A 72089-nucleotide genomic window follows, 5' to 3' on the forward strand; every position below is an offset into this window, starting at 1 on the left:
GGTGGCTCAGCAGGGAAGAGCACTGGCTGCTCTTGCTGAGGATGGGGGTTTTATTTGCAGCACCTGCATGGCACCTCAAAACCCTCCCAGTGTACCTGATGCCCTCTGCTGACCTCTGACGTGGTCCACAGACATGCATGCCCACAAAACACTCATATGCATAGTAAGTGTTCTTACTGAAAAATAAAATAATAGAGTGAAATAGAGCATCTCTGGAAATCACATCCTCTCCAAAAGCCCCTGGCAGTTCCAAAGCATGCCTGAAGTGAGGGACATGACAGTCTGTTAGGAGGATGCCCAGAAAGAGACTCAAATGCACAGAAGATTCAACAGTTGGTGCTTACGCCTAGAGATTTCTTCTCCTCTCTTGTTTGTAGCTTCGAGCTCTTTAATTTAGGAACAAAAGAATTCTTAGAAATGAATATAACTCCTCCTCACTGTGTTAGACCAGAGTTTCGGAGGGGCCTACAGGATTTATCAGGAAATACAGAAGGAAGTCAGACTCCTCCACACAATATGGCAGAGATAACAGCTTCAAGGAAACATAAACAAAGACTAGGGACCAGCCACTTTCACAAGAGAAACCTGCACGGTAGACAAACAGCAGGAGAAGCTTCAATTCTACTACCATCCAGGGAGTTCATAGCTGAGGTGCCACCCCAGCCATCGGTTTAGCAGAGAACAAGCGCTCTATCAATATTGGCTAGTAGAGAGATAATCTATGACATCTACATGTATACTCAGCTAGAGAAACGCAAGTTGATATATATATATTTTTAGACTTACTCATTTATTATGTATACAGCATGTATGACCAACCAGAAGAGGGCACTAGACCTTATTACAGATGGTTGTGAGCCACCATGTGGTTGCTGGGAATTGAACTCAGGACCTCTGAGCCATCTCTCCAGCCCCCCCCCCCTTTTAAGATTTATTTATTTATTATGTACAGTGTTCTGTCTGCATGTATGCCTGCAGAGGGCACGAGTTGGTATTTATAGCACTTTAAAGGGCAGTTTCTTGTGATTACAATTTGTGATGGAGTTAGGAATAGAAGAATTTTCTCTTTCTCTTTCTAATCCCTGAACATTTGATAATTTCAGTCTATAAAACAAACTGATAATGTACTAACTGAAGAAGGAAAAGAATACAAATTAATTAATATCCAAGCACATGGGAGCCTAAGTATGAAACCATAGATAGCTGAAGCCCAAAAAGCATTCTGAGCTAAAGGAAGAAGTAGTTCGAGGTTTTCGTGGTGGTTGCCATGGTCATAGTAAGGAACAGGGAGCTAGTTCCTTTAGAGGGAGAAGCAGACCACAGGCCAGTGCTGCAGCTTGAAGGCTTAGCCCCGGAATGGTACTATTTGAGCTTCTATTGACTTCCAGGAGCGGAGTTATAGTGGGAAGTTCTTGGGTTCCTGGGGGCACGCCTCCAAGTGGGACTACATGCTCTCAACTTGTCTTCTTTCTCTTAGTTCCTGGCTCATGACACAACTGGTTTTGCTCTGCCATGATGTGTCACCCTTGCCAGAATCCCAAAGCAAAGATGTCACATGACCTTAGAATAGCACAGTGGTTCTCAACGTATGGGTCGCGACCCTTTGGGGTTGCATAACAGAAGCAAAATTATAGTTATGAAGTAGCAACAAAAATAATTTTGTGGTCGGGGGTCCCCACAACATGAGGAACTGTATTAAAGGGTCACAGTATTAGGTTGAAAAACACCCAACTAGAGCCTCAAGAATCTGAGTCACCCTAAGTCTTCTCTCATTATAAGTTCATTGCTTTGTATATTTCACCACAGAGAACTACCGAGACAGTGAGAGGAAGGAATGCATGGTGAAAAAGTCATTCTTGCTATGTACATGCTATGTTGGGTCAGAATCCACAGAAGAATGGATGAAGGCTTCTGGTAGTCTCTCAGAGCCAGATGTCACACCCTTAACCATCTTCTTCCTGTGAGCTAATTTTTCCTTTTAATGAGACTTAAGTGGGGAGGAAGGAGGTGAGACAATTACATTCCTCCTGAAGGAACTCCCCCAGTCAGATCAAAGAATGTCACATGAAACTCCTCCTGGAACTTCTGGAGAAAAAGAGGATATGGGAGAACAGGGTGGGAAGTCAGAGGATGTCCTTTGAGTTCAAAGCACTTGGCATTCCAACTGCCATATTCTGGGAAGTGCTTGCATTTTCTGAAATGAAATATGTATCTATATCATGTATCTCTACATCATACCTATACGTATATCTATAAATATCCCATGGCCCCAAGTTATGTGACTCCAATGAAATAATTCATTGCGTCTTATTTGTAACAATGAATAAAATAGAAATAACCTAAATGTCCATTAACAGAGAGTGACTACTAACTATGGCAGAATCACACTGTGTAAAGGCATGCCACATATGAGAGATCTTTAGTAAATCTAAATACTAACATTAAATATTACTGAGTTACAGTATTAAGAGCAAAATGTCAGGCTGTAGAGCTGTGTGTGATGGCTCATGCCTGTATTCCCAGAACATGGGAGGCAGAGGTAGTCTGGGCTACATAGTGGATTTCAGTGAGACCTTGTCTCACAAAACAGGCAGCTGAGTTTTGACACAAGGGAATGTCACCATTTGTACATTACAATTCCACTTGCATTTAAAGACACTGCTGTGGAATGCTGCCCTGACTCGGCATGGCTGTTGCCATCTGGACATTGTAGCCGCTGTGATTACCCACATAAAAGACCCTCACAGTATTGGGATTCCCTCCCAAAGGGGAGGGAGAGCTCCTAAGGCAACAAGGCAGTGAATGGGATTACCAAGGAGACTAGCCTGGAGGCAGTGCCTGCATCTCGGCTGCCCTGGGGACACCATCAGCATTAACAGCTGCTGAGGGAAAGTTACTCTCCTTTGGCACAGCATTGCCTTCCCCCTGTCAGAAATCCTTCATCCACGCTCTCTGGGAAACTCCATATAAATCCACTGGCTCACCAAGGCAGTCTTGGATGGAGTCATTTCTTTGGCCTGTTACTGGCATACTATCTTGGGCCTGTTCATGTTTCCCTAGGGAAAGTTATCAAGAGTAATATATTCTCTGTAAGGACAATATAAAGCATAACTATATATATTCTACAGGTATAGAATATCATATATCCTCTATTTAGATGAGTACTTTCTACAAGTACAGATACCAAATATTTTATTTAAATGAAGAGACTATCCATAAAAAAAGAGCAGAAAGAATTCATGCCAAGCTACCAACAGTCACTCTCCGTGAGGAAACAAGGCTGCAGAGTTAGTGATCCAGGGGGAACAGAAGCCTTCATCTTAGTGCTCTGAGTGTGTTTTAAGAAAGAGAAACAGAATAAATGTATAGAAATAAAGATGAGAGTGGCTAGGGATAAGGAAAAGAGGATGTGTTCTACCTTACTTCTCCTCAATTTTTTTTACAACTAACAATGCTTCTCTGGCATTGCTCATTGATGCCTCCAAGCAGAAACTGTAGCCTTGAAGTGACTGGAAGATGTATGCGAGTTAGGGAGTCAGCGGTGTGGCCAAAGCTAGAGGTGAGATTGTCAAACATTTGATCCCAGTGTTTGGGGAAGATACCAGGAAGGTTACTAACCAACAGTACCAAAGAAGATGTGAGATTTTCCTCTCTATTAAGTAGGTAACCTCGATTTACTGGCATAGGTTGGCATCTGTTGTATTGAATGTGTCCCTCAAAGTCCATGTATTAGAAACTTAATCCCCAACACAACAGTGTTGGGACCTTTAAGAGGTGTGTGATTCTTAAAGGATGATTATCACAGGAGTCAGTGAGTGATCAAGGTGTTAGGCACACAAGGAAAGGATGTGTCTGTGCACTCCAACCCACTCGTTTCCCACCCCATGCTATTCCTTCTCGCATGCGCTCTCCTTCTGCTTTGGCCTAGGTTGTAACAGCAAGGAAGTCTTTATTGGGTGTTGGCACTTTGATATCAGATGTCCCAGACTATAATAGTGTCCAGTACTATAAGAAACACTCTTTTATTTTTAAACAAATTATCCAGTCTCAGATATTTTAATATAGTGCCTCAAAATGGACTAAGAGTGTCCTTCTCTGTTCAGGCCACAAAATACTAGGACATGAACATGATTCATCCAAGCTCTGTGATGCTTTATAACAAAAATCACCACTTTTCCAAGCTTCAATAAAAAGCCCCTCATTTCCACCTGTGACCCCATGAGAATGGGCTGTACTGTCCTCGTGGCTACTCAACATTATGCTCACAGATGCCTGGGTGTCTTCTTCAGACTCTCCAGCATTCCCCCTCTTCCGCTGGACACGCACCAATATGCGGCCAGCTTCCTCATGGCAATGTACTCGAGAGCTTCCAGTCTCCCCATTATTCAGTCTCAAAGGTATTTCCACATTGTCAGCTATTTCTATGGTAACAGCTTTCTCCCTATAGCAACTCTCTTTGTCCATTTGGGTCGTTCTAATAAATATACCTTAAACTGTGTGGCATATAAACAGAAATTTCCTTGTCAGTATTCTGGACGATACAAAGTCTCAAGTAAGGGCGTTAGCATGGTCAGTACCCAATGATGGCATTGCTGCTTTGTGGGCTGCCACTTTTTTTTTCTTTTTTTGGTTTTTCGAGACAGGGTTTCTCTGTGTAGCTTTGCGCCTTTCCTGGATCTCACTCTATAGACTAGGCTGGCCTCAAACTCACAAAGAGCTGCCTGCCTTTGCCTCTGGAGTGCTGTGATTAAAGGTGTGCACCACCACCGCCCGGCGGGCTGCCTCTTTTTGCTGTGTCGCATCGGGGACAACCGAACTCCCTTGGCCTCAACCCTCATGACCTAAACATCCCCTAAAGGCATCATCTCCTGGTACCACCTTCTCAGGCTGGGACTAGCATGGTCAGAAGAAAGAAGTTGATGGGCTGAAACTTGGGGCTTTCTTCTCTTTGGTGGGTTGTCTGGAAGCCTGAGCCTAATCCTACTTAATATTGTAGACAGGGCGAAAATAACCAACACTGTTAAATGAGTAAAGACCTCAAGGCCTCCTCCTCGGTGTACTGCCATGACAGGCAGGGATTTAGGCATAATTCTGTCTGTTAGCCCTTTCTTCCTCTCCATAGTTTGCAACTGTCTCATAAACAAAACTGTTTAACGTGAAGTCCCGAAACTTACCAACAGTGTGAGCCTCGCTTCCATCTACTTTCTCCTCCATAAAATGAGGATAATAACAGTAGGTATGGGGCTAGGGAAACAGCTTAGTGTATACAGCATTTACTGTGGAAACACAGTGGTCTGAGTTCAAATCCCTAGCATCCACATAGAAGCCGGACATGACCCCAAACGCCTGTGCCGAGAACTGGTTGGCAGAGACAGGTGGATCCAGCTCTAGGGCCAACCAGCCTAACAGAAACAGCAAGCCTCAGAGAGACCCTGCCTTAAAAAATATGGCGATCCATCCTCCTCAGGCCTTCATATGCCAGAGGTGCATATGCTTACATGTGTGCATACACCACAGTGCACACACACACAATGTCGATGATGGTGAGAACAGCTGTTACTATATGGGGATCACATAAAGGAATCTGGTGGCCCAGCTAGAGTAATGCCTGGCGCAGGTGAGCAGCATATCCACAGTGTCGATGCCTATTGTTACTTCCCATAAGTCAATCACTTTTTGGAGTTGTATCATGTCTAGACGAGTTCTGTGAGGCACCCTGGAGCTTAGGTCAGCTTCGTTCAGAATGGCAGCAAAATTCAGGCAGCTTGCTCAGGAACCTGAATGCTGAATGAATAACCTCTATGCAGTGCCAGGTGCATTTAATGTCCTGTGCCATTAGTGGAAGCGGAGACTGCTGGCCTGCTTCCTCACTACTTTTTGAGGTTTTGTGGGGTAGCTACCCAATACATTTTGTTTGTATATTCATTTTTTTACTTTAATTATGTGTAGATGTCTCTGAGTGGGACTATGTGCACATGAGTGTGAGTGCCTTTGGAGGCCTAGTCTTAGAGCCTTTGGAGTTATAGGCAGTTGTGAACAACCTGACCTGGGTGCTGGGAACCAAACTCAGTTCCTCAGCAAGAGCAGCAACACTCTTAACCTCCAAAGCACCTCTCCAGCCCCAACTACCCAATCAATTTACTGAGTTTTCTTCCCACACAAGTCAGCCAGAACTTCTGGGCCAACTGTTTTACCGAAATAGGTAATGAGCAAGGTCAGCCAAAGTACTTTTTAAGAAGAAAACTCACAGCTGAAACATTTATAGCTCTTGGATTATGTAGCACCACATCCCTCTCTTTTTCCCAAACACTAGTAAGAGTCCACTGACCGTTACCCCAGCCTCGCTCCGTTGCTGCTCTGTGAGGCGTGTCAAGGAAAGGCCTTCCTTCCCCTTGTGTTGTGTTGTCACATAGACAATGTGTGCTAGGCAGCAAGATGATCCAGGGATGAAATAATTCAGCAGGAATGGAGGCTTGGAAAGAAATCTTACTCTTAGGATTCCCAGGGATATGGAGGAGATTTTTCCCCTGCATGTGAGCGAGGTCTGAGTCAATCCCCTTCAGCCTTGGGGTTTGCTGCCTCCTCTGCTTGGTTTCTACCCCAAGCCCTGCTCATTCACCTTTAGCGCTGGCACCTGCATGGTAGTTTACTTAATTTCCTAAGCAAACCATCTGGTTTTCGATGTCAGTCTGAACCAAGCTGGTGGCCCCAAAAGATTTGTTTAGAAATGTAACTTTGAGAAGGGATTGGCTTGCATTGCTTAAAAGTGTAACTAACACAGAGTCTGATTTAACTAATAGTGTTTAAGATAACAAACCAATTAAAATATTAATATTTATGTAGAGATTCAGGATAGCCATAACAAAAATCATGACAATGGTCTACAGATGACCTTCCCAAGAGCCTACATCAGGGTAAATTTTCTGTGCAAAGTTCTAGACTTTAAGAACACCAAACAGGCAGAGGGCTGTAAAAGAACCTTGGTATACAGCTCAGTGGGTAAAGTTGCCTACTGCCAAGCCTGAAAACCTGAGTTCAACTCCTCATGGTAGGAGAACTGATTCATATAAGCTGTCCTCTAATCTCCATCAGCATGCCATCCTGTACACACACACACACACACACACACACACACACACACACACAGATGCCACATGGGCAAGGAAACATCTGGGGCTAGCTGAAGTCCACAGACTGCTATATGGCACACAATATCTGCAATGGGAAGAACACACAGGACCACCATAAAGACAAGCCAGAGTATGTGCTGGAAGCCCAGGACAAGTACTTTGTGACTAAGTCCTTTTGCATCAGAGCTGAGGCAGCACACTGGTTGACCATAGGTAGCTGACTGCACTTAATGGCCCATGCTGGAGGTACTGTGCCTGGACCACTCCCACCACACCTCCCTGTTGCCAGTGTGCCAAGCCTGGCCTGTGGAACCCCCTGCTACACCTGGTAGTCTGACCCTTGATGCAAGTACTAATGTCTGTAAACTGCTCTGTCCATCTCTGTATATGCATATATGCTCACCTCCTTGACCTGCACAGAAAGACTACACAACTCATTAACCCTGGATGCCCTGGTTTACAGTATAAAGAAGTGTATGGACTCCACCCCACATGACTGCAGGAGAGTGGCCCACAGCACTGAGAGGATTAGAGGTACTGCAGCAACACTTGGGGGCTTTTTGGCGCAGCAGTGTCTATGAAGGTGTTGGGTTTAATACCAATAGTTTTCCGAGGGTATGTACCAGGGACTTATTCAGCTCATTATAGACACTAAGGTGTCAATTTTTATAATCTAGGAGTGAGGAAGAAGAGGTCTGACTGGACAGCAGGATGTGGATGGAAGCCAATACTACTTTGGAGGGGTATGAATATTTCAGAGTACGTGATATACCATTCAAGAGCTAACCAGAAACTACTGGTGACTAAAATTGTGATCATTTCAGTATTCACATATAATGAAAATTGTAAATTAAAGTGTCAGCCTTATTCCTTCTGGTAATAGTCTCTGGCAGATAAGAAAGCAGTATAGAGATTTGTTCCTGAGCAGATACGAATTATGCTAACCTTGCCACATTGAAATGTTTATGTTCAATTTTGATCTTAACAGTTATTTTCCTTGGTTTAAGTTTTTGTAAGATTTCAAGAAAGTGTCACCAACCTTGGGATGTTAATGCTCCCCTAAGAGCCACAGAGTATCTAACAAAAGAGCCCAGGACCATGCATAAGAAACCCCCTCTCCAGTTTTTGGTCAGAGGAGCTCAAGACACTTCCAAAACAATATAGACTATTGGCCTTGCCCTTGGCTGCCTCCCAGAGTTTGAAGATAAGGCCTTACTGCTGAAGACACTACACACTTGGGACACAGGACTTGGAGGAATTGAGCTGGGACGGATCCAGAAGCTTCATCCTTGACAGGTGGCTCATAGTATCAGAAGGCACTTCGAACGCTGCTAAGAGCAGCGTTTGGTAGTCCTATTGACTGCAAGCCCACAAACCACCACCACGACTGCACTGGCAACATTGTTACAATGGAGAAATAGTGGCACTTTTTATCTTGGGTGTTACAGAAGAGTTAATGACCTAAAAGCCTCAGATGATCTGAGAAACTCCAGACAGGCAAGCTGACATGCTGGTAACATCTGCAGACAGTTATGGTCCTGGAAGCTCCTGACAAGGTCATATATCCCCCTTCACTGGCATTTACAACTTCCAGACTGCAGGGTAACAGATCTACAGATGGACTCTTCCATCCCGGAAGTTCCTTTTCTGTCCTATAAAACCCTGCTAAGTCTCTACTCCCATGGAAAGACTGCTGCCCTTTATTGTTCTGGTAAATGGCCATCTGCCTCTGAGATCAGCCTCTTTCTTTTCACATTGCCTCCATCAAATCCCAATCAACATTTGGTCCTGAAATTCAAGAGGGGTTGGGGCTGCTGTGCCCCACTCCCTGGTGCTCTCTCTCGCCTCGCCCATCTCCCTCCCTTTTCTGATGCCCATCCCATTGAGACTGTGACTCACTTGGTTTACTACAGAATGAACAGCTGCCACCTGCAACTTGAAACCTCTGGGGTTGGGAGCCTTCGCCTACAGAAGCCGTGCAAGGCCTTATCTTCAAACTCTGGAGTGTTATTGGCATGCCACATAAACTCAGCTTGGGTCCTTTTCCTGTCAGTCTCCCTATCTCTGCCGTCACTGTCTACTGAGCTCCAGAACAGAGGTTCTTGACTGTCCCCTAGACCACACCCATTACTACATACTCACCGCTAAGGTAGGTCTCTGCCAGCGTCAGGAGGGGCCCTAGACCTAGGCCTTGGCTTTGGCCATCTGATTTCCACAGGCAGGGGACACCCTCTTCTGCAAATCACATTTGTTCCTCCAGCTGCTGTCTGAACTCAGGACAACCTGGGGAATGACTGTAGTTTCCTTCTCCTTTGCCTTTTGAGTTGAGTTCCAAATTTTCTACACCCAAGGACACCCCTAAACACCCCTTAAATCAAACCTTGAAACTTCAGGTCTAGCCAGCCTCAAACCCGCCACTCTAACATGCTCAGATGTGGCCCCAAGATCAATTATATGACAGCCATGCCTGGCCAGGATTCGGGACTTTTGATTTCCAAATTCTCTCTGACTTTAGAGGAATTCATCAGACAAAACATCAAATGCTGAAGTTTCTGCCTTCATACCTTCCTTTTCTTTTCTTTCTTTTTTTAGATTCACCTTCCTTTACCTCCACCCCGACCCTCCCTTTGTTCCTCCATTTCCACATAACAGCTCAAGCTTCTAAATCTAATCCCTGAGCTCGCTCTCGAGTGTTAATCAGCTGGTGAGCCTGCTCCCCATCAAACTTGTCTCCCACTCTGCCTATCCACACCCCACAGACAGACTGCTGACCCTTAGATCTCTTTCTGACACCAAAGCTCCAGTTGAGACTGAGACCTCTCCCCACTTAGGGGCCCCTAAATCCTGCCCAGAACAAATGGACAGTCTGGCTGCTGATAGTTTTTATTGTCCTGGGTATGGCACAATAGAATTTGGTCTGCTATGACACCAAACAGGAGATGCTAAAATAAAAGTGGTAGGGCCAGCAGCCGAGTAGACCCTATGTATAGGTGACTTTGGCAAATTGTCTTGTGCTGTTTAAGCTGTCAGGAGTGGACATTTGGCCCTTCCATTTCAGACTCAAGCATGTGTCTTACAATGTCCACCAAACCTGTCTTGGGTCAGGCTGGCCTCCTGACACTATGACAAGGAAGAGAACAAGACAGCCTGAACGGGAAAGGCACTGGACTCCAGACAGCTAAGGGTAAACTATTTTCAGCATCCATTACTGTTATTTATTTCACAACACAGAGATGTCTTTAGGATGAATGACTACTAAGAAGGTACAGAAGCCAAAGCTAGCCCCCAACTCTGTGGCGGGGGAAAGTACAGTGACTGATGAGCTACCAGTACCCTCCCCATCCTGGAATGGTGCTGCTAACAGTCCGTAGAGAAATTTTGGAAGTTACTCTCCACCTGGAAGCAAAGCAGAGTTTTTAAAAGCATCTTTATCTCTTTCTCCTTCCCTTGTCTCTCCTGCAGCCCTGAGAGAGACCTCATGGTGATTCTGGAGATGCTAACAGCAACACATGAACTCTGCTTCCTTGAGCTGAGGTCATGGAACTCCTTCCTCTGCTTCTTATTTTGGGCCTACCTGCCAAGGCCATGGGTACAGTCTCCTGTCTGTGGCACATGTTTCCACAGAGCACTGAGCAGATGGTAGTGGTCTGTGTAGCAGCCTGCAGCCATTTTGAGGCCCGTTGCCAGGCTGCCTCCAGGGGCCACATTGGTATGTGAGGTCTTGGTCCTTGCTGCCACCGAAAGCCACATCTGAGTCCAAGGCCCTGCTGCAGCTCGAGTCTGTGTTGATGCCCATGGTCCAGGTTGCCACGAGGGCCCATGTGGAAGTCTGTGCTACCACCTGAAGCCACATTGCTCTCTGTAGGCTGTGCTGCCACCAGAGACCATACTGGTAGTGTGCCACCTGAGGGAGGCCACACTGATGTACGGGCCTGAGCTGCCACTGAGGGCCTTGTCTGGGTCTGTGGTCCTGCTTTAGCAGATGCCATGTTTGTGGTCTGTGCTATTGCCATATACCAAGTGGAGCCCCATGGTCCGTGCAAAAAGAGCAAGAAGGCTCCTTTTGCCATGGCATGGATGACTGCAAGAGCACTGTTGAGGACAGCCAGGGAAGACCCCTGTGACAGCATCCACCTCTACCCCAACCTGCCCCCAGAGTGACAGCCTAGACAGGAAGCCACCAGAGAAAACTTTTAAAAGGGTGACAGAGATGCTCTCCACAATTGATGGCTTCTGATGGAGGTGTGGGAGGAGGACTCAGTTCTATCTCAGAGGGCGGGCCACTAAGAAGTTGACCATGCTCTAGAAAGTGTATAGATAACACCAAGTGGACTTTTCTTTCTTACCTTTTACTTCATTTACAGGGAGGTTTCAAGGAGAGTGGGTGGACATGAAAGGACTGGGAAGGGATTGTGATGGAGTGCATGATGTGAAACTCCCATAGAATCAATAAAAATGTTATATGGGGAGAAAAAAGTTTATGCATGAGAAAAAAAAAGGAGACATACATAAAACTTTCCAACCCCACTGAACCCTCAAGGTATTGCACCCCTTTAAACCAAGGTGGTTTTTGTAATTTTATTTATTTATTTTGAAATTTTAATGCTTTGTGACTCAAGGATAAATTGCCAATTGCAAGACCCACTGCTCCAGTGAAGGTCTGCTGCAGTCGGCTCTGCTGGGTCCCAATGCCTGCTGCAGTGAGGGTCTGCAGTAGGCTCTGCTGGGGCCCAATGGCTGCTGCAGTGAGGATCTATTGCAGCAGGCTCTGCTGGGGCCCAATGGCTGCTGCAGTGAGGGTCTATTGCAGCAGGCTCTGCTGGGTCCCAATGGCTGCTGCAGTGAGGGTCTGCAGCAGGCTCTGCTGGGTCCCAATGGCTGCTGCAGTGAAGGATTGCAGTAGATAGCTCTGCTGGGGCCCAATGCCTGCTGCAGTGAAAGTCTGCTGTAGATAGCTCTGCTGAGGCCCAATGCCTGCTGCAATGAGGTCTGCTGCAGCAGGCTCTTCTGGGTCCCAAAGCCTGCTGCAGTGAAGGTCTGCTGTAGATAGCTCTGCTGGGTCCCAATGCCTGCTGCAGTGAGGGTCTACAGTAGGCTCTTCTGGGTCCCAATGCCTGCTGCAGTGAAGGTCTGCAGTAGATAGCTCTGCTGGGGCCCAATGCCTGCTGCAGTGAGGGTCTGCTGCAGCTGCTCTGCTGGGTCCCAATGCCTGCTGCAGTGAGGGTCTGCTGTAGATAGCTCTGCTGGGGTCCCAATGCCTGCTGCAGTGAGGGTCTATTGCAGCAGGCTCTGCTGGGGTCCCAATGCCTGCTGCATTGAGGGTCTATTGCAGCAGGCTCTGCTGGGGGCCCAATGCCTGCTGCAGTGAGGGTCTGCTGCAGTGAGGGTCTGCTGCAGCGGCTCTGCTGGGTCCCAATGCCTGCAGACTGCCTGTTCCCGCCTAGTCTCTCCAGGCCCATTTTAATGTGAGATCGAACCCTCTCCTCCACACTCCTCTACTTTTGTGTCTGCATGACCCAGATCTAACAATTTCTCTCCTAGAGATCCCTGTGTTACATTTCCTTTTCACAATAAAAACTACAAATTAGATTAATAAATTATAGAAAACCTCAATAATAACAGTCAAAATTTGGTTTATTATGTATCTTATGCACGATTGTGTTTATATAGACTGACTCCATGTGATCACGGTTTGGAATCAGGTACTTAATACCACATTGACTTATAAATAAGTGCTCAGGTAAAATGAAGTTGTTAACTTGGCCCAACTTCATTTTGTTCATAGTAAAACTAAAGTTTTTAAGAAAAAAATAATGATTAAACACAAAAATATATTTAAAAACTGTGATCACATAGGTTTTAACCTATGAGGTGGCTAATGGTCCTGAACCTTTCTCTGGAACAATTAACATGAGTTTTAAAAACTGAAAACCTTTAATTTATATATATATAAAATAAACCAAGGGGGATAAAAAGAGGGAGATCTACTGTATGGCTATAAAAATACTCTCCTACGTATTGAGAAAAACTTTTCAGTGGGGAATAAGCTTGATTTATTGGCACAAGAAAGGGCTTTCTGAATCGGACATTGATAGCAAGGGCATGGAGACCAAAAACTAATAAGTGAGTGCTCATCAAGGTAAAAACCTTCTGTGAGGCAAAGGACAGTATCATCTAGCAAATCAGCAGCCTACAAAATGGGATAGAGGTTTAATATTTAGAATATAAAAGAACTAAAAAAACCTAAACATCAAGAAGCAAAACCCAACTAAAAAGCGGGATGTAGAACTAAGGGGAGTTCTCAAAAGATGAAACACAGATGTCAAGAAGCACAACGGAATATTATTCACCTATTAAGAAAAATGAGGTCTCGCTGGTCTCCCTCATCACTTCCGGTACCACAATGGCGGCACAGGGAGCGACAGCAGCAGTTGCTGCAACAACTTCGGGAATTGTGGGGGAGGGCGAGCCCGGGCCCGGGAAAAATGCAGCTGTCGAGGGGCCTCCAGACCCCGGCGCGTGGCGAACCAGAAGTCGCCGTGGAAATCGGAGAAACGGACCTGTGCCGGCGGCCCGATAGCACCTGGCATTCAGCAGAAGTGATCCAGTCGGGCCGAGAAGAATTCTATGTACACTATGTGGGTTTTAACAGGCGACTGGACGAATGGGTGGACAAGAGCTGACTAGCACTGACCAAGATGGTGAAGGATGCTGTGCAAAAGAACTCTGAGAAATACCTGAGTGAGCCGGCGGAGCAGCCTGAGTGCAAGATCACTCGAAACCAAAAAACGAAAGCATGGTGAGATCAACCACATACAGAAGACCTATGCAGAGATGGACCCCACCACAGCAACCTTGAAAACGGAACATGAGGCGATCACCAAAGTGAAGTATGTAGACAAGACCCACATTGGGAACTATGAAATCGATGCCTGGTATTTCTCACCTTTCCCAAAAGACTATGGGAAGCAGCCCAAGCTTTGGCTCTGCCAGTACTGCCTCAAGTACATGAAGTATGAGAAGAGCTACCACTTCCACCTGGGCCAGTGTCAGTGGCGGCAGCCCCCAGGGAAGGAGATCGATCCAAAGAGCAACATCTCTGTGTATGACGTGGACGGCAAGACCATAGGATAGATGGCCAGAACCTGTCGGCCAAGCTTTCCCTGGACCACAGACCTTGTATTTTCACGTGGAGCCCTTTGTCTTTTACATCTTGACAGAAGTGGACAGGCAAGGGGCCCACATTGTCCGCTACTTTTCTAAGGAGAAGGAATCCCCAGATGGAAACAACGTGGCCTGCATCCTGACACTGGCCCCCTACCAGCGGCCCGCTACGGGAAGTTCCTCATCGCTTTCAGTTATGAGCTCTCCACGCTGGAGAGTACTGAAGGCTCTCCAGAGAAAACACCGAGTGACTTGTGCAAACTCAGTTACCGAAGCTACATGTCATGGGTCTTGCTGGAGATCCTGCGAGACTTCCAGGGGCACATTGTCTATCAAAGATCTTAGCCAGATGACCAGCATCACCCAGAATGACATCATCAGCCCCTGCAGTCCCTCAACATGGTTAAGTACTGGAAGAGCCAGCATGTGATCTGTGTCACACCTAAGCTGGTAGAGGAACACCTCAAAAGTGTCCAGTATAAGAAACCACCTATCACAGTGGACTCTGTCTGCCTCAAGTGGGCACCCCCAAGCACAAACAAGTCAAGATTTCCAAGAAGTGAGTGGCCTGTTCCCAGCTTTGGACCTACGTTTCCTGGCCTCTAACCTGTAAATATGTGTACAGACCTGTTTTGTGTCATTTTTTTAAAATAAAGTAAATTCTGCTGGTGTGCAAAAGAGATAAAAAAAAGAAAAATGAAAGGTGAAGGCAAATAAATGGAACTCTAAAAATTATTGAGCTAACCCTCAAACTAAACACTGCATGTTTTCTCTTACATGCAGACATCAGCTTTTGATGTGTGCTACCAGTCAAATAACCAGAGATTATGTACCTAGTAAGGGACCAGGTGAGAAGGGGTCTTTCAAGGACAAGGAAACAGAATACACTGTTATGGCGTGATAATGGACAAACTAGACTAGCAGGATTATACAGGGAGGGGGCTGGGAGAGCAGGGCAGTGGAGGAGGAAATATGGGCGGGGACGCTAACACTAAAGGCATTTTGATAGTCATACGAAAACTTGCTATTGTAGAGGCTTCCTAAAGCATAGACAGATAGGAAAGGGATCTAATGAAGTCATCATGTATAGGTGAGACACTGCCCCAACTGGTCATCATATGCTACCAAGTAAAACCTCTAGTGCCAGGAATGCAGCACTTTGAGTCACTGGTCAAAGGGTTCCATGGAACCCCCCCACCCCCACCCACCACACACACACACCACATCCCAAATATCACAGGCTATTGCCAAAGCTATTAGCTGCTTTCCACAGCCTGATGGTAAGGCTCCACTGCTGAAGGTTACACTTCAGGCATTGAACATAGAGAAGCTGAGCTGGCACCTCACCAGAAGTTTCATCCTATCATAGTGTTCTATTGCTGTGAAGAGACCATGGCCATGACAAGTCTCATAAAAAGAAAGCATTTAACTGGGCTTGCTTACATTTTCAGTAGTTTAGTCTATTGTCTTCATGGTGGGGAGAATAGAGACATGCAAGCAGCCTGGTAGCTCAGAGTTCTACATGCAAATCTAAAGGCAACAGGAAGAAAGAGTTACTAGGCTGACTTGGGCTTTTGAAACCCCAAAGCCCACCCCAGTGACATCCTGCATTTAACAAGGCCACACCTCCTCCTTCTCACATAGTGCCACTCCCTAATAACCAAGCATTCAGCTATATTAGCCTGTGGGCATCATTCCTATTCCAACACCACACACCTCTACTAACTAGTGTTTATGGTGCTAGACGGTACTCTGAAGGCTACTGGAAGACAAAGGTAATTATCAATATCACCCAGCTACAAACCCTGTGACCTAAGACTTCGACCTGCCTGCAAGATATACTAGAGCAGTTATGGCACAAATGTCATGGGTGTGCGTAACCAACTACTTTTTAAATTGGATTTAAAGTCCACTCCCTTGCCTGACACTGCTAAAGTGGACAAGAACCTGAGACTAGATAGGTCATAGGCCTGGGGGGATATATCACTATTATCTTGCTAAAGGAACATATCAATAGAATGACTTCTGTTGACATTGTTTTAGCCATAGATCAGTGCCTCACTCAATGCTCATCAGTGAAGCTTCTTCTTGCAGTAGGTGGAAATTAGCATAGAGACCCACAACTGGACAGTATGCACAGAGTGAGAGACTTTGGAGCAGTCAGTCCTAAGTAGGTTGCTTTCATCAAAGCCCTCCTGTTAAGGTTCAGGGATCTATGCAAAAGAGGAGACTGCAAGAGCTAGAGGTAATGGATGACTCCAACTAAACAGATATTCCAGATAAAACAGAACTGATACACATGTGAACAAAAGAGACTTGTGCATGCATGGTGGCATGCACAGAACCTGCACAGGTTCAAGGAGATGCGATTCTGTCAATGAGCAGGGGGAAATGGACACAATTTCTCATCCCTAACCAAGAAGCTGCTTTCGTTTTTTGGTTTTGAGAGACAGGGTTTCTCTGTGTCGCCCTGGCTGGCCTAGAACTCTCTCTGTAGACCATGTTAGCCTTGAACTCTGATCCGCCTGTTTCTCTGCCCGAGTGCTGAGCTTGAAGCTATGTGCTGCCACCTGCTTGCTATTTTCAACTGACACCTGCTGACAAAGGGAAGCTCTGTTTTCTGCAATGGAGCATGATTGGGTATATCAGCTACACTTGAGGGCAGGCCCCATGCCTGGAAGTAGTTGGCCAATACAAAAAGGAACTCCATGGTTTTTGTTTTTGTTATTTGTGTGTGTGTGTGTGTGTGTGTGTGTGAGAGAGAGATTTACTGGGAATTAAACCCAGAACATCCTTCATATATGTTAAGCGAGTGCTCTGCCCTGGGTGGTATCCTCAGCCTTTTCCTTTTGTTTTGAAAGTATCACTAAATCAGCAGGGCAGGCCCTGAACTTTTTGATCTCCTTGCCTAAGCCTCTCCTCCCAAACAGCTGGAATTAGGAGACCACATCACTAGGCCCCACTTCCCGTAGGCTTATCTTTGAAAAGTCCTTTTCTATGAGGATCCCTATTATCTCTCCAAATTGGCTTGTTTGCTTTTTCCAGGCACTCCAGAAACACCCTACCCAGGAATCTTTTGCAGAGCAGGGGAGAGTAAAGTGGGAAGAACAGTTTCATTTTTAAGATTCTACTAACACACATGTCATAAATGTAAATGCCAAACTTGGGAGACACAGGTATAGTTTCAAATTCTAATCAGAGTTAAATGGTTTTTGTTTTTCTTATAGTTGTCTTCACGGTGCTCTCTCTTAAGTCACCCTTTTCCTTAGGACGATGCCTTTCAAGGGTGCTGGTGTGCGGCAGGCGTTCAGTTCCAGAGAGCACTCTACACCATTTCAACTTTGCCCTTCCATGCCTGCACATCTAGGCCCGGAGCTACAGAGGTTAGTACCAGCTAATCCAGTCCTTAACTAACCATGCCAGATCGTTTGTGCTGTTTATTTCTCTGTACTAAAATTAGGACAGTCCAGGCACTTTGTGTGACTGACTGTTCACATTACAACGTAGCCATCTATCAAAAGCCGGAGGAGAGTGGCGCACGCCTTTAATCACAGCACTCCAGAGCCAGAGGCAGGAGGATCTCTGTGAGTTCGAGGCCAACCTGGTCTACAGAGCGAGATCCGGAACAGGCACCAAAACTACAGAGAAACCCTGTCTCGAAAAACAAAAACAAACAAACAAAAGCCAGAGGAGACTCGATAGTCACGCTGTAGCTTGTAATTTCCCCATTTTAAACGGATGCCTCAATAAAACCGTATTATAAATAAGGCTAGCTAGCTAGTTATTTTTTATACACCATTGTCTGGCTAATGAAAATTTCAAGTCTATCATTTGGGGCTAAAAAAAAAAAGTATGTTTAAATACTTTTTATCTGCACAAAAGGCAGCAAGTTTGAGGAGTTAAAAGATAGTAACCCACGACACTATAAGGTGCTGAGGCGGTTCTGCAATGCGCGACTGTCTCCATCAACCATCCTACAGCTTGGCTTGGCTTCCCTAGCTAGAATGTTCTGGAACTCTCTGGGCGGGCCTCGCTCGTTTCTGCAAGGCCTACAAGAGAAACGCGCCGTTACAACGTCAGCTCCCATGTGTTCACTGCTGTCTGCTGTCCCTGATGATTCAGGAGCGCGATGTATCTGGAAGGGGGAAATAAACGGCAGGAAAGGGCCAGGACCGCCTGTGAGGCGCCCCTCCACCGGACGCCGCCTCCGCACGTGGCGGGAGGCGTCAAGGGCCCGGCCAGGCGACGCCAAGCTTTTCGGATGCGGACAACCCTGCGCACTAGGCGCTCAGGGCGCCATTTTGTGGCCGTCTCCGAAATAAATGTTTTTCGAACGAAACTTTGCCCACCCTCCCGCAGAGAGCGTATTTGGGGGCCTCCAAGCCGCTTGGGGGGACGTGAGAGGTACGGCCGCTGTCAGTGAGGACGCCGCCTAACGCGGCGCCGGCGCCGTCCCTCGCGCATGCCCCGAGCGCACGGCGCATGCACGCACCCGCGTGGGCGACGTGGGTCCCCCCCTGCACGCCGAGCGCCGCCGCCCATTGGCTGAGCCCCGCCACGCGGCCGGCCACGCACAGCCACCCCCGGGCCCCCGCCCGCCACGCCTCAGTGATTCGGCGGCCCAGGCTTGGCTCGCTTCGGGGCTCCCGGCGTCTCGGCGGCCTTCGGCTCTCCTGCCACCGCCGCCCGGCTCCTCGCCCGTTGGAGGCCAGGCGGCCCCCGCAGCGTCCTCCACAGCCGCCCCGGTCGCTGCCCGTGGCGCAGCTCCTGCTCCTCCTCGGGGGTTTTCACCCCAACTCCGGCCGCCATCATGGTGAGTCGAGGGCAGGCCGGGGCGAGAGCGGCTGGAGGCCATGCTCCTCCGACGGAGGTGGAGAGTTGGCTTTTTCTGGGTAACACGAGGAAGGGGCGGCGGGCAAAAGTGGGGTTCCTTCAGATTCGCGGTTCCAGGCCCCCCTGGCGGCCCCCAACTCCCGGGCACGGCCCTGCTGAGTGTGCGGCCTACAAGCACCGAGAGACCGGGCATGGCCGGAAGCGGGTGGCTGCGGCCGCCCCTGGGGACCCCGGCTGCTCCGGGGTGGGCCTCGTGCACGACCTGGCTGTCGCGTGCCGTGCCGTCGCTTTCCCGCCTTTGGGCCGCCGGGCCTGCGGGAGCCGGCCTGGAGTTGGGCGAGGCCCGCCGCGGCCCGGCCCCCTCCGGCGCGCCCCGCCGTCTCCCCTCCGCGGCCCTCCGCCGCGCCCCGGCCGTCTCCCCCCTCCGGCGCGCTCCGCCGTCTCCCCCCTCCGCCGCGCCCCGGCCTTCCCACCACGCCTCGGCTTCCTGATGGGGGCTGGCGCGGGCTCCTCCGCCAGGGGGCGCTCCGAGGCCCGGCAGGCCGCCGCCATTGGTGAGGCCCTGTCAGGAGTGGCGCCTCGAAGCAGGTAGCGGCCCTGCGTAAGCGTGCGTGGTGGCCGGCGTGCGTGCGTGCGTGCGTGCGTGCGTGCCTGCGCGGGAGAGAGGGGAGCAGGCGGCAGGGGAGCAGGCGGCAGGCCTCCGGAAGGGACGTGGTTCCCTTGTAATCCCGGCGGCAGGAGGCTGGCTGAGGAGATTGCGAGTTCCAGGCTGGCTTGGGCGGGCTACAGGGCGGGACCCTGCCGCGGAGAACATGTTGGTAGCCTGTTACCACACGTGGCATATTCATTTATACGGTTTTTTTTTTTTTTTCCATTTTAGAAGTAAAGAAAATCTATATTACGACGAATGTTAAAATTACGTTGGACAATTTCATGTAAACATTTGTAATTGTGAAGTTAGTAGTAGTTCATCTCAGTAATTAAAATCACATTAAAAGTAATACTTTTGGACAGTTTTCTCATCCGTTAGTTAGAAATTTGATGACTGCAGACTTTATCTTGGCCAATATTTGTAATATCCGTGGCAATTTGCTTAGCATGGTGATATAATTAAATTTCAGAGACATTATCCTAGAATTTTTAATAGTATTTTCAGCACCTAGCTATTTTTTATATGTGGATATTCAAATATAATGTACTGTGGAGAGTTTGTGGATGATAGCCTCTAAGTTCATTGTTAGTATCCTAATATTTCTCAATTCAAAATCCACAATTCATTTAGAGGTAGAATTGATAAATTGCCCTACATTTAATAGCTTATTTTCAGTATGTTACTGTATTCTATTGATGGATAAGATGATACTTTTCTACCATGCCCAGTATATTTTGTGGATAATTTCAAGTACTGGAGGCAGTGGGGGTGAGGTGCTGAAGCAAGAGGATCACTTGAGCCCCTCAGAAGTTTCAGGCTAACCTTCCAGGCCAACCTTGGCAACATGAGACACTGTCAGTAAAAATAATCATACTGAGGAGGCAGAGGCAGGTGGAACTCCATGAGTGAGGGCAGCCTAGTCTACATAGCAAGTTTCAGGTCAGCCAGAGTTACATATAAGACCTTGTCTCTAAATAAATAAATGAAGCTTAAAAATTACACTATCTTGAACATTAAATTTTGACTTAATGATTATTTGGTTGTAGAGTGGTTATGTTTAAAAAGTAGTCAGCATCTGTCGGTTATGGGTATTTGAGATCATCTATTGGTGATGGGTGTTAGAAATAACACTATGAAGCATACAGTAAGCACTCTGCTTGTGATTCAGGGCTTGTTAAAATGGAGTACTTTGCTTTGTTAGCTTTGAGTGCCACCTACTGGATAAGGACAAGGATTTGGTGTGCCTTTAATTTAATGTATTATTACACTATTAAGATGAGACGGGGTTGGGGATTTAGCTCAGTGGTAGAGCGTTCTCTTGCAAGGCCCTGGGTTCAATCCTCAGCTCAAAAAAAAAAAAAAAAATGAGACAGATTTTATACTTATCCTAATTAAATAGAAAGCCTAAGCCCAAATCAAGTATCCTATAATATTTGATGCTTTATTTTTTCCTTATTAATTGTTCTCAAACATCCATTTTACTTTTGTATAAAGAAAACAATAATAGAAGACATTTGAGATCTTTTTTAAAATTCCTTTTCAAGCAAGGAAATCAAGATCCTGAAAACAGTTACTTTAGTGGACAATGAAAAATCAAGTTTTTCCCCAACAATTATTTTCCTCTTCAATTCTAGTGATACCATACATAACAGGATTTTTCAGCACATCCTTATACAGGTTTTGATCCCAGCAATCCTTTGTTTGGGAGGCTGTTGTTGGCATCAAGGGATAATTGAAGTAGTATTATCCCTGGCAGCCTACCTACCATATGTCAGTTTACCTCACTGGAGATACCCAGAAATGTCTCTAGATACTAAGTGCCCTTGTAGCACTGAGAATCAGTTCATTTATGACTTCTTAGACTCTGACACAGGTGAAATGTTACATACTCCTTTAAATTAAAAAGCATCCCTACATTGTAGTACAAACACCAGTAATAAAAATTATTTATCAAATAAACATATACTGTATTCATTCATAAAAGAAGGGAAAATTGAGAAAGGAAGTTCTATAAAAATTACAGAACCACTGTTTTATATTTTGAATTTATTTCTGAATGAAAAAATTGAGATGGACAGATTGTCTGCTAGCAAAGCGTATCTAGTCAAGTTCTAAATAGTTGAAGCTACATAGCATATGTAGTAGTCCCATTTAAAAAAAAAATTGTAAGACATTAAAAGAAGGAAATAACTTTAATCTTTTTACTTCCTGCCATATCACTGTTGAAGGGAATTTACTGTACAAAGGAATAAGGTTGTTAAGTAGGAACAAAAAATAGAAAATAATAGCTTAAGTGGATAGAAAGAAAGGTGATTTGACAATTTTTATTTCATTTCTAAATTTTTTTATAAAATTAACCTTTTAAAAACAAATTGGCACATTTAGCTTTTTATTATATAATATTTTCACTTATGTTATTTAATGTTATATGCAAAGAATGTATACTAGCATTCCCTTAAAATCTTTAGTATTTACCTTCTATTAATCAGTTTCATAAATGAATTTTGAATGGATCTATCATATAGTAGTTTACTAAAGTTCCAACTAGTTGTTAATAAAGTACTTGTAAAGTCAGCTGTGAGAGTAAAAATAAAAAAAAAAACCTTTTCTAATAATCCATTGAAAATAAATTCAAATACAGGACACTAACTCATTAGCATATTACTTTATACTTTACAAATTGAGTTAAACAATGTTAGTCATTCTCAAAGTCATTTGCCCAGGGATAAACTTGCATAGGTATGCAACTTATAACTTAGTGTAAGGTACATAAATCTAGGCATCTTGACTAAGTCAGTGTTTGTTGTGTTTTGCTGTATTGCCTCTACCATTCCCAATAAGTTCTGCTTTAGGAAAATTCATGTCAGCCAATTAGAGTTTATTGTGTGAAGACTGAAAACAGTTTGGATCAAAATCCAGGAAAAAAAAATGAGTTGTATATATATGTGTTTTTATTTGAAAATAAAGGGTGGTATTGTTTCTATTAACCAACCGACACGAAAATTAAAGTTGTTAATGGGACTGATCTGGTGTTATTCAAGAAACAAGTGCTATTTCAAAACGTGCATTAAACATAGTATTAGGGAAGAGGAAATTATGATGTGACAATAATATTTTCATAATTTACTTATTTATTCCTAAATAAGTCAGACATAATATGAGAGTGTTGAAGTTATAAAATTTATGTTAATTTGATAATAGGAAGGCAAAGGAAAACAATTTATCTAAGAGTTAGTTACTTTTTGTTTGGGATTTTAAACAGCTGTTTTGTTTAAGTTTTCTATATGCTTTTGATTTAACATACCCAGTAAAATGAAAATTTATTAGTATATCCATAATGATTTTATTAGTTTTAAGTCTTGACAGATCTGAACTTTTCACGCAGTTCATCAAATACAATATTTTCATACATTGTATGAAATAAAGTTGGTATTGTTTCACAATGTAGTATGAAAGATAACAGGGTGGAAAGATGGCTCAGTGGTTAACAGCACTTTTATTATTCTTGGAGAAGGACCCACATGACAGCTCAAAAATGTAACTTCAGTTCCAGGAAATTTAGCTCCCTCTTTGGCTTCTGCAGGCATTAGACATGCACATAATGCACGTATGTGCAAGCAGGCAAAACACACACATAAAGTAAAAAAATAGAATGAAGCCTGTTGTCTTAGTTGGTTTAGTATTGCTGTGAAGAGACCTCATTACCATGGCAACTCTCCTAAAAGAAAGCATTTAACTGGGCCTTGCTTAACAGTTTCAGAGGTTCAGTCCACATCATGGCAGGAAGCATGGGAGCATATAGGCAGATGTGCTGGAGAAGTACATCTGGATCCACAGGCACAAGGGAGGGGGGGAGAGAGAGAGAGAGAGAGAGAGAGAGAGAGAGGGAGGGAGAGAGAGAGAGCGCGCGAGCGAGCGCCTGCGTGCCTCTGGGCCTGGCTTGAGCTTTTGAAATCTCAAAGCCCATCTCTAGTGCCACTTCCTCCAACAATGCCACACCCTCCAGTTGGTGACGAAGCATTGAAACCTGTGAACCTGTGGGGACCATTTAAGAAAAAGATGACAGTGAGAAGCATCGTATTTCAGAAAGTACTACATCCTTCTGTTTAATTTTCACACCAGTTCTCTGTTGATTGCTTTAAGTCCTGAAGCTAGGCTGTATTGGTAGGTAATTTAGAGGAACACTAGTTTATGTTAACTACAAAAGGTATGTTTCACATAGTTTGTCCTGTGTGTGTGTATTTAGTTGTCTATTTTTCTAAATTACAGTCTGCCACAACTTCTGAGACTCCAAATTCAACTGTCTCCAGGGAGGCCAGCATCCAGTCTTCAGCAGCAGCCACCAGTCAAGGATATGTTTTGCCAGAAGGCAAAATCATGCCAAACACCGTTTTTGTTGGTGGAATTGATGTTAGGGTATTGTATTCATATTTTGTTTTACTTTAAATACAGTGTGAAGCCAGGTAGTGTTTGAATGGGAAGAGGTGGGAGGAGTGCTTGAGCCAAGAGGAGTCCTGGCAACATAGTTGAGAGTTCAATAAATTTAATTATCTAAAATGTGATGGATTTGATGTGTAGAGCTAAAGGGGTTTTTCGTTGTTTTAAATTTTATACAGGTTTGGTTTTAACCCACAGAATCTAAAAATAGACTCAACAAAGAATAATTTTGTGATACCAGAGATTGACTTGCACATAATTAAAACTCTTCACAATTCAATTAGAAGTCTTGAATGTTTAATTTTTACTCTTGAAGTTAATTTCTTTTCATAGATGGATGAAACTGAAATCAGGAGTTTCTTTGCCAGATATGGCTCAGTAAAAGAAGTGAAGATAATCACTGATCGAACTGGTGTGTCAAAGGGGTATGTAAACATACTTGCTATAGCTACTGTTTATAGAACTAAGCATGCTGGAGAGATACCCGATATCAGACAAGACTCAAAGTGGGCATTTTAACATTAATGAATTTCTTGCTTTTGATAATTTATTTTATGGATAAAAGGGTTTTTTGTTGTTGTTGTTGTTTGTTTGTTTATTCGAAGTTGAGGACCAAACCCAGGGCCTTGCACTTGCTAGGCAAGCACTACCACTGAGCTAAATCCCCAACCCTGGATAAAAGGTTTTTTAATAAGTTCTTTTACTTAGTCATTTTCCTTGTATTTGTAATTTAATATTTTCTATCTTTCATTTCACACAAATGGATTATCAAATAATTATTTTCTTGGCACATTTCACAGTATCTTAAATTTTAGCTGTCTTGCCTTAGATAATCTTTGTTAATGAATGTTAATATTAGTACATTCTGACATAATAGACTAAGGAAACAGTGGTATTTATAGAGAACTGTTACCTATGTCTTAGCATATCTATTACAGCATATTCATATTCCATTATTACCATTTCTGCTATTTTATAGACTGTTAGAAGGTATAACCTTGGTACTGTGTAGTTATGATTTTGTATTTCATTTATCTGCCTTTCTAGCTATGGATTTGTTTCATTTTATAATGACGTGGATGTGCAGAAGATAGTAGAAGTAAGTAATAGTCTTACAGAAAATTCTTCAGCAATGCTTTAGAGTTGAAAAGTGCTGGATGTTCAGTCTTATATAAAATACAGAGAAAAATAGGCTTCCTTTCTGTTTAAAATAAAAATGTAATCTTATGTAACTTGGCAGACCCTGCTTGCTTGGGGGCTTCTAGTTTTATCAACTAGAGACAGAGTTAGAAAATGGGATGAATGGCTTTACTAAATTTAACTTGATGCTTTGGGATGCTTTGATTAGAGTTGTAAGGCTGAGCACAGGAGTATTTGGCCAAGTCTGGGAAATGGAGTATCACATTATTGTTTGTTACTGTTTTTAGTCACAGATAAATTTCCATGGTAAAAAGCTGAAACTGGGCCCTGCAATCAGGAAACAAAATTTATGTGAGTAAAAACAGAAATTGTTCTTGAAACTGCTCAGGTTTTTCAGAGGACTTGACATAAGTTTTGCTCTTTTTATTATTATTTTTTTAAAGGTACTTATCATGTGCAGCCACGTCCTTTGATTTTTAATCCTCCTCCTCCACCACAGTTTCAGAGTGTTTGGAGTAGTCCAAATGCTGAGACATACATGCAGCCTCCAACCATGATGAATCCTATAACTCAGTATGTTCAGGTAAAAACGGCTTGCATTCTTGTTCTTAGGTTTGTTAATAGTCTTCCTAAGCTCTGCAATCATATGCATGGTTTGGATGGTAAGTGTAATACAGTTCAGTCCTTATTGGAATACTTCAAATATGAGGAATTTGTTCCTTTTGTTTATACTCTCTCATTCTTAGTGCTTTTTTTCCTTATGCTAAGCTGAAACCTGCCTCTGTGTAGTTTGTAAGCCTTTATCCTAGAGCCTCAGTAGCCACATTAAATATATTCCTTTTTTCCCACAGGTCTATTTTTCAGACATGTACAAATAGTATATAGAAGAATGTTATTATAACCTTTTCTTTTTCTGGCAAAAATGTCTTTCAAATTGAAGAAGTTCTTTGACTGTTCAGAAACATCTTTGTATGTCCTCTTAGTTGACTGTTCCCAAAGATGATCAGCTCTTCTGTGGTTGACCTGCAGTGATTTCCAAATGCCTCCTTGTGTAGTTTGTTGACACCTGGGTTCATTTTAGTTTGGGAATTTATAGGTTTTATCTATAAATCATAAGGTTCTTGAATTTAATTTGAGCTGGGTTAATATTAAAATTTCATGCTTACTATGCCTATTGATGCTAAATAGCACTCTTGGTACATTTTACTTTTTCAATTTGAGAGACCTTTTTGGCCAGAAAAGAAAAAGAGTAATAAAATCCTATGTATTTTTTTTCTCTGTGTGTGGAATATAGACTGTCTTTCCTTATTTTCTTGCTCCAAATATGACTTAGAAGAAAATCCATATTTATTCCTAATATTTACTGTGATTCATTACTGATACAAGGCATTCATGTACGTACTACTTGCTTTCAGTCAATAAATACAGAAGTATAGAAAACATTGATTTATCCCTCTCCAGTTTCAGGTAGCAATTCTCTTAACTTTTAGAAATTAAACATAGAAAAATCATAAAGCTGTAGAAAAATTAATGATTATTTGTTCTGTTAACGTTGCTACAAGTACATATTCCGTGAAGATATTTTCATTGAGAAACAGAAGATATTTATTTAACTCCCCTTTTAGAACTATATGTATAGTCTGTGTACAGTGACCTCCTAAGATGAATATTGGCTTAGAAAAGCAGTCATTTATATTGTTTTTTCCTCTTTCCTGTGTAATAGGTTATCATTTGACAAGGAATATTTTCTTCATAAAGCCAGTCATTTAGACTCCTAAATTGCTATATAGAGGAAAAGAGAAAAACTACAGTTTTTGTTGTATTGTTAATGATACTCTTTCTCATTTTCTCAAATTTATTTTACTAATCCAATTTTTTTGTGAATTTTATTATCAGGCGTACCCTCCTTATCCAAGTTCACCAGTTCAGGTCATCACTGGATATCAGCTGCCTGTTTATAATTATCAGGTATTTTTTTCTTTTTTCTCCCTTTAATTGAAAATGGATTTTTTCCTCACATAATATATCCTGATTATAGTTTCCCCTTTCTGTACTCTTCATAGCCCCTGTCCCCTTTCATCCTATACAGATCAACTCCCTATAAACAGGCTTCTGAGGTGTCTTAGTGTTCTATTTCTGTGAAGAAACACCATGACCACAACAATTCTTATAAAAGAAAGCATTTTATTGGGACTGGCTTCCAGTTTCATAAGTTTAGTCCATTATCAGCATGGCAGCATGCAGGCAGACATAGTCCTGGAGAGGCAGCTGAGAGTTCTACATCTGGATCCATAGCCAACAGGAAGAGACAGCTCCTGGGCCTGCCTGGCTTGTGTTTTTGAAAACCTCAGAGCCCATCCCAGGTTACAGACTAGTTTGAACAAGGCTGTGGCTTTTAACCTTTCAAGTGCCGTTCCTTGGGACCCAAGCATTCGAGTATATGGACCTATGGGGTCATTCTCATTCAATCCACCACAAGAGGGATAGCAACAAAATAATGATTAAACTTTCATAGCAAAATTGAACGGGGGGAAACATGGAAAAAGAGCACAAGAGAAGTCACAAGATTTAGAGATCCATTTGTTTGCACACTCAGAAATATAAAAACTAGACTACACTGGAAGCCATAATATATAGGCAGAGGACCTGGTGCAGCCCCTGTGCATGCTACCTCAGTCCTTGTGTGTTCATGTGAGCCTTGATCTTGTTGATTCAGAGGGCCTTGTTTCTCCTGGTGTCCTCCATCCCCTCTGGCTCTTAGACTTTTTCTGCCTCCTCTTCCCCAGGGTTCTCTGAGCCCTGAGGGGAGGGATTTGAATGATCAGATAATTTAAGGGGATGTAAAATAACTTGGGGATATTACTGTGGTCTTTCTTTCTTTATATAAAATTGCTGTATAGTGTGCTTATTTAAACTATCTAAAATTAAAGGAAAGTAGAATTAGTGTATAATTCAGGCATCAATATTATTATTTAGAGAGAAGTATTTTGACAAGGAAAAACATTTGTTCAGACTGTTTACAAAGATTCAGTATCTTCTGTTTTTATTTCAATAAGCATTCTTTCATTTCTGTCAAATATCTGAAAAGCCTAGACTGACTTAAAAGTTTTTATAGGATAGGTTAAAATAAAAATACAACCCAGTTCTTAGAGCACCATTCTGATTGATAGTGTATAATTTTGCTAGATGCTACAAAATAGTATTTCCATGAATTCCTCCCAATAGTTGTGACCATATTTATGACCCATGACCATAGCTGTAGTAATAATTCCTAAGAGCCACTGTCTTTTTAAATTTCTCTGAATGCCAGCTTCCAATTGAGAAAATGTAATGTTTGTATATTGCCGGAACTGAAAAATGCACAGATATTAGAAGCATAAAGATACCTATCTTTGGTTCTGTTTTAGAATAAGAAATTAAGAGTCCGAATGGTCAAATACCTTAACATTGTCTTATCACCTCTTTTGTAAAAATGTGTAGGTGTTTAAATAATCTTTGTTTCCTTTTCTTAAGATGCCACCGCAGTGGCCGGCTGGGGAACAGAGGAGTTATGTTATACCTCCGGTAAAATGAATTAGCTCAACATACTCTGCTTAGTCTGACAGTTTTTTCCTAATATATTTCTTTTGCCATACTGTGTATATCTATAAATATATTAATTGCCTTTTTATATTATGTATTTTACTTTGTTGTTATCTCAGTTATATACTCACATGAGAGAGAAACTGCTTGTTGTTTTTCACATGGTTTGTGTATGCCCAATCAGTGGCTGCTTCATATACAATAAGTCTTTGGTTACTTGTTGGCATGATGTATAATCCAAGGAAAGTAGTAAAAGTACTAGATTTCATATTTAGCATTTGGTCTTCCTAGAATCTGCCTCTGAGTTTGCAATGAAAAGAAAATAGGAGAGAAACAAACATTTTACCATTAATATTACTCTGTAAAAGGAATAAAAGATGTTACCTGTAAAACACCTGAGCTTCAGTTAACTAACTTTCATAAAGATAAAGATTGGATATTTGAAAAGTATACCAAGAGAATTCTCGGGTACTCCATTATTACTACATAGTAACTTTTCTTCAACTCCTTCTGACTCTGATGTTGACAGAAGACATTTTTAAAATAAGACACAATTTCAGCCATTTAGGTTGAAAACAGTTTCTGAAATAGCAGCTTAGCTTTTTGATGAATGACTTAGAAATGTATCCTATTTCTTGTTAATTACACTTTTTTTAAATTGTTTTAAATATAGGCTTATACAGCTGTTAACTACCATTGCAGCGAAGTTGATTCAGGAGCTGAAGTTTTGCCAAATGAATGCTCAGTTCATGAAGCTACTCCAGCCTCTGGAAGTGGCCCACAAAAGGCAAACATCTAATTTTGTTTACTGGTTTTTATATTTACTTTTATATGTTTTATATTATATTAGTAATGATTCTTTGAGCAGACCTATTTGCCCAAATTTAAAAATTAAAGTTATAACCTGCAGAGCTTAGGAAACCTAACTCTGAAGTTAATGTACAAGATAATGATATCTCAGACACTCTAAACATTGAGAGTTTTCTGATTCCTTTGCCATATCCTCTCTTCTAATTGATTGCAATTTTTAAATCATATTTTTTAGTTACTGTTCTGTAATATGACTTGGTAGAATTCAGTGGCTAGGTGTCTACAATTAGTATGAATTATATTTGCCATGTCTTTTGTAGTTTAAATTTTTATAGTAATATGTATTACTACTACTACTACTACTATTATTACTAGTTTTGGATTTTTTGAGACAGGGTTTCTCCATGTAGTTTTGGTGCCTGTTCTGAATCTTGCTTTGTAGACCAGGCTGGCCTCAAACTCAACAGAGATCCGCCTGGCTCTGCCTCCTGAGTGCTGGGATTAAGGCATGGGCCACCGCTGCCCAGCTGTAATATGTTTTATTTATAGTATTCTGTGACATTATAAATATGACATTTTAAAATGGTGACTATTTGATACTGAACTAGACAGTCATTTATTTAATCATATTCTCACCCAAAAATTCTAATTTAGATTGTTGAACGAATAAAGCAATTGATAAGTTGGGAATGTGTGTAATGAAAGACTTTACTGGACAGATTCCTTATTTATGTGTTAGTGAAAATAAAACTACTAAACAATAGGATAGGATAACAAATTGCCTGATTTGATGCAGTCTTAAAATTTGAAAACAAGGGCACAGTGATGTACAACTGTAATCCCAGCACTTTGGAATAGAAGAATAAGGAGTTCAAAACTAGCCTTGGTTACACAGCTGGTGTGAGGCAAGCCTAGGGTTGCATAAGACTGCCTCAAAAAAAAAAAAAAAACTTCATACACATAAATACACATATAAAATTACACATATAAAATTAAAATAGCTTGCCTTACTAACTAACATGTTACTCTAAATACTTTGAAATATTGAAACTCTTGATTCTTTCTGTAATAGGAAAAATAAATGCTTCAAGCAAAATACCATACCATAGTTTTAATAAATACAGCCTTTTAAATTTGCTAAGACACTAGAACATTAATTTAGGAGAACTATATATAAAATAAACAATAATAAGAATTTGACAGTATGAATGAATTTTTTAGAAGTGTATATGCTCAGTATACTTTTTTAAAAAATGCCATTAGCAGTGAATAAAAAATGTAGTCTTTAAACTTCTGTGTTTCAGAAGTCTGTGGACCGAAGCATACAGACAGTGGTCTCTTGTCTATTTAACCCTGAGAACAGACTGAGAAATTCTCTTGTTACTCAAGATGATTACTTCAAGGTAGGACAAGAATAGTATTCAGAAAAAAAATGCGTATGTGTTAACATTGAAACATTATTTTGCCTGTGGGATATATATTATATAGATACACATATACATACATACATACATACACACACACACACACACACACACACTCACACACACACACACACACACACACATATATATATATATATATATATATATATATATATATATAAAGATGTATTTACTTATTAACTATACATTGTTCTTCCTGCATGTCAGAAGAGGGCACCAGATGTCATTACAAAGGTTGTGAACCACCATGTGGTTGCTGGGAATTGAACTCAGGACCTTTGAAAGAACAGCCAATGCTCTTAACCACTGAGCCATTTCTCCAGCCCCTGCATGTATTCTTATACTGATAAAGTGTACTATAAACCCTGGTAACCATTATGGTGGTTGAGTTTTACCCAGAAGTATGTTGGATGCTGTGTAAGTCTTAGAATAATATAGTTTATCTTTAGGGAAGAAAAGTTTTCACAAGGTAAACATTTCATGAGCTGTTGGGCACATGGCTCAGTGAATAAAGCACTTACTGAGCAAATGTGAATTTGAACTCAGAATTACATAAATGCCAGGTGGGTTTTAGCAGCCTGCCTAAAGATCTGCAGTCCTCAGATGCAAAGACAGGATCCTAAGCAAGCTGTGTAGCCAGGTCAACCCATATCAGTGATCTCTGAGTTCTATGAAAAAAAGGTAGAGAGCAATCAGAAAGACTCCAGATGCTAACCTCAGACTTACACAAGTATTCACACACACAGGGAACACACAAGCATACACACACAGAAATGGGAAGGTATTATAGAAGGTTCATGAGAGTTGGCATATAAAATAACTTGACCATACAGTAAAAGAAAAATCTGAAAGCAGAATGTAATTCATAGCTATTGAACTAAAGAGAACAAAAGAACTACTTGGTTAATATATTTGAACGTTGTGGAGAATGAAGAGATAAAACTGAGGAGGTTGAAAATAACCAAGTGAGAATGAATTTAGTAAAGATTGAGTTTCTAATCTTTTGTCCACATTGCACAGATAACTTACATTTTAGGACTACAGTTTTGCCTGCCTTGTCTGTGGAGGTTTAGTTTGGTGGTTAGAACTCAAGGACTTAGACATGCTGTAAGCACATGCTTTACTACTGAGCTGTTCTTTAGTCCCAAGACATTTTACAAATATAAAATGAGGATGAATAGAACAGAGTCTTAGGTCCCTTTACTTTTGAGTCTGACTGTGAAGTTTATTCACTGGTTAACCCAGTGGAGAGAATATTGCATTCAAGGAAGATTTTTTTTTAGATAATAGATAAATGATAGGTGTATAGTACAGATATCCTACAACTCATTTAAAGTATATAATTCAATGGCTTTTTAGTATATTTACTTAATTGCACAACCATAAGTAAAATTTTAAAATGTCTTAGCCATCCCAGAAATGAACCCCTTCCTATTAGTGCTCAATCTCCATTTCTAACCTCTAGCCTTAGACAGCCAGTGAAAGTTATTAGCTACTTTCACTAGGTTTTACATACTTTTGTGTGTGTGCACAACATAATGAGTAAAAAATAGTCATTTAAAATTATTCCATTTTTTTTCTACACAGTGCAGTATATAACTGCAGTAGTCAGCTTGCCCCAAAGTCTAAAGGTGTTAAATGACTTGTTTGAAAACAAAACATCTTCAAAATTGAGTTTTGACCTGGTGTTAGAAAGAAAACTTACCTTTGAACTCTTAGAGATTTCTTCCCCTCTGGTTAGGAATCAGAAATTAGTGGAGTGGTCTCCTGTTGTTTGTTACACCACCACCCCTGCCCCCCCATGTGTGTAAGTGCATGTGCACATGTTCACAGGTAAGTCAGCGTATGTATATGGAGGCGCATAGTCAATGTTAGAGTTCTTGGGATCCCAAGTGTTTGTCCTGATTACACAGAGTAAGCACATGGAGCACCAGACCTATTGTTATAAGCAACTAAATGCTGTGTTTGAAATTGAATGCACTGTTTATTTCCATCATAAATCCCAGTTTTTGTTTTAACTTCAGCCCCATAATTTTAATTCATTACTACCTAACTTCTAAAAACATACACATTTGTGACCACTTTTCTAGGTCCTAACCTTAATGGGATGTTACTTTATTTCCAGGCTACATGACAGTGTGTGTACATGTGAAGGTGCTTGTGGCAGTCAGAGGTGGACTTTGGGTGTCTCACCACCTTACTGTTTTAAACTGATCTTCCACTGAATCTGGAGCTTGTCCATTTGGCTAGGCTGGGTGACCTATGCTGTAGGGATTTGCCTGTCTCTTGTTCTTCTCTTCTAGGACTGTGATTATATAGTGCACCTCTAATACCAGCCTTTTAAAGGAGGTACTAGGGACCTGAACTCACATTCTCAGGCTTGCACAATAGGTACTTTACCAAAGGAGCCACCTTTCCAGCCACATAGAAGTCACTTTACATAATGGAATCTGGTCCCCAGGAAAAGGGCAAGATCAAGCTAGTTGTGTGGAAAAGAAAATACTATTTTATTAACCCCATTTCTCTTTTAAGGCTTCACTTCCCTGTATCTACATCTCTGTAAGCAACAGAGTAAAGGAAATATTTCTGTAAACATTAGTTTTCTGTATGCATGTGCCCTACCCTTGAATTCAACCAATTTTATGCACATATTTTAAATTATACTGAACATATGTGCAGACTTTTTTGTTTTTATTCTTCACAATGCAGTAAAACTTTACATATTAGGTAGAAGAATGAGAAATTTTAAAGTATACAGGAAGATCCCCAGTATATAATGCAACCACACCATTTTATATAAGAGATTTGAGCAAACTTTAGGTTTTTGTATCTATGGGGAAGAGTGTTCCTAGGACCAATCCCCTTGAGAAAACATTTTAAATTTTCTTACCTTTGCCTCATAAAGAATGCTACATCTTCATAGATTGAAGCTAAGCCTTAAGTATGCAAGATTTAGAGATCTTAATGAAATAAAGGATTTCAAGTTGAAATAGAGTACTATTCTCAAATATGGTTTCTTTCAGATGCAATTATTAATAAGAACAATAGGTAGGGGTTTGTTTTGTTGTTTGGGGAGGATTTTAGTTTTCTCTTTTTTAATTGTAAACTGGTGCTTTGCCCCTGTGTATATGTCTGCACTACGTATTATGTTTGCCTGGTGCCCACAGAAGCCAGATAAGATTCTGATTCTCTGGAACTAGAGTTAACAGTTGGTGAGCTGAAACATGGTTACTGGAAATCCAGCCCACATCCTTTGGAAGAATAAGTGCTCTTAACCACCAGAACGTTTCTCCAGACCCAAGCTTTGGGGTTATTTTGTTGTTTTGTTGGCTGGCAAGATGGCTCAGCAGGTAAAGAAAGACATTTGCCACCAAGCCCGATGACCTGTCTTTAATCCCTGAAACCTACATATGTTGTAGGAGAGAAACTGAACCAGCAGATTGTCCTTTTGACCTCTTCATATAGGCCATGGCACATATGCATGCATGCTTATACACACAAAATAAATTCTAGTGAAAAAATTTGAAAGAATAGTTTCAAGAATCACATAAATTTTCCACTGGCTGTCTTTGGTTTATCTGCCAAATCATTTAATTATCTAAAAAGTACTAATTATAACTCTCATTTCTGAGTTTACTGGGATTCCTTTTTGTTATTTAATAAAGCCTTAACAGTTGGTGCATTTACTGTTGCAGAGTTCCTCCGAATGTTCTCCCTTTCCCCATTTACTATATTTAAATGTAAACCAACACAGTGGTTATTTTGTAATAGATGAGTAGTGGTAGTGTGGAATTTTCAGTGATTTAAAATGACTTTCTGTCTCTTCTAGGATAAAAGAGTGCATCACTTCAGAAGAAGCCGGGCAGTGCTTAAGTCTGACCATCTTTGCTAACTTAGTAGTCAAGGCAGCCTGTTGTTGACTACTAAAAGAGATGGAATGGTTTTCACTATTACAGAGGAGTTGACAATTCACACTCAGACTTTGTATAAGAGTTCTAGTAGATTGCCTAGTTTTATGTTGAATCTGTTCATTAGATGTTTATATAGAAACTAGTTTTGTGTTCACTATATAGTTAAAAGAAAAATAATTGCAAGTAAAAAGAATAAAAATTTTCAAATAATTGAAAAATAGCTGAAAGGAATAACTTTTAAGACTTAAAGGACTTTTAATTGAAATTGGCATTTTAAGAGTTCAAAAACAAGTACTAATTTTCAAGAAAAAGATTTTATAAACCTATTTTGAAAGGTCAGAATTTTGATAGACTACAAGCGTTTCACTTCTCAACAGGTACCTGAACAGTACAGTATTTACAGTATTGTACTTTACATTTATTATTTGTCTAAACATTTGCCACAAGAGCAGAATTTTTAGAACTGCATTTTTAATCAGTGGAACTCAATATATAGTTAGCTTTATTGAAGTCTTCCTTATCTAAACCCAGGAAAACAGATTCTTAACAGTCCAATCAGTGGGTCTTACATTTATACAAAATATTTTACCCTGTAGCTAGAATCCACACGCATGCACATATCCTATTTATTTGGTTGGGGTGGTAATTAGGATATCTAAAATTCTGGGTATAATTTTGTTTAACGAATCCGAGACAAAAACTAAACTTTGCTAGGTGTATAAGCTATTCTCAGTGAGTTAATACTCTTTTTTTCTTAAAATGCTGAACTGAATGGCTGTCTGAAAATTGTGCAAAATACTGATATTAAGGAGTGCTGAAAATTTTTTTATGTCACTTAAAAGTTAATCAGGGTATCTGAAAGAAATTTTTATAAAAACATTCGAAATATAGGTTGTCACAGAGTAAACAGATTTTTAGTTGTTAGTCTTTTGTATTTCCTTTTGTAAAGTAAAATATGTCCAAAACAGTCAAAGTAAGTAATTTTGACATTTCTAAACCACAAAATTTGTTTCATAATTGTATCCCAAGAAAGCGGTAGTTTATCTGTTTTTAGATTAGATGGTCTCCATTGGACATTATGCATGGTGACAGCAGAGACCCTTTGTGCCCACAGTTGTTGGCAATCTGTACTCCCATTCTGCCAGGATTTGTTCCATGGTGTAAAGTAAGCAAGTAACCGATAGGAGTGGTTCAGGGGCTAAGCCTTAGAATGTAGCATGGGACGACAGTACCTTTTTAAAGGACTCAATTGGACAGACACCATCTGACCTGCCGTGGATATGAGTTTTAAAATGCCTTTTTGGCTTGCCTTGTATTAGCTCTTCCCTCAAACACAGAGATTCCACTTAACCCTAACATAATGGAACCACCATGGGTCATGTCACAAGTGTCCATAATGATCTTCAACTCTTAATTTTATTCTGTATCTGAAGGACAAAATCTAAGTCACCAAGAGGTCAGTATTCCAGAAAAGTAGAAAGTGTCCTAAACTTTGTTCTTTTATTTGTCCCTTGTTTATTTCAGTGTTTGTATTTTTGTGTGAGATTCTTACATGTATCACTCTGATTAAATCTCCAGCTTACCATGAATGATACCCTAAATTCTAAAGAACAATTGTAATTGTTGCTGTGTAACTTTAAGGAAAAGTAAGGGAATAAACTTTCATCTGCTGTTTCGTTGGAGTCAAGTATTTAAGAGAAGGGAGAAAGGAAAGTACTGAATCTTTCAAAATGGAAGATTAATTTTAAACTTAAAAGTATGTTCCTATTACCTATTGATGATACTATCTTTGCATAAATGAATAAAGCTTTTTTTCAAAAATAGCGTTGACTTATTGTCATCTAGAAATGATGGGAAATTTTGGTGGACAATGTGTGACAGTGTATAAATCCTTGTGATTAAGAATTGTAAATATGCTGCATTTGCTAAGCTGGCAGCTAATATATAAAATTTTGAGACATTTTGTTTTCTTGCCTTCTACCAGAAATTATATGTATGTGTGATGTGTGTATATATATGTGTGTGTGTGTATACACACACACACTTTCACACATATGTACATGCTTTAGTCCCTGTTTTATTCCAATGAAGAGGCACCATGACCAGTGCAACTTTTTTAAACATTTTATTTGTAGATTTCACTTTACACATCCTGGTCCCGTCCACCTTGCCATCCTTTTACACCTTCCCTCTGTCCTTGCAACCTCCCCACCTCCAAAAGAAAAAAGATCTTGGCATAGAAGCTGTGGTATGACACAGTGAGCCACAGAACGTACCCTTTATACATCTTTACTTGGAAGTGTTCATTGCAAAGTGTTCATTGCTCTGGTTCAAGGCCTCTGGAGTGTGTTCAGCCCTCACTGTGACTCCTTGGATGTCCTGTTGCCCTGTGTCATGGAGATCTTGCAGCTTTGGGTTCCTAGGACAGGCCTCTTTACCTTCTTCTCATGCTTTGCCATGTAGGGGGCGTGGTGGGCAAACTCATAGCTCTGGTTCAGGGCCTGGATAGTAGCTAGGTGGTTCAGCCTGCCAGTTTTCACTCAACAGGCAGGCTTTCCAGCACCCCCCTGCCTAGCTCACTGTGTGTATCAAGGGGCAGGGCTGCTCCTGCTCTTATGCCTCAAGGGCCAACTCTACTGTGTTGCCCAGGTGAGGTGCAGGGGTCACTCTCCAGAGTGCTGCAATTGGTGAGGGCCAAGGCCAGTTCTCCCATTCATGCTTCCCCAGGCCCATCCCTGCCTGCAGCAGGTGGTTAGGGACAAGGGAGCGGGGAGGCATGTTTCTGCACCACCTGGCAAATGAGGGGGTGTGGGGTCAGCTCTTCTGCTTTCACACCCTCTGGACTGGCTTACCCCCCACCCCCACCCCGACAACAGGGTCAGCTCTACTGTGATGCCCAGGCAGGGTGCAGAGCCTGTTCTCCTGAGTACCAGAGTTGGTGAGGGGCAGGGTCAGCTCTCCCAATTGCTGCAGGGGTTAAAGGGAGGGCTTCTTTCCCTCACTCATACCACCACATGACAGGCAAGAGGGCAGAGGCAGCTCACCCACACCCTGGCCAGAGCAGGCAGTCCCAGGCAGGTGGTAATGGTGCTGAGAAGGCCCTGACCAAGACAACTCTTAATAAGAAAAAGCATTTAATGGGGCCTTGCTTAATTTTCAGAGGCTTAGTCCATTATCATGGCAGAAAGCATGGCATCATGCAGGTAGGTCCTGAAGAAGTACCTGAGAGCTACATCCTGATCTGCTAGCAGAGAGAAAGAAAGCTTTGAGATTTCAAAAGCCTACCATCCCAGTGACCCTTTCTCCAACAAGGCCACACCTAATCCTGCCAAAACATTACACCAGCTAGGAACTAGACATTCAAATATGGGGTCCTTCTTTTGGTTTTTGTTTGTGTTTTGAGACAGGGTTTCTTTGGCTGTCCTGGAGCTAGCTCTATAGACCAAGCTGGCCTGTAATTCACAGAGATCTGCCTGTCTTGAAGGCATGTGCCACCACAGCCTGGCTGTGGGGTCCATTCTTAAAACAACCACAGTACCTTTTTATGAGAAAAATACTATGTGGAGCTAAAAATAATTCATAGTAGTTTTCATTGCAGTGTGTGAACAGTGGAAGGAGAAAATAGTTACCTGATCCACCACCAGAAGGAAAGTAGAAGTTCAACTCATACAAATGCATAAAATGGTTTAAGACCTGTGCCCTCTTGTTGGTGACCCAAATTATGGTGCAGCTAAGTGGCCAAGAGAAACCCAAAACATCTGCCTGTTCTCAATCTTGCTGCAGGAAGGAGAAAATAGTTACCTGATCCACCACCAGAGGGAAAGTAGAAGTTCGACTCCTTCCCTGTTGGCAGTTTATGTCTCCTCTACCAGTAATGAATGTAGTTGGAAGACCCCCAAACCCTCCATCTTTGGAGAAGCTGCAGGCCCTTAAGAGTCTGTTGGAAACAGCCTAATGGAAAATTTTAAGGTAGGAGGGCATTGGACATTTTTCTTCAAGAAACATTATCGGGAGGATTAAAAGTGGCAGCCAGAAAACCTACCAGCTAACTTAAGGTAAGTCAGGTATTCAAGGACCTGATGAATTGCCTTCCGGGTTTCTGGAAAGACTGTGACACAAATTGGGTATTTACTCAGTGAGCCACTAATATTGCCTTTGCCATGCAGTTAGCTCCAGACATAAGGAGAAAGCTCCAGAAATTACAGATATTTGAAGGAATAAATAGATCTCACTTTTGGAAGTTGCTCAGAATGGTCACAACAACAGAGATTCAGCTGAAGACAGGGAAGGACAATCTGCTATGTGGAGACTTCTGCCCTTGAAGAAACAGAGAGAAATGAGGGGGAATAGATAATGGGAAGGGATTCAGGGACTGACTCACTAGCATTGTTGGTTGGGGCCCTGAGTGCAGATCTGTTGGAATTCAGACAAAAAATGTCCACAAAGCCTCCTGCTCTAGTGTGTTTAGATGGCCCCATAGCTCTGAACAAGGAGGAGGAATGTGGGCAGACAACAGAAGGCCTTTTAGTAGTCCTCTAACCCCTCCAACTAAGTTAATACATGGTCATTAGGACCATATATTCTCCCTAGAACAGGACACATCACTAATTTGACTTATGCCCATAGAACCAGTGGAGAATGTGACAGAGTAAGACAGTACAGAGGTTCCATCTTACACCCTGTTGAGACCATTTCAGATTTAACTAGAATTTGATGGGTGAATGCCATGGAAAATTCAACTCTATTCTAGGAATCTGAGGCCAGGATGCCCCAGCTAGCTTAGCTTAGCTTAGGTTAAACTGCCTACTTGCGCAGACCTTCCCACAAACTAAATGCTTAGCTTAGCTTCTGTCAAACTGCTTGCTTGTGCAACCCCACCCCACCCCTCCACCCCCAATCTCCACATGAAGCTGCAGAACAAAATGCCAGAATGTGATTTTTGCCTTTGAAAGCCCCTTACTCTAAATGCTCGGGCTACGCTTAGGCTCTGAATACTTGAGTGTAGTCCCTGCCCGCTGGAATAAAGACTTTGGATTGGCTGTAAACTGTGTCTGAGTGGTCTTCTCTGGTAGACTCCCCATAAGTTGTTATCTAGACTATTTGGTCATCTCTGATCAAGCTGAGTAGGATTTAATATTATGAAACTCCTAAACTACACCACATATATCTTCAAATTTTATTTTAACCAGCCAGCTTTATGGCATCTGAAGTAGAATAGTTGAAGATTATTGAAATTTTCAGCATGATTAAAACTTGGACAAGTCCTTTGTAGTCGTTGATTCAGCATTAAGTACCCTTCCTGCAGGAAAGTCGTTGAGTTCTAGAAATATGTACTCTGCCACAGTTCCCTATAGTTGTGAAGTCCCACAGTCTCAAATTTTTTTTGTTGCTTCTAAAGGTAATCTAAAGGTAGGATGCCACATTGCTTAGTTGCCGGGCCTGCTCTTCTCACTGCTGTTCTGAGTGTAATAAGGAACACTCTGCTTCCGCAAAGATGGCAGTGGAGGGAGAGGAAGGGGCCACCAAGGGGAGAAAAGCAACAGCATTTCCCACTGACCAAGTCTTAGAACAGGACCAGCTGTTGAGGACTATCGTCTGGAATCCCTAAAATGCTTCTCTGAGATGAGGCTTCCTCCTATACATAGCTGGAAAACTGTAATCTAGGCTTTCCTGACATTATGTGTAATGTGTCTCTCTGTGTGTAATGGATTCTTTTGAGCAATTCCTCACCGCCCATCAAAGGCTTGAGTTTTCCATCTGTAGACAGTACATTTGGTAGTAGAAAAACAATAAACTTAAAAAGTTAAAACTATAAACATGCGTTTTTGAATTCTCATGCAAAATATTCAATCTGCATAGCAAAGAAATGATAGGTAATTCTGCATTGCATTTAGAGTTAAAGACATCTGTCCAATATGGCTGTAGCTGTAGGCCGATCCCACAAAAGTGCAAAATATTGTCTCCTGATGACAGAAGTTGAAAATACCATTACACAATTAAGCTCTATGGTAGCTATATTTTACATTTTTAACTGGTCTGCAGCAAACTTTTCTAGTTGGGTCTCTAGCCTGTGTTTCCAAGGCAAGTCTTTTGTCTTCTATGCACTTCCATTAAGGTGGCGTGCCAGGAATGTGCCTCCCTTATCCATATAAAACTCCTAGATACCAGTTCACTGGGTCTTTAACAGTAGAACAAATGCCTGAATAACTGAGATAGTCAGGTCATGAAAGCTGTTTATAAATTTAAGCAATAGAAGCAATTCAGGAAGTTGGAAGTTTTATAACCCTTAATTGGTTTCTTTTTACAGAAAACAAAGTTACCAAAACTACACTAAGAGTATAATCACATGTATTGTCTTCCCTCAGAATCAAGTGGATAGAGACACACTCTCGTTGATCTTGAGTGAAATGTGTATTGTATGAAGAAAGCAAGCTGCATCTCTAAGAGCCAGGCCAGCTCTTCATAGTTCTGCGCTCTCTGCCCTTGTACAATTTGGCTGCAAAAATTGCCGTTGCCGCTTTCCACAGTAAATCTGGCCGGGCGTGGAGGACGAGAAGGGCAACTGAAAATACAAGACCTTTTCCTGTTTTTGTCAGTACAACCTGCCTGGTAGGACGGCTTCGCTGTGTGTCCAACCTTCCCGGCACCCCAGCTTGGTAAAAGAGTTTCACTTCGCTCTTGTCTTCCTCCGAACTGAACTTGATTACTGCTCATCGCTTTGCCTACTGTGTGTCTGCTCAGAACACGACGAAATCTACCTAAGGTTACATCCACAGTTAGATCAAGGCAGTATTTGGTAAGCAAGGTGCTCAGTGATAGCAGCCCAACAGGAAGGTGGGAACGCTCCTCAGAACTGTCCTGTGTGCAGAGCTGCAGGCCTGAGCTCTGGTCTCAGGGACAGGTTCCGAAAGTCAGTCAGGCATAAGTTCTGTAATGTGTCTCGGGTCCATGCAGCACACAGCTACAGCCCTGGATCAAGCTCAGGTGTGTTATGCTGTCATTACCAGGGCTTCCCTGACGAGAATGCACTGCCCAGGGGCAGTAAAGAGCACAGAGATGACCCACTCAGGGAACAGCGCCTGCTGTATTACACATGCGCAACCACCTATCCATTGGGAGCCTATAGACTGTGATTGGTTAGCACTTTACCTCCGATTGGACAGTGAGTGCTCTCTATGCGGAGGAAGAAGCTCATAAAAGGAAACATGGTGGTGGCGCACGCCTTTAATCCCAGCACTCAGAAGGCAGAGGCAGGCGGATCTCTGTGAGTTCGAGGCCAGCCCGCTCTATGAGCGAGTTCCAGGACAGGCACCAAAACTGCACAGAGAAACCCTGTCTCGAAAAACCAAAAAAGAAGGGGAAAAAAATGGAGAGTGCAGTGCGGACTCATCCACGAAAAAAAATCCTATTAAAGGAGAGCTCCTGAACAGTGGGGGCTTCCTCCTGGACCCAAATCAGGCACAAAGCACACCCAAACACCGGTTTTCACAGAGATCCTTTATTAAGCAGGAAGAAAAGTTAAAATGGCCGCTTTCTGACTCTGGCAGAAAAACAGCAGCCAATGACCTTGCAGGTGTCATTTAAGAGAAGAAGTGGGGGGTCTGTGTTAGAACGGGCTGGGATGAGGTGGTAAAGGAGATGGGGAGCAAGGGAGAAAGGAGGGAGAGGAGGGAGAGGGGGAAGGGAGCAAGGGGAAGGGACAGGGGTATTGTGTCCGTCCGGGAAGGACAAGGGACTGCCTCTGGATAGAGGGGGACAGATGTGGCCTGTACACAAATAACAGTTTATTAAGGTGAAATCGGAACCCCTGTCTTAGGATGAGGTGTTAATTGGGCATGTTAAGTAGGGCAGCCAATGGGGGCTTCTGATTGCTGGACTTCAATACTTTGATAGCTGGACCTTGGTGGCCAGCCTCAGGAGGAGGAAGTGGCCACATAAGGGAACGGACCTTGGGGGCTGGCTTTAGGGATACAAATCTGACGGTTTAGCAAGGCAGAGGGAATGAGGAGAAGAGCAAGGCCTGCCAGAGCCACATGTTCAAGGGGCCCTGTCACCTGTCACCTCCTCTGAGACTGGGGAACTTCATTGTTTGGATTCTTCCTTGCCAAGCCTGCCCAGGACTGCCACTTGTCCATAGACAAGTATGACTCATGAGCAGGTTAATAAAGGGATTGAATGAAATCCTAAATAATATAACTGCTGAGAGCTACTTGAAACAAATGTAAAGTTGTATTACTTAGGTTTTTTGAAAGGTCTGACCTGGTATTGCTGCTCCTCCTGTCTTGGAATTAACCAGTATTTCTTCTGTCTTAACAATTAACTTAGCATCAAATAAATTAAAGACCTAGACAGTCCTGGACACATATCTATGGTATTTTTTATGTATATATTGTGTTTTTAAACTTCACCTGTAATTCACACAAATGTGTACAAAAATACACCTTTAAAGGATAATAAATTAAACTATCCAAGCTCACATAAGAACTAGCCTATAATTAGAAAACCACGAGCATAATGTGGTTGCCCCTCTTCCTCTCTATCAAAAGATAGCTTCCCAGGGTGCTGGAGAGATGGCTCAGTGGTTAAGAGCACTGGCCCAAGGCTTGGTTCCTAGCACTCCCATAGCTGCTGACAGACATCTGGAATCTAAGTTATTGGAATCCAAGGCCCTCTTCTGGCCTCTGGGCACTGTGCATACAATGTGTATAGACATAGACAAAGGCAAAATACCCATAAACATAAATTTGAAAAAAGAAACTACAAAGTGCTTAATTTTCTGCTGATAATTTGTTTCTTTTCATATGACTTTGCACTTTAAATGAGTGTATACTGACTTTATCTTTCTTATTTGTATATTGAACTTGCTAATATTGTTTGGAAAAATATTTTCCCTTTTTAAAGTATAATAGATGAATAGTTATGGTTCATCCTTTCTCAGCACAATGGGCTTTCTTGCTTTTATTTTTAATGTTTGAACACTCTAGATTGCTGTTTGGATGGAGCTATGGACATTTTAATGATATTTATTTAGTGTAGTGAATGACATTTATTTAGCATATGTGTGTGCATGTTTAGGTGCACATGTCCCATGTGGGAATATATTATTTTCAGAAACATCTCTTTGGTCTTCTGCTCATTTTTTGATTAAGTTGTCTTTTATATATATATTCTAGATATTAGATCCTATAGATACAATTTGGAACATTTCCCCTTATTTCTGGAGTTTTATCTCTTTTGTGATAATATATATGTACACGTATACATTTGGTATAATAAACTTATTGATTTTTTGAATGTACATGTATGTGAGTGCACTCTCCCATGTGGATGTGCAAACTAGAGATTGACAGGATGTCACTTGCTAAAGACAGTCTCTTCTGCAGACTCCCCTTGTCATTTGGGCTAGACTGTCTGGACAGTGAGCTCCAGAGAGCGTCCTGCCTCTGACTCTGCTCCCACCTCAGTGCCCCCTGGCATTTACCTGGTACTAGGGATCTGCAGATCCCCATGACTGCACAACAAGCACCTTTACCCACAGAGCTGTTTCCTGAATGTATTGCTTTGTCTAAAAAGACAGCCCTCCTATGTAGTCCAAAGTTTTTCTGGTCCCGCCCAGCCCATGGTCCCACAGACAGTTATAAAATAATCATTCAGAGGTTTAATATTATTTATAAATTGTATGGCCTGTGGCAGGCCTCTTTCTTGCTGGCTCTTATTATCTTAAATTAACCCATAATTATTAATCTATGTATCACCATGTGTCCCATGGCTTTACCTGTGTCCCATCAGATGTTGCTCCTTTGGTGGCTGGCTCATGTCTCTCCAGATTATGCCTTTCTCTTTCCTGTCTCTCTCCTTGGATTTTTTTGCCTGTCTCTAAGCTGCCTTGTCATAGGCCAAAGCAGCTTATTTATTAACCAATGGGAACAACATATATTCATAGCATACAGAAAGACATCCCCCAGCATTTCCCCTTTTCCATCTAATGAAAAAGGAAGGTTTCAGCTTTAATATAGTAAAATTATATATAACAAATGGTTATCAAGTAAGAATTACAGTCACAATATCTAGTCTATTTTTATTTGGCAAAATTAAAGAAAATATTTTATCATCTATCTTATATTTGTGCGTCTAAAGTTTTATATTTAATTTATTTTTTATCATAACCAAGGAAAATTATAATTATCTAGTCTTTAACTATATTAAATACCTCAGAGGATGTAATGTTACCTAAGTAAACAAGAAGAGCATTGTAAACAACTTTCAAAAATCTAGAATTACAGAGACAGCTGCCTGCCTGGACAGTCACCCAAAGTTCCTCTGTAATGTTGGGGCATCCATCTTCAGCCTATAGACCCAGAGTTTCTCAGTTGCTTCTCTGTGTGTCCTGTAGAATTTCTGGCAGTCTCCTCTGTGAAGCAGGAGCCTGAAGGACCATCTCATCTTGTTTTGGCAAAATTTAATGGTCATTTTTTTTTTTTTATGGGTCCTGTACATCCAGTCGATACAATATTTTGCCAAGCAGTCCAGGCAAGAACAGTTTCTTGCACAAATGGTTAACTTTTGCTATAAAGAAAGCAAATTCTGGGCTGGAGAGATAGCTCAGAGGTTAAGAACACTGGCTGTTCTTCCAGAGGTCCTGAGTTCAATTCCCAGCACCCTTATGGTGGCTCACAACTATCTGTAATGAGATCTGGCTCCCTCTTCTGGCCTGCAGGGATACATGCAAACAGAACACTGTATACATAATAAACAAATAAATCTTAAAAATAAAATAAAAGAAAAGAAAAGAAAGCAAATTCCATATGGAGTCTCTTTGATGCCCATCATCCTCTTTGAAGTAAATTGATGCTGCCAAGAGAAGACGTGTCTCACTATCCAGAAAGTCTAAGTTTTTAAAACATTTTAAATGCCATATTCTGTAGGTCTTTGAAGTGTTTGAAGATTATCTACCTAATCAAAATATATCTATATACACCTAGTAAACTTAACTAATGTGACTATAAGTTTGATTATCATAGATGATTAACTATTAATCTGTATTTCTTAATGATATATTACAATTTTAAATGAGTTGCATAAACATAATATCTCAAACAAGAGTAAAATATATATACAGTATAAAAAATTAACTTTAAATTTGTATCAATAAACTAAAATCTATAGCAATGTAAAAGCAGTTACTCTGAACCTGATAGAAGAGAAAGTAGGAAGTAGTCTTGAATGCATTGGCACTTCAGATCACTTCCTAAATATAACACCAGTAGCAGAGACACAGAGAGCAATAATTAATAAATGGGACCTCTTGAAACTGAGAAGCTTTTGCAGGGCAAAGGACACGGTTCAATAAAATAAAATGACAGCCTACAGAATGGGAAAAGATCTTCACCAACCCCACATCTGACAGAGGGCTGATCTCCAAAATATATAAAGAACTCAAGAAACTAGACATCAAAATACCTAACAGTCTTATTAAAAAATAGGCTCTAGAGCTAAACAGAGAATTCTCAACAGAAGAATCTCAAATGGCTGAAAGACATTTAAGGAATTGATCAACAGCCTTAGTCATCAGGGAAATGTAAATTAAAATGAGTCAGATAACATCTTACACCTGTTAGAATGGCTAAGATCAAAAACACTGAAAACAGCTTATGCTGGAGAGGATGTGGAGCAAGGGGAACACTCTTCCACTGTTGGTGGAAATGCAAAGTGGTACAGTCACTTTGAAAATCAGTATGTGCTTTCTCAGAAAATTGGGAATCAATGTCCCTCAAGACCCAGCTATACCACTCTTGGGCATATACCCAAGGAATGCTCAATCATACCATAAGGACACATGCTCAACTAGGTTCATAGCAGCATTATTTGTAATAGCCAGAACCTGGAAACAACCTAGATGCTTCAACTGAAGAATGGATTAAGAAAATGTGGTACATATACACAATGGAGTATTACTCAGCAGAGAAAAACAATGACATCATGAGGTTTGCAGGCAAATGGGTGGAACTAGAAAATATCATCCTGAGTGAGATAACCCAGACTCAGAAAGACAAACATGGTATGTACTCACTTATAAGTGGATACTATATATAATGCAAAGGATAACCAGACTGCAACTCACAGCTCCAGGGAGGCTAGCTAGTAAGGAGGACACTAGGAAAGTCACAGGGATCACCCAACAACAGAGAAATAGATGAGATCTACTTGAGCAAACTGGGGGTGGGAGTGGGGTAGTGGAGGGCAAGGGTTGGGGGGGAAGAGAGCTTAGGGGAGCAAGAGGTCATAGCTGGATCAGGAGCAGAGTAGGAGAACAAGGAAAGATATACCATGATAAATGAAGATACCATGGGAATAGGAAGAATCAGAGTGCTAGAGAGGTCCCCAGGAATCTACAAAGATACCTCCACTATAGACTACTGGCATGGTCGAGAGAGTGCCTGAGATGACCTACTCTGATGATCGGATGGCCAAACACCCTAACTGTCATGATAGAACCCTCATCCTGTGACTGATGGAAACGGATGCAGAGATTCATGGCCAAAACCCAGGTGGAGCTCCAGCAGTTCAATTGATGAGAGCGAGGAGGATGAGCAAGAGATATCAGGACCATGATTGGCAAAAGTACAGAGACAACTAGCCAAACTAGTGGAAACACATAAACTGTGAATTAATAGCTGAGGAACCCCCATGGAACTGGACTAGGCCCTCTGGATAAGTGAGACAGTTGTTTAACTTGAACTGTTTAGGGAGCCCCCAGGCAGTGTGACTGGGACTTGTCCTTAGTGCATGAGCCAGCTTTTTGGAACCTAGTGCCTATGCTGAGACACTTTGCTCATCCTTGGTGCAGAGAGGAGGGTATTGGACCTGCCCCAACTGAAGGTACCAGGTTCTGCTGACCCCCCCAGGGGAGACCTTGCCTTGGAGGAGGTTGGGGGTTGGGTTGGGGGAGGACAGGGGAATCCATGATTGATATGTAAAATGAATAGAAAATCTCTTAATAAAAAGAAAAAAAAACCATTTCAAGCAAGTTGTTGCTCTTTAAAAGTAGATTCAATAATCTACCCTTTTATTCTATCATATCTATAATATCCTCTTTTTTTCTTTAGAAAGAGATTGTATTCATAATCAACCCCTTTTAAATAAAGATAAATATTTACAAACAATATTTTGGGAATTTGGGCATAGCTTCTTCTACTACTTTCTGCTGGCAATTTTATGGGGATCTTGAGAAAATTAAGAATTATGGTTAAGTCCTGACTGAAGTAGTCTGTGAGGATGGATTGTCTTAGCCAGTTGCTTTGAAGCTGATTTTGGATGTTGGATCATCTGGGCCTCTCAAGGGTTCTTCCTTGATCAAACAATTTTAGCTTGGAAGCAATCCATAGGTTCTCATCTTCTGTGGAAACAAAAGCAGAACCTCTTTTCCAAAGCAACATATCCTTAGACATAAATATTGAAGTCAAGATACCTTTAAAATATATGTATTGGTTTAACTGAGTAGCCTTTACTATCAAATGTCTTTCTGTTAGTTAAAAATCCCAAAGACAGTATAATCCACTCTCTGTGTGATTTTCATCTGTATGTAGTTTATTTTTTATATTATTTTATTGTCTCTGTAAAGACTTGATTTTTAAAAATTATTTATTTCTTTATATAACTCATTCCCCCCTCTCTTTCAAAGCCTACGTACATTTTTACATATATTGTAAATCATTTAGAGGTTTATTTCATCTGAATCTGTCTTATTGTGAATCTATAATCCTTCTCTGACCAGGAGAGACTTTAAACTGCTAAACTGCATGGTTAGGACAAAAAGCAGCAGCCCTGGCTGCTGACTTCACCCACTTCAGTTTCCCAGCGTGGTGGAGGTACCCAAGAGAGTCATGCTTACCCTGCCAACTCTGGGGTCCATGCTGCCACCAGGTAACGTGCAGCTGGCCCATTAACATTGTTTTTTTCTGTATGAGTAAGGCTAAATCCACCATGCAGTGCACTGAAGTTTCAAGACACCTCTGCGTACCAAGGTAGGAGTCCGCCATGCGTCCTACAGGTCAAGCTCAAATGCTGCAAACCCACCATACTGTAGTGCAAGCCCTCACTGCAGCTTGCCAGAGAGAAGGAACTAGGAAGCTGCTTTTAGCTCCATTTTAGAATCTTTTTTCCAAAGCTTTCTCAGGTTTTGGGTGGAAATTCTTGCTACCATGCCTCGGTGCCAAATGTGGTGGGAAGTTTCTTGGGTCCAGGCCTAGCTCAGCAGCCTGGTCCTGAGCTCTGACAAAGGTTGCCTTATTTTGAGCTATCAGACCTTTCTTCTGGGCAAGTGGCATTCTGGGAAGGTTCTACCTCTGTACATTTTCTTTTAGGTTTCTCTCTGACTGGATTCCCTTGTATATGAGCATGAGCTTTCCTATACATCTCTATCACATGTGGACTCACATTGTTCTTCAAATACTAAGATTTTTTTTTCTTATAGTCATTTTCATCCGCCTTTAGGTAATGTATATAATCTTCAAACTTCTGACCTATAGAAGACTTGTATTGAACTTCTGCATTGTACTCCTTGCTTTCAGAATTGTAACCATGGCACCTTAGGCACTGTAAGGAATAGAAAAGCCTCCAACTATTACTTTCTTCAGCCCCACAAACTTCATTGCCAGCTGTATAATAGTTATGTCAAGGCTTGCACTAATAAACAGGCAGAGACATCAAATTGGCCAGCAATGCTTTCCACATTTTGTTCATCTCTAGTTACCTCCAGTTGGCCTTCATAGATCTTCTCCATGCCATACTACAGAGAAGACAGAGAGCCAGCTATGGGCCAGATACAGACTGGTGCATAGCTCATGGTTCATCTGCATAAGCTGCACTAGCTTGCTTTATACAGGCATAAGCAATCTATTAGTTACTGCCCTCCTGTATTTTGGATGTGTTGTACATATTTTTGTCCTGGATCACCAGAGTACTCAGTTTCATCCTCAACATCACTAAGTAGCACATGAAGCAGGCTTTATTCTTGACTACTTTAACAGGCCCAGTTTCTGCCCCTGATTACTTACAGGTCTGTATCACTTGGTTCTTAGGCATAACTTTCCATTTCACATCTAGGAATTAAATGGTTAGGCTCTATAACACATCATTTAAACTTTTAAAACACATTTACAAATTGTTTACTGGAAATATCTCTTGTCATCTTTGGCTGCTACACAAAGTAGCACAAAGAACCCTTGAAGGCACCTATAAAATCATGGGTCTGGGCCAGCAGGATGGCTCGGTAGGAAAAGGCCAGTAGGTGCCACTAAGCCCAGTTCCACCTGGTGGAAGGAAACACTGAGTAACCAGCAAGTTCTCCTCTGGACAAATGCACACCGAGGCCGGTGCACCCAGGCATGCACACCAGGCAGGTGCATCCAGGCATGCACACAGAGGCAGGTGCACCCAGGCTGCACACCAGGCAGGTGCATCCAGGCATGCACACAGAGGCAGGTGCACCCAGGCTGCATATCTAGGCAGGTGCACCTGGGCATAAGAAACTAACTAAAAGTATAAGTTTCACAACCTTGAACCTATACTTCACCTGTGCCTTTGATTTCCTGGAGAAAAAGATGAGTAATTTTGTTCCTTGTCCTAAAACTGTCCTCTGCACAGAGGAGATGGTTACTCAGCTGGGGATGTTGAGTTTACCAGCAAGCACATGATGATGGCATAACAAATAAATGAATAGTGGTACTAAATGAAAAGCTGAGAGAAACAGAATCGGTTAAAAATGCTGTCTTAATAAAGTCATTTATCCCGAAAGATCTTCAAATACAGAGGTGGCACATAGAGGAAAACAAAATGATCTGTGATCATAATCTTTTAAAAACTGTTTTATGGGCCAAGAGGTGGTGGTGCACACCTTTAATCCCAATACTTGGGAGGCAGAGTCAGGCAGATCTCTGTGAGTTCGAGGCCAACCTGGTCTATAGAGCGAGATCCAAGACAGGCACCAAAACAACACAGAGAAGCCCTGTCTCGAAAAACAAACAAGCAAAAAACTTTTATGTTGGGCAGTGGTGGCGCACACCTTTAATCCCAGCACTCAGGAGGCAGAGGCAGGTGATCTCCAAGTTTGAGGCCAGCCTGGTCTTCCAGAACAACCAGGGATACACAGAGAGACTCTGTCTTGAATAAAATAAAATAAAATGTTTTATTTTGCCTTCAATGTGTAAGGAATGGACACAATAGTGTTCTAATACAATTCTTATTTATGAAAGCCCACAAGATTTGTTTGGCTTAGGGACTTTGGTTTGCGCTGCCCTAAGGAGATAGGGGTTTGCACTGCTTGACATGGAGAATTCATTGTATACACTAAGGGAAAAGGCATGTATTAGTGTGGCATTGATAGTGAGCTGCCACTTGTGTAAAATGAATATTCATATGCATATGTCCCAACAGAGAGGAGCCTGGAGGGGTGTTCAGCAAACACCATGGGAGATAGCTGCCACTAGGCTGCAGGATTGCAGAGGTTTTTCTTCTCTATGTTTTCATGTAACGTTCTGCAGACTTAAAGAATCTAGCCTTGTGAGTCTTTCAAGCCGAGAGCGAGCCTGGCCTTGTTCTAGCTACTTCTCTCCATATCTTCCATCTGCCTCTGTCTCCTGTCGATTGAGTATCCCCAACAAGGGCTCTGTTCTTTATTCAACAGTGAGAGGAATGCAGAACCACCCTCAAGAAACTTTGACCGAAGTTTTACAAAGTGAAAAACCCCTGTGAAGGGTCAGTACCCCTTACTGATGCAGAACAGCACTCAAAACCATAAACAGACAGTATGGACCTAAACCCCTATGTCTCTTCCGGGCTGCTTTCAGTCTTGCGGTGTCCAGTGAGTGACATGCATGACTACTGTATCACACCCATATGTTATTCTGGGTCAAGGCATAAAAGGGTAGCAAAGGAGAGATGGAAATTTATTTTATGATTGAAACTATAGGTTCAGTGTACCTTGTAAAAGTTGGTTACATGGGGAGTCCAAGACTCGGTAAGGTTGGTTATATTGTTTCCTTAAAGACAAGTTAACCTTAAGTAAGCTAAGTGCACAACAGGAAGACAGGTTGGGTCCAGAGTTTTCAATGGTCCCAAAGCATACAATTAGCTTGGTTTCAAGGTCAGGCAAAAGTTTAGTTCGTTCTCTCTCTCTCTCTCTCTCTCTCTCTCTCTCTCTCTGTCTTTCTAATATTGTATTGATTCTTTGTGGATTTCACATCATGCACCCCGACTCCACTCATCTTCTGTCTCCTCACTTCTGCCCTCTGCTCTTGCAACCTTACTGCCCCCCAACAAACAAAATTTTAAAGTATAGCAGAGAGAGAGAGAGAGAGAGAGAGAGAGAGAGAGAGAGAGAAGGGAAGAGAAGAGAAGAGAAAAGAAAAATCTCGGCATAGAAGCTGTAGTGTGGCCTAGTGAGTCACACAATTTAGCTAATACATCTTTACTTCAGGATTATAATAATAATTCATTGCAATGGATCCTTGGTCTGGCTCACGGACTCTGGCTTCTGCTACCCCATTGATACTGGGCCCTCCTGGATATCTTGTTGTTGCCCTGTGTTGTGGAGAGCCTGTGGCTTTGGATCTGAATGACTGGCCCCTTCACCTGCTCCAGAAGTTCAATGATGAGGTGGATGTTGGGGTGGGCTAACTTATAGCCCTGTTTCTGGGCCTGGGTGGTAGCTGGGTTGGTTAGCCTGCCAGCTTTCCCTCATCATCACCACCAGGGTGAGCTCTAGAGCACTGTCCTGGCTAGCTCACCCAGTGCAGCAGGCAGCAAGAGGCAAGGCCAGCTCTCCTGCTCTCAGCCTTCAGTCTGCCTCCTCCACACTCACACCACCAGGGCCTACTTGTTTCCCCACTGGCCTGCAGCCTCCTGAAGGTGAGTCATGGCTTGTTGTCTGCCCTGTTCTAGCATATTTTCTGGCTGAAGGAACAGTGATTTCTTCAGAAAATCCTGAGGTTCCTATACTGAGGGGAGGAAGAAGGCAGGGCAAATGCTTTCATTGTGCAGAAAAGAAAACTTAGAACTTAGGGAGCCTTACATGGTGGTCAGGATCAGAAATGCATCAGCTCTAAACAGATTCCTTCCACTCTGGAGCAAAAAGCAAATTGTACCTATAAGATTGGAGAGAATTGAGGGCTGGGAAGATGGCTCCATTGGTAAAGTGTCTGCGGCCCTAAGATCTGCAAGTGTCTCTTAGCAGTCCTTACTTTTATACGTGTGTCAGGAGGAAAGAGGTCTATGAATCTGGGCAGTTTCAGGGACTTCCTAAAGGTACTTTGTTTACTTCCTGAGCTTAATTAGCTTCCCACACAATGGAATGCTTCACCTCCCCTTGGACTCTGTTGTCTCACTTCCCTTTTAACATCCTGTATTAAAAATATCCTGCTGTTTGACACCCACTTTAACATGCTGTTTCTTAGGGAGCTTCGCTCAAAGATGGAGCACAATGCAGAAGACATGTAACCATAATAACTATAGCTAAAGCTGAATATGAACTTCTCATGGTAAAACTGCCCATGAACATCTCAAGAGATCCATTACACACTGCATGCTGCTTAGGGAAGAAGGTTGGAACAGCTGTTAAGAGCACAACTCCTTTGTGCTTAGAATGTGAACCCATAGGAAGGACTATCCCCAAATAGTAATTATGCTTATTTCTTGATAACAGTACTTCAAGGAGGTTTTTTGCTCCTTCTTTTCTGAATTGTTTGCATTTTTCTACAATGAAAATATAAAAATGGAAGAAAAATTCTTAATGCTTGCTCTTAAAGAGATATCATCAGGCGGTGTTTGCTGTTCGCAGCCCCACAGCATGGGGAGGGAGGTTCAGGGGCAGGGGGGGGGGGGGGGGGGGCTTCGCTGGTTCTTTGTAAATGCTTCCACGACAGTGACTCATTTGTACATTGTTATCACTGCCCAGCACGTGTAATCTACCACAAAGAAAGTTTTGGGCACGCTTTGCGAACAGAATGCCAAGTGTCCTGTAGACTCGACATGAAAGACCCCAGACCCCTGGGATACTTTCATCTACGGGAGGGGCCCCCAGAAACCAAGATTCCAAACCAGCAGATGCAACACGCAAGCAGAATGTATTTGTAACATTCATCATAAACTGATTGGCTCAGGGGAGGTCTAGGGGGAGCGGTTACACTGGAGGGGAGTTCGCATAGTTACAGGCTTATGATTGGCTGACGTTTGACCTAGTTTGCTGGACTCACCAGATGGTCCTTACCTTGGGTCCCATTTGGGGAATTTTTAAACAGAGACTTATTATTATTTTTAAAAAATCTATAATTACAGGCCTTATCCCAAGGCCGACGTCTGGACTCTGAAACTTTTTACTTCTTTTCAGGGAGAGGATGGGTCAGTGTCTAACGCAAGCAAGTTTACAGAAGCAAAGTCAGCAATTTACAATTGTAAAATGTATCTCTAATTTTTTTTCTCAGACAGACACCAGAGGCCTCAGAAATGATGTGAATGTGGATTCAGCTGAAAGCATTTCAGCTCTTGCATGGCTGGAGTTACCATGGCTCAGGAGCCCAGGGATCCCTGGTAAATAAAGTTCAGTGCAACCTGAGTGGCCTGTCTGGGGATCCTGGGTTGCTGGCACCTGGTCTTGGGTCACAATTTCAGCACTTCATACAAAAATGGTGTTTCCAGAGAAGAGTTTTAGAGAAAATTCAATGAAACAGCAATCTTGATAACACAGTAGTCTAGCTTTGAGGGGCTTTAAAGGACTTTATTTCTAGTTTATATGAGTATTTGCCTTCAGAGGCTAGAGGAGGGTGTTGGGTCCCCTAGAAGTGGAGATATGGGTGGTCATGAGCGGCTCTATGTAGGTGCTGGGAACTGAACCCTGGTTCCCTGCAAGAGCAGTAAGTATTATTATTATTATTATTATTATTATTATTAAGAATTTTTATTCATTTTACATATCAATCAGATCCCCCCTCTTCCCTACTCAGATCCCCCCAGCCTCCCCCTACCCAACCCACCACCCATTATCTCCTACAAGAAGGTAAAGCCTCCCATGGGGAATCAGCAGAGCCTGGTACATTCAGTTGAGGCAGGTCCAAGCCCCTCCTCCTGCCTCAAGGCTGTGTGAGGTGTCCCACCACAGGTAGTGGGCTCCAAAAAGCCAGCTCATATACCAGGGATGGATCCTGATCCTACTGCCAGGGACCCTCCCAAGCAGATCAAGCTACACAGCTGTCTCACTTATGTAGAGGGCCTAGTCCAGTCCCATGAAGATGCCACTGGTGTTGTTCTAAATTTCATGAGCTCCCACTAGTTTGGTTTGGTTGTCTCTGTAGATTTCCCTATCATGATCTTACCCTCCCCCTTGCTCATAGAATCCCTCTTCTCTCTCTTCAACTGGACTTCTGGAGCTCAGCTTGGTGTTTGGCTGTGGATCTCTGCATCTGCTTCCAGCTACTTTCCAGGAGAAAGGCTCTACGATCACAGTTAGGGTATTCATCAATCTGATTACTGGGGGTAAACCAGCTCAGGCACCCTCTCCACTATTGCTAGTAGTCTAAGCTGGAGTCATCCTTGTGGATTCCTGGGAACTTCTCTAGCACCCAGTTTCTCCCTATCCCCATGATGTCTCCCTCTATCAAGGTATCTCTTTCATTGCTCTCCCACACCATCCCTGTTCTAGCTGGGCCATCCTGTTCCCTTATGTTCTCATCCCCTACCCTCCATTGCCTCCCCTCACCCACAGTTTACTCATGGAGATTTCATCTATTTCCCCTTACTAGGGTGATCTATGCGTCCCTCTTAGGTCCTCCTTGTTAGCTAGCTTCTCTGGAGCTATAGGTTGTAGCCTGGTTATTCTTTGCTTTACATCTAGTACTCTGAACTAATGACTTCCAGCCCTTAGCTTTTGGGTTTTAACCACTGTAGCCAGACTAGTGGGTATCCCTGCAATGTACCCTTCCTTGTCTCATAGGCCACTCTACCACTGAGCTCTGCCCCAACCTTTCTTTTTTTACTTTTTCTTCCCAAAAAGGGTCTCACTACATTGCCCAGACTAGACTCGGACTCAATCATTTTACACTAAGCAGACCTTCAATTTAGGATCCCCCTGCCTCAGACTCCTAGGTATCCTGGATTAGACCCTGTACCATCAGAGCCAGCAGCCTTTCACAGTCAGTATCTGGTCCATTTGTCCAATGTGTCTGGTAGCCTGGTAGTTCAAACTCCTGGGAAAGCACATAGGAGTTTCTTCCATCCATCATCTACTTAGCTCCCAAATCACTGCATAAAATTAATTAGAAATAGCTGGCCTTAAGCCATCAAATGTAAAATCAATAACTTTAAAAATATTTACCATTTCTGGTTTTTACTAGTGTGCTTAAATAAAGCTTTGTCCAAGGGGAGGAAATTTATCACCCTTAGTTTTAGGGATAATTTCCTGTCTTTATTCACTTAACATTAGACCACAGTTTTACATGACACATTTTAAGGCGCTAGGACAGTGTTTGAATTTGCAGGTTACCACACTGACAACCATTGCCCGATGGGTAGACATTTGAGTTGATTCCAGTTTTTCAATAGCATTTAATTGAACAAAACATTTTTGCCTGTTGGACTCCATTCTGTCACTACAAGAAAACTTGCTGCTTCTCTCAGACTTGATTAGGTTATCTGCCGTCTTCTTGATAATAGCCATCTCACTACAGATGAGAACCTATTGTGATTCTTGACTTTTATTTCACCGGTGATTTATGTGCTAAGCATCTGTTGTAGAATGCAGTCCTCCAAGCAAAATAGCCACAGCTTCATCAGATGTGCCTGCTTGCAAGAGGCCATGGCAATCACCACCAGCTGGTTGACTGTTCATATTTCCTCATAGATGGAAGGGGTCGGGAGGGTTGTTGAACCCTCCCCTGAAGTTCTAGCCGCCATTTATATGCAGTTCTGCCCAGATTGCACATGATTTTGGCTCTTGGAGGTGCTGGAGTCTATATATGGGGAAGACTAGCCTGATGGAACTCTGTGTACCATGCCCACCATCTATGCTGGTGAAGACTTCCCAGTGTGGCTGCTGGGGGCCTCTCGTGCTTTTGTCAGTAACCGCACACGCGCCTGTGAGCCCAATAAACTCACCCATTTGCCAGAATGAAGTTTGGTTTGTTGCTGGACCTTGATGAAGTGAGTTAGATGTTTACATCTCACCTGGGGAGGAATTCTCCAAACAGCATCCTTTCAGACACCTGACAGCCACGTCATGTCCTCTTCACAGCTATCTGGCAGGTCCTTTGCTCCTGTCTAAATTGGAATATTTAGTCTGATTTGTTATTAGTTCTAGATATTTAGTAATATGAATTTCTCATGCCTGGATATTAACTGCTTATCAAAAGCGATTTTCCAGTGTTCTCTGCCATTCTGAAGACTGCCTTTGCATGTTGCTGTTTTCTTGATGTATGGAAACTTCCTTTCCAATGTGCGCCCACTTGCTCTTTATGTTTTGTTCCTTGAGCCTTTGATGTCAGATCTAAAGAGCCAAAAACCAAAGTCAAGGGGCATGTCCTTCCACTGACTTCCACAAAGTGGTTCCTTCTTGTGGTTTGAGATTTTTTAAATTAAAATTAAATAATATTCATATTTTACCAATACAAAGACAAATATTACAAGTTACTCCTATTGGAGTTTTGTTTATTTTTCTTTCTTTCTTTCTTTTTTTTTTTTTTGCTCATGTTTTTTTTTTTAAACGTCGTTTATTGAAGTAGGGAGGAGGTCTTAAATACAGGCTTACAGCACAATGGGAGAACCACAGAGGGCAGAAGTTCGCTACTGATGTTTTACAATCATGCATCTAAGCTGTTAACAACCAATATGCAGGATGCACAGACAAGGAACTTTCCCTAAGCATTCAGGAGGGTGGAACCTGACAAGGAATTAGCATAGGGAGGATATCAAGGTCAAGGTCAGCAAGCAAGGCAACAGTTACCAAAATGGGGGCCAGGGCCCTACAGGTCCCCCCTTTTACTAAAAAATGAGCTTCTGACTTAGGTTTCATGGGACATCAGCAGGTCACCTTACCCGTCATGGAGATACCTGCCCAGGCCACACAGGTGCTCTGTCTTAGGTTGGTGATCACCCCCCAGGTATTACCCATCTCTAAATACTCATTATCATACAGGCTCAATTTTGTGTGAGCTGCAGAGTTATCTGCTGTCAAAGATCTCAAAAAATTGAAGAAGATATCAGAAAATGGAAGAATCTCCCATGCTCATGGATTGGTAGTATAAACATAGTAAAAATGGCAATCTTACAAAAGCAATCTACAGACTCAATGAAATCCCCATCAAAATCCCAACACAATTCTTCACAGACTTGGAAAGAAAAATACTCAACTTCATATGGAAAAACAAAAGACCCAGGATAGCTAAAAGAATCCTGTATAATAAAGCAACCTCTGGAGGCATCACCATCCCTGACCTCAAGCTCTACTATAAAAACTTGCCACACTCATGGTGGTGTCGCCTATGTGACAAATGCCATTGATCTGGTGGTTGTCAGGAAAGGAGGGGGTCGAGCCCCACAGGGATAGCCCTCTGGTGGTTCCTTGGCAATCAGCTCATGTGATGCTTCCTGATGGAGGACTTCCATGAAGATGCTGTCCCTCAAAATGAATGACTGGAGCACTGTTCTTTCTCTGCGCTATCACTATCTCTTCCTTCTGCACACTGCCAGGCCCTAAACAGCCTCTCGATGTTCCTGATAATAATGAAACATTGCCAATACCCCCATTGGCCCAAGCCTTCAAGCAAGAGTTAAAAAAATCTCCCAAGAGTATAAAAAAATTACTAGATGGCATTGAGCAAGCAGAGCTCATGATAAGTGAGCCCACCACTCAAAGTGAGAAAATATTACAGGTAAACATTCAACAACTCATAGACAATCCCCTCTTGAGTCATCACCATTCCAGGGAAAAAGAGTTAGCAGCACTGGCAATTCCCACTAAAAGAGACGGGGAATTTGTACAGTACTTGATTAAGGACCGATGGTGGTATCATCCCAGGCATGGGAATTACCTGGAACCCCTTCCATTTACAGGAGAATATGATTCAAAAGGAGTGAGATGGGTAAATCATGATGGAAAAAGGGTCAGATGGAGTTCATTGCCTTTTATGGAACAATTAGCTAGAAACAGAAAGCCTTGGTGCCTTTATGATAGAATGACAAGATCTAGAATATTAAGATCTATACAGCCACACATTATGAGATGGGCGAAAATCTTTGGGACGGACTATGTAACTAAGTTTAATAATCTACTTGAGGGAAAGAAACAACTTGGCTCATGAGATGTACTCTGGCAAAGATCTGCTAGACAGCACCTGACCACTACAGGATATCTCATGGGAGGGGACATGATGTTTCTAAAAATCCGGGGGCTTTTATGTTTAATCATCGGAACAAATTTAGACACTGTGTATCTGTGCCTTGCTGTTTGCCTCATGATCAGTTCCTCATTTGACTGTTTATCAACCACAAATCACTTCAGTAAAATTGCAGCAGTTTCACAGCATCTTGTGTCTGTGTCTGTCTGTCATCGCCGACTCCCTGCTGTCCTGAATACCTTCAATCCCGTTCTCCCTCGGTCTGGTGGTCCAACTGAGGCCCAGTCCGCGGCAAAAACTGACATACAGACCAATGGAATTGAAGTGGTTTGAGATTTTGCATTTGTTTTTAATTCATTTTGAGTAAATTTTTGTATATGATACATGACAGGGGTCCAATTTCAGTCTTTTTATATTAATTTAGTTAGTTAGTTGGGGGGTGGGTACACATGCACTCAAGTGCTTCTCAGCCACAGTGTGCATGCAGAGGTCAGAAAACAACTGGTGGGAACTGGTTCCCTCTGTTCACCCCATGGATCATGGAGGTCAAATCAGATTGTCAGGCTTGGCTGCTTAGCATGCGACCTGCCCAATTCTACTGTTTTGCATTTGGATAGCTGACACCTATATACGGAAGTGACCATTTTTCTTCATGATGAGTATTTTGGCATCTTTGTCAAATGTTAATTGGCAATATTTACTTGCTTCTTTTTCTTGGACTCTCAATTCTGATCCATTGATTTGTGGTTCTGTTTTTATGCCCTCTCCAAAATATTTTAATTATAGTAGCTTTATGATGTGGTTTGAAATCACAAAGCAATGAGTATGATGGTTAATATTGTCAGCCTGATAGGATTTGGAGCCACCTAGGAGACAATCCTCTGGGCATCTCTGTGAGATACTATCTAGATTAGGTTAGCTTCTGTGCTAACCTGTGGGGGATTATCTTGATTAGGTTGACTGAAGCTGAAGACCCATGCTAAAAATGGGTTGCACCCTTGGTTTGGGGTCCTGGATGACATAGAAAGGAGGGAGCTAGTAAATATGAACATTTATCCTTCTCCCTAACTGGTGCAATGTATCCAGCCACCTCTGACTCCTGCCACCATGCCTTATCTACCATGATGTACTGTACCCTTGAACTATGAGCCAAAATAAACTCTTCCATCCATAAGCTGCTTTGGTGTTTTGTTGAAGCAATTAGGAAAGTAGTTACTACAGTATTGTATTTCATCCTCCTCTTCCACCTCCTCTTCCTTTTTGTGGAGTCTGTTTTGGGTTGGACAACTACTCCTGGGCTTGTGGTCTGTCCTGGAGTGTGGTTAATTTATCCAGTGACACGCTATTGGAAAAAAACTGATTTTTCCCTTTGCTGGCAGCTATCAACTGTAGCTTCTTGGTTAGGGTGGGACTTTTTTGTCCACTTTCCCTTCTCAGTGTTGGGATTCTATCTGGTTTGAGTCTATTTAGGTCTTGTGTTTGCTCTTACAGCCTCTGTGAGTTAATATGTGTATCAGTCCTGCTGTGTCTGGAAGCCACTGTTTTCTTGGAGTCATCCATCACCTCTGGCCTGTACAGTTTTTCTGCCTCTTCTTCCTCATAGATCCCTGAGCCTTGAGAGGAGGGCTTTGATGAAGACATCCATTTTTAGGGCTGACTGCTCCAAAGTCTCTCACTCTCTGCATACTGTCCAATTGTGGGTCTCTGTGTTAGTTCCATCTACTGCAAGAAGAAGCTTCTCTGATAAGGCTTGCATGAGGAGACACTGATCTATGGATACAGCATACTATCATGTTATGTCATTAGGGGTCATTTTATTGCCATTCCTTTAGCAGAATAATAATAGTAGATTTTTCTGTAGGCCCATAACTTTCTAGTCTCAGGTTCTAGGCCACTTTAGCAGTATCAGTTATGGGTTCCATCTCATGGAGTAGACCTTAAATCCAATTTTTAAAAGTGTTTGGTTACTCCCATAATGTTTGTACCAGGATTGCACTAGTATGTCTTTCAGGCCGATCACTGTTGTAGGTCACAGGATTTATGGCTGGGTGATAGTGATGATTACCTTTCTCTTCCAGTTTCCTGCAAAATATGTTCTAGCTCCACAAATGCTAGTCAATAGGGCTGAAGCTTCTAGTTAGGCACCAGCTCAGTCTCTCTGTGTTTGATGACATAACTGAGTGGTGTCTTCTGTGATGGGGTCTTACCAACAGCCTGTGACATTGGGGAAGGGCTCTAGGTAACTTATTTGGCCAGTGGCTCATGAGCTGTAACATTCCTGACACTGGAGTCATAACATGTCTCGTTGGAGAATTACCTCCCTCATTATATGGTGACTCCATTTAAATTCCTTTCCTAAGTCTGTGCTTTAGGAATCTTCCACAGTATGTTTCCATATGGCTTTTCAAGAGGCCTTTAGTGTTAGTTTTCCCCATATCCCCTCCTCCCCTTCCATGAGTCCCTCTTGTCCTAGTGTCCCCCCTATTTCTCTAAAATGATATATTCTACTTCTGCTTCCTTGGAAGGCCCCCTTACTCCTGACTAGGTACCTACCCTCTGTGGTAATTCAGACTGAAACACTCATATTGAAAGATGAAGATCTAACATCCACAGAGTAGAGAAAACATAAAATATTTGACTTTTGAGGTCTGGGTTATTTCACTCAGGATGATTATTTCTGGCTCCATCCATTTATCAGCAAATTTCATAATTTCACTTTTCTTAACAGCTGAATAATGTTCCATTGTGCAAATGTGCCACATTTTCATTATCTGCTCATCAGCTGATGAACGTCTAGGCTGCTCCTCCTAGTTTCTGCTTATACAGCAGTAATAACATGGATGAGCAAGTGTATCTACACTAAGATGTGGAGTCCTTTGGATGTATGCCCAAGAATGGAATACTGGATCTTGAGGTAATCTAATTCCCAGCTTCCTGAGGAAATGCCTCACTGGTTTCCATACTGGCTATACCAGTCTGTGCTTCCACCAGCATCAGATGAATATTCTTCTTTCCCAGTATCCTTGCTAGCATGAACTGTCATCTGTTTTGTTAGTCTTAGCCATTCTGACTCCTGTAAGATGAAATATCAAAGTGGTTTTTAATTTGCATTTCCCTGATGGCTGAGGATGTTGAATATTTTTGAGTGTTTCTCAGCATTTGTGTTTCATCTTTTGGGAACACTGTTTTGTAGTTGGAAGTTTTCCTGTGTCCTGGTCTGCTGGCAGTCAGTTGGGACAAATTTCTCCTACTGGCGTGTCCCAAGTAAACACACAGAGGCTTATATTACTTATAACTGCATGGCCATGGCTCAAGCCTTTTGCTAGCTAGCTCTTAGATCTTAAATTAGCCCATAATTATTAATCTGTGTATTGCCACATGTTCCATGGCTTTACCTGTGTCCCATTACATGTTGATCCCTGGGTGGCTCCCTGGCATCTCTCCCTGCCTTCTTTTTGCCTCTCTTTGAATTTCCCGCCTGCCTCTAAGCTGCCTTGCCATAGGCCAAACAGTATTATTTATCAACCAAGCAGAGCAACACATATTCACAGCATACAGAAAGACATTCCCCCATCACTGTTTAGTTTTGTACCCTATTTTTATTGGGCTATTGGTTTCCTTGATGTTCATTTTTTAAAGTAATTTATATATCCCAGACACTAACCCTCCATCAGATTTATATTTGGTATAGATTTTTCCCATTCCATAGACTGTTATTTTGCTTGAATGATGGTGTTCTTTGCTGTACAGCTTTTTAATTTCATGAGGTGCCATTTATTATGTTTTTCTTTGTAGCAGAAGACTATTTTAAGGTGTGTTACTTTTGTTTGTGTTGCATTTGTTTAACTCTGTGATACTGTTACTGCGCCTGTCTAATAAAAATCCAAATGGCCGAGAGTAAGGCAGGAGAGAGGATAAACAGGGCTGGCAGGCAGAGAGAATATACAGAAGGAGAAATCTGGGAGGAAAGATCAAGGAGCCAGAGCAGCAGGAGAACTCCAGGGGCCAGGCATCCAGCTACACAGCAAGCCACAGAGTAAGAGTAAGATTTACATACAGAGTAAGAGGATGGGAAAAGCCCAGAGGCAAAGGTAGACGGGTTAATCTAAAGTTAAGAAACGCTGGCTAGAAACTAAGCCAAGCTAAGTCCAGGCATTCATAATGAAGAATAAACCTCTGTGTGTGTTTATTTGGGAGCTGGGTGATGGGCCCCCCAAAAAGAGAAAAGCAACAACAGGTCCTAATGCCTGTGCTATCAGAGTTCTGTTCAGAAAGTCCTTTCCTGTGGCAATAAGTTCAAGCCTATTCCTTTCTTTCTCTTCTACCAGATTCAGGTATCTGATCGAATGTTGATGCTCTTGCTCCATCTGGAGTTGAGTTTTGTTCAGGGTGACAGATGTGGATCTGTTTCCGTCTTTGACATACAGCCATCCAGTTTGAGCAGGGCCATTAGCTGAAGATCATGTGTCTTTGGGGGGGGAGGTCTTTGTCAAAATCAGGTGTCTGTAGGTATGTGGAATTATGTCTGGATCTTCATTTCTGTTCTATTGATCAACATACCTGTTTTCATGCCAATACCAGGCTGTTTTTATTACTATAACTCTGTCATACAAGTTGAAATTTGGGATGGTGATACCTAACCCAGTTCTTTTATTATTCTTTGTGTTTACATATGAAGGTGAAGATTGATTTTTTTCAATTTCTGTGAAGAATTATGTTGGAATTTGGATTGTATTGAATCTGTAGGTTATTTTTAGTAGGAGGGACATTTTCACTATATCAATCCTACCAATCCATGAACATGGAAGATTTTTCCACCTTCTGGTGTCTATACAATTTTTTCACCTTTTTGGTTAGAGTTACCCCCAAGATTTTTTTAGGGTCATTTATGTATAAAATCATATCATGTGCTAATAAATCATAGCATGTGTCACATAGGTTTGACTATGTTGTGTTTTCATTTTTATTCAATTATAAAAAGTTATAAATCCCTTCTTGATTTCTGTCTTGAGCCGATTTTCATTCAGTAGTGAGCTGTTTACCTTCCATGAGTTTGCAGCTTTAATCTATGGTGGTCAGATAGGATACGGATTGTTATTTCAATTTTCTATCTACTGAGAGTTGCTTTGTGTCCAAGTCTGATGTCAATTTTGGAGAAAGTTCCAAAAAGAACTGCTGAGAAGAAATTGTATCCATAGTGTTTCCGTGGAATGTTCTGTAGATAGTCATTCGTTAGGTTCGTTCACTGATGATGTTATTTAACGTCAGCATTTCTGTTTATTTTTTGTGTGGCTGACCATATTAAAGTCACCCACTATGACTGCATGATGTGATTTTAGATGTGATAGTATCATTTCTTTTCTAAACTTGGATCTCCTTGTGTTTGGTTATAAATGTTTAGAACTGTAACATCCTTTTGGTGAATTTTTTATTGTTGCTGAGTATGTAGTGTCCTTCCCTGTCTCCTCTGATTAGTTTTGGTTTAACATCTGTTTTGTCAAATATTAAAATAACTATACCTTCTTGCTTCTTAGGTCCATTTTCTTGACATAAATTTTTTCATCCTGTTTTATAATCCAGTCTGTTAGTCTCTTTTGTTTTATTGAGGAATTGAGACCATTAATGTTGAGGGTTATTAATGAGCAGTGTTTTTGTTGTCGGGGTTCAGGGTTTTCCCTTTCTCTTTTGATTTTCTGTTCTGAGATTATTTATTCCTTGTGTCCTTTTGGGTGTAGCTAATCTCTTCAGACTGGAGTTTTACCTTAAGTGCCTTCTGTAGAGCTGGATTTGTGATAGAAATTGCTTAAATTTAGCATTATTGTGTTTTTCTTTCTCCTTTGATTGTGGTTGTTAGTTTTGCTGGGTATAGAAGTCTGAGTTGGTATCTGTGATCTCTTAGAGTTTGTGGAACATATATTCAAGCATTTCTGGCCTTCAGAGTCTCCATTGAAAAGTCAGGTGTTATTCTAATGGGCCCACCTTTAGATGTGACGTGGTGTTTTTCCCTTGCAGCTTTTAATGTCCTGTTTTTGTTCTGTGCATTTAGTGTTTTGATTAGTATATATCATGGGGGATTTCTCTTCTGATCCTATTTATTTGGTATTCTGTATTTTCTTGTACCTTGATAGGCATCTAAGATTGGGAAAATTATTTTTCTATTATTTTGTTAAAAATATTTTCTGTGTCTATGACCTGGGTTTCTTCACTTTCCTCTGTACCTATCATTCATAGATGTGATCTCTTCATAGTGTCTTTGATTTCCTAGATGTTCTGTATCTGGATTTTTTTAGATATAACATTTTCTTTGGCTGAGCTGTCCATTTCTTCTAACTTGTGTTCAAGACCTTAAATTCTTTCTTCTGTGCCTTTTATCTGTTGGTGAGGGGCTCACCTCTGGGGTTTTGTTTGACATCCCAAGGTTTTCATTTCCAGTTTGATTTCAGTTGGGGTCTTCCTTGATGATTCTATTTTGTTGTTTTTGTTATTGTTAAAGTCTACTTTCATGTCTTAAAATGTTTTCACTATTTTATTCAATTGTTTGTATTTCCACATTCTTTTTTAAGGCATTTATTTACATTGTCTTTAAGGTCCCTGAACATATTCATAGTTGCTATTTTGAAGTCCTTGTCTTGTGCTTCAGCTGAATTGTTTTTCTCAAGGCCTATTGTAATAGGGTTGCTGGCTTCTAGAGGAGGCATATTGTCTTGGCTGTTCATGTTTGAGTCTTTGCACTGGGATCTAGGCATCAAAAGTTATGGTATTTTAACTGTTTCTTGGAGAAGACATATGGTTCTTGCCTTTGCTGGATAGGTGGTCCATTTTTTGATTGCTGTTTCCCACTCAGGTTCCTAGCCTAGTATGGAGGCTATGGGATCACTGGTTGGGAGTGGTTCTGTGGGTCAGTGGGTATCACAAAGAAACTAGAAGGAAAGGCTAAGGGGGCAGTGAGAAAGACCTAGACAGAACCTGGGTCCACACCGAGTGGTAGAGTCCCTCTCTGGGTGATGAAGGTAGACTGGGAGGAGGGGCTTCCACAGGCAGGTTGTGGCAGGACCAAGAGGAAGTCTGGAAAGACTGGAGTGAAGGGTAGGGAGGGTCATAACTGTTGTTCACCTGAGTCCTAGTCTATTGTGGCCACTGCGAGTCCCTAGTAGAGAGTGGTCTGCAGGTTTGTACCACACAGGGACCAAGATGGGCTGGAAGGAAAGGACTTGATTTCTTAACAAGTATTCGAAAGTGGTTCCCTTGAGTCCTTTTTTCTAATGTAGACACATGATGCTATAGACCTCCTCCAGGCACTGTGTGAGTGGTGGCTCCCACTAATCCTCACATATTTTCATGTTCACTCAGTTCAAAATACTTGTTACTTTTACCCCCCTTTGTCTTTTGGCCTGTGGTTTATTTAGAAGAATGTTATTTCAGTTCTAATCTGAGTATTTCCCAGGCATCCCTCTGATACTGACTTCTAAGTTAATTCTTTTGTGGCCAAAGAACATTTTATATCACCTGGATCTTTATACACATATTGAGACTATTTTCAGACTCAGAGCATAGCTTGTACTTGGAAATAATCTACATCCTGTTGTTGTGTGGGGGTAGTTCATGTTCACGGGGTAAGTGTGGTATAGTCAATGCAGCCTCACTGGCCAAAGTAAAAGACCTTTTCCTCTTGAACTGTGTATGCTAAGGAGGAAAAGTCCCTGCCCCCATAGTCTGCCCCACAACTCCTGCCCCAATCTGCATACTGACAGAAGTGGGCATTATTTCCTGCTAAGGAAGAGGGGGTGTATCGTTCCATGCATGTAACCATAGCACTTGGGAGGAAGGGGCAGGAGGATTGCAAGTCTGAGCTCAATCTGGGCTATGTTATGGATCCTATGGTAGGTATTGGGGAGGGGCAAAGGGAGAGGGGCAAGGGAGAGAGGCAAGGGGGGATGGGCAAGGGAGGGGTTAAATCGGGGAAAAAAACAATAAACACTGATTTATAATGCAAAAAAAGTGATTTTGAGGCCCTGAAAATGCACTTTTAGTTGAGGTGCCTGCAAAAGGCTCTGTAAGTGGAGGAGCCTGGGTCTGGAATAAAGACATGAGGAAGAGCATGGTGAGAGGCATCCTGGACTGTGACTCCCTCAGGGACTGGATGCACTAGCTGTGTCCAGATCTGGGGTGGGAGGGCATCTGTCCATCCCTGAGAGTTCAGATTTCCTGGTGGCCAGGCATGTGGGTTATAGCTCTGCAATACCCTGTGACTGGCTCTAAACTTTACCTGTGGAGTTTTTACCAGAGCCAAGTCCTCATCCACCACGGCCACATCCTTGTGACAGTGCAAGGCAGTGCCGAGGTTCCTCCATCTTGTATTCCTGCTGAGGCCTTTTCAGGTTTAAGTAGAATTTGATCTCCTTGATGGAGAATCCCATGGAAAACAACTGTTTAGGAAGCTGAGGTGAGGATGTCCTAGCTAACTTATCTTACTGCTGTTCAACTACCTGCTTGTGCAAGCCTCACCCTCCAGCTAACCACTTGCCTTAGCTTCTGTCAAATTGTTTGTTTACATGAAGGCTATCCCCTCCCTCAAGCTGCCCAGCAAGGTACAGGACATGGCTTCTGCCCTCAGAAACCTCATGTTCTAGACACTTGAGGCTATACGTGGGTCCCTGAATATCTGAGCATAGTCCCAACCACCTGGAATAAAGACTTTCAATTGCTATAACTGTATCTGAGTGGTCATCTCTGGTGCACTCCCTGTAACACCCTTACTAATATTCTCACTTTTGAACTACATAGATCCACATATCTAAAATGCACTTCTTGGGGCATGGAGAGATGGATCAGAGGGTAAGATCTCTTGTGGTTCTTGCAGAGGTTTGGTTCACAGTGCCACATGGTGGCTCACAAGTATATGTAACTTCAAGTTTCAGGGATCCACTGACACCTCTGGTGACCTCCACAGGCTCCTCATATACATGGTACACATATAACTCAGGCACATAATACATATAATATATATTTTTAGGCCGGGCGGTGGTGGCGCATGCCTTTAATTCCAGCACTCAGGAGGCAGAGGCAGGCAGATCTCTGTGAGTTTGAGGCCAGCCTGGTCTCCAAAGTGAGTTCCAGGAAAGGTGCAAAGCTACACAGAGAAACCCTGTCTCAAAAAACCAAATATATATATTGAATATAATAAATACATTTTAAAAATAAAACATTTCTTCTAAATACTGTCAGGTTGCATTTTTATTCAGTAACAGCTGGTGTTTTAACTGGTATGTGTGGAGTACTTACTGATCTGTTTTCACCCGGTGACAAGCAATTGGGGGAAACAGTTTAAAGGTGGAGATATTTATTTAAGCTCAGTCTCAGAGCGTTCACTCCACTGCTGGCTCCATTGTTCTTGGGCTGTGATTGAGCAGGGTGCTGGGATGGCAGTGTCCCAGGATGGAAGAAGCCTGTGGCAGAGGCTGTTCCCGTGCTGGCAGCCAGGAAGGAAAGAGAGGGGGGGGGAGAGGGAGAGACAGACAGATAGACAGACAGACAGACAGACAGGGACAGGGGTGTGGCTGATGGATGTGCCTGCACAGAAGAGTGAGAAGGGGAGTGAGCCTCTATAGGACTTGCACCAAGCCTTACAAAATTAGCATATGGAAAACCAGGTTGACAAAGAGGATGCTGGACTGCCTTCCACACTGCCCCGCCAGGCCAACTAAAGCCAGCTGTGCCCTGGCACAGGTGCAGGTGCTCCGGAATTTCTGACAGTAACTTTTGGCTCATTATAATACTCTAACATACACCTCCAGGTGGAGCTTGAGATGTTTGTGAGATGTGTACACACCAAGTGGAATGTAGAGCTACAGGGTCCAGATGCATGAACAGAAAAGCTGCGTGTGTCTGCTCAAGTCTTTGTTGGGGGTGGGAACACAAGAACCTGGAACCCATCTGCTTGTGCCCTCCAAACCCAGATATCTGCGGGTATCACATCCTTCAAAATCACAGCCACGGTGACCTGCTTCCTCCTAGTAACTCAGCTGTAGCTCCTCTATTACATAGGTCAGAGCCCCTGTGATCCAAACCCTTCCTCAGAGAACCACCTCTAAATGCAGGATATCAAGTCAGCACATGGACTTCTAAGGGGTACTTTGGTGAGCATTTACATCTGAGAAGGAATCTTCCAGAAAAGAAGGACTGTCTGGTCGTGATGAAGCTCCTAGAAAGAGTCTGGGTCTGCAGAGACTGGTGGACCTGTTGGAATCTCAGTACTGTGGAGACACTGGAGTTTTGCAGGTTTAGAGGCTAATTACTTATCTTGGGCTAGTTTAGCTTTCTGGAACAACCATTCCTTGTCCAGTTCTGTAACTGAACTAAAACCGAGATAGTAAACAAAAACCTCTTAGAAGCTATTAACTCAGCAGAACACTAGCTTCTACCGTTCCAAAGGCCATGATTGTCATCAGTTAGCACCGGAGGTCTACAGAGGAGCTCCCCATCTCACTGCATCCACCTCTCTGGTGTACCTACCACTGTGTTTTAAATTAGTCTGGATTTGTGACTTTCTTTGTTTTATTAAACTATAACTGCTTCCATGTTGGAACATGGAGTTTGGGGTAACTTAAATCAGTGTTCCTGGGCTACAGTCACTCAAAATAGCTCCAGAATAAACTATTCGTTAATTCAAGATGAGCTCTGTGGTTTTGACATTAATATGTCTAATGACTGACTTAACTCTTTAGACTTCGTATTTGCTCCCTCTGTTCTTTGTCCCGATTTGTCTCTTTTAGTCTTCTTCTGAGTTATTTAGATTAATTAAATTAATTAAATGTTTTAGTGTTTTATGAAAACTTGCCCTAAACTTGGGTGATAGTGTTTTGTCCAAAGAGAACTTTGTAGAGTTAACTGCGCCTTAGCTTGGTGTAGTGAGTGTGCTATGCAGCAAACATAGATGTTTGAGGTTTTCTACAAGGTCAGATTTATTGAATAACAATAAATTCACAATGTTGAGCAATTTCAAGGGCAGGGGTTTACTAGACGATCCTGCCTACCTTGGGGGACATTTGTTGCTGTTGTGTTTCTTTGTTTTTTAAAGTCAGGTTCTCTCCATGTAGCCATGGCCATCCTGGAACTTGCTATATAGATCAGGCTGGCCCCAAATTCACAGAGATCCACTTGCCTTTGACTCCTCTGTCCTACAACCACAGGTGTGTTCTCACCACGGTGAGAACCTTTTTCTTGATCAATTAAACACTGTAAAATTTAACTGGACTCAGTTTTTCTCCAAACACATCTTTATCTTTCATATTAGGCCACTGCTCATATCCTTCATTTCTCCCCTCCCTCTGTCTTTGAATTTTTAAATTTAAGCCCGTGATAATGTTGTAGTAGGCTTTCCCTACTGGGAATAATAAGATCATTTCCATGAACTTCTTAAAGCAGAGATCACAGTGACCTGGTAGCCATGGCAACAAATCATTTACTACCATGCTAGGCAGGCCTGGGTGATGGTATTGCTGTTACATGCCCCAGGAGAATGGGCAGGGTATTTTAGGGTGCAGGACCCTTACCTGGTATTGCAGCCACTGTTCTCTCCTGATCCATTCCCCAGGGTGCAAGTGACCTTTGCAGATGCTAGAGTTCACAGAGAGTGGGCAGTTAACAGGGTGGGGGTGATATCCACAATGCAGCTTTCACAACATCATCATCTGCTATGGGGTGGGGCATGTGGTGGTGCAGCTGTTTGGGGGTCACCCATGCTTCTGTAAGGAACCCTTCACTGTGTTCCTATAAGGAAGCCCAATGAACTCTTCCATTCTTGGCCATGGTCCTTGCCTCTGTTATTGGTGCTCCTTTATGGTGAGTAGACATTTGTTCACGTCTCCCCAGGAAGCATTACTACAATAGATGACCACTGCAATGCATTGTTATATTGTTGCTGTTCAATAAGCCAATGATCCCTTATTGCAGTGACTTTATAATAAAACTTGCCATGTTAGCTTTTGTTCTGTTTTTGGTTTTGGAGAGAGCCTCACTGTGGAGCTCAGGCTGGCCTTGAACTTGAGGTCCTCCTGCTTCAGCATTCCAGAAGCTTAGATGGCAGGTGTGCACCACCACACCTGGCCCATCCTAACCATTTGAAGTGTACAGCTCGATGGTCTAAACTGTGCTCACAGTGTTATGCACCTGCCACCACAGCCCATTTCCAAAGGAGCTGTACCACACTCGACAGAAACTCGGACTCATTAAGTGATGAGGGTGCAAGTGCTGGTCCCTCAGGTGAGCCTTCCTCTGCGCTGCTGACTCCGCACAGGCGTGCCCATCAGCCTCTGCTAAATCCCTGAAGGATCTTTCCCGTGTACTTAGGGATCTCTCTGCACAGCTCTGTCATCAGCCTTCTGTCACTGCCTCCCTGGACTCAGGGCTTGCCTCTTTAATCCAGGGAGTTCCTGTGTTCTACCTCAGTTTCCCCTTCCCCATGCTGCAGCCTAGAAGGTCTGTCAGGACCTTTAGCGGGCCTTGTTGCCGGTTTCCTAGGCATCGCTGTTCTTTACTACAGTTTTTAGTGTTTTCAAAGCTGTTGTGCCATTTATTTTGGGTTTTATTGTGGCCATTTCAAATGG

The 72089-nt window shown here is 42.3% G+C and overlaps 1 protein-coding gene and 2 pseudogenes across 1 annotated transcript; 2 read left to right on the forward strand and 1 right to left on the reverse strand.

The window, feature by feature from the left end:
* Positions 1–13533: 13533 nt before the first annotated feature.
* On the forward strand, positions 13534–14928 carry LOC118569981 (annotated as a pseudogene).
* Positions 14929–19104: 4176 nt separating this feature from the next.
* Dazl (deleted in azoospermia like) lies at positions 19105–36924 on the forward strand. The gene is made up of 12 exons (XM_036168060.1): positions 19105–19715; positions 19866–19941; positions 24049–24195; positions 24550–24641; positions 25264–25315; positions 25644–25707; positions 25800–25939; positions 27253–27324; positions 28870–28920; positions 29612–29725; positions 31053–31151; positions 35023–36924. Exons 1-12 carry the CDS (start codon positions 19105–19107, stop codon positions 35083–35085), a joined length of 1581 nt encoding a protein of 526 aa, XP_036023953.1. The 3' UTR covers positions 35086–36924.
* A 793-nt stretch (positions 36925–37717) lies between these two features.
* On the reverse strand, positions 37718–49886 carry LOC118569809 (annotated as a pseudogene).
* Between the last annotated feature and the right edge of the window lie 22203 nt (positions 49887–72089).

The sequence above is a fragment of the Onychomys torridus genome, chromosome 18, assembly GCF_903995425.1.
Source record: "Onychomys torridus chromosome 18, mOncTor1.1, whole genome shotgun sequence".
Taxonomy (NCBI): Eukaryota; Metazoa; Chordata; class Mammalia; order Rodentia; family Cricetidae; genus Onychomys; species Onychomys torridus.

Bases quoted from the DNA above. Each gene is read 5' to 3' on its own strand.
- Dazl (XM_036168060.1), top strand. From the start codon at position 19,105: ATGGTGAGTCGAGGGCAGGCCGGGGCGAGAGCGGCTGGAGGCCATGCT. The intron at 25,316-25,643 runs GTAAGTAATAGT...TACTGTTTTTAG, and splicing joins ATGTGCAGAAGATAGTAGAA to TCACAGATAAATTTCCATGG. The intron at 29,726-31,052 runs GCAAACATCTAA...TCTGTGTTTCAG, and splicing joins CTGGAAGTGGCCCACAAAAG to AAGTCTGTGGACCGAAGCAT.